At 42.4% G+C, this 72,089-nt stretch overlaps 1 protein-coding gene across 1 annotated transcript; it reads left to right on the top strand.

The window, feature by feature from the left end:
• The first annotated feature begins 15,364 nt into the window (after window positions 1-15,364).
• Window positions 15,365-60,908, top strand: LOC100665359 (NUT family member 2G-like). The gene is made up of 8 exons (XM_064290966.1): window positions 15,365-15,533; window positions 48,404-48,583; window positions 54,414-55,125; window positions 56,512-56,640; window positions 57,828-57,967; window positions 59,019-59,314; window positions 59,630-59,746; window positions 60,108-60,908. Exons 1-8 carry the CDS (start codon window positions 15,365-15,367, stop codon window positions 60,906-60,908), a joined length of 2,544 nt encoding a protein of 847 aa, XP_064147036.1.
• The last annotated feature ends 11,181 nt before the right edge of the window (window positions 60,909-72,089 follow it).

The raw sequence follows: 72,089 nt of genomic DNA, 5'->3' as shown, positions 1-72,089 counted from the left end.
CTCCTTACAACCAATAGAACTGGGTGCCCATAATTCACATGGGGGGGGGGAGGGATGAAAATACAGAAAATTGTTGAAGTTTTTTTGAAAAAAAATTCCGTAATTCCATGAAAAATGAGAGGACGTCCTCTAAAGATGCTCATTGAACCTCATACAAGGTAGATGCTAAAAGAAAGTCACCATGACATATAATCTAACTTGCCAAAAGCAAAGATAAACAAAAAATTTTAAGAGTGGCTAGGGATAAACGAAAAGTTACCTACAAATGAGAGTCAATAAGACTAAGCTCATACTACTGAGCAGAAACCAGGCAGGCAAGAAGACAATGGGCTTTATATAAAGTCTTGAAGGTCAAAACTCCAGCCAATATTTATATATCCAACAGAACTCTCTCACGAATATGATGGTGAAGTTAGGACATTTCCAATAAAAAAAAAAAAAAAAAAGTTTAATGAATTTGCAAAAACCCGAGCCAAAATTACAAGAAATACAAAAGACTGACTTCAGGACAATAACCCAAGACTGGAACACAAGATAGAGCAACCAGATATCAACCCAGATAAGGCAATCACAAAAATAAATCAGAGCTAAAATGTTCAAAATAGGGAAACGTGTCATCATTAGTTAAAAGATGACAACATTAAAAAAAAAACAGGGACTAAATAATGAAGCCATAGATGTTTCATATGGAGAGGAAGTCAAGGAGCTAGAAAGAAATAAAAGATTGTTTTAAATGTAGAAAAATTGGGGTAAAGAGTAAGGTAACCACAAAGGAAACTAACAATCCTACACATCAAAATAAAGAACAAGAAAAACATAAAGGCTCCACAAACACTAAGTCAACAACAATGAAAAAGATGAAAATACATTTAAAAAACCACCCAGCAAAGAAAATTAAGTAGAATAAAGAAACTGTCAACAACGCACAAAAAAAGACATAAGAATGGCACACTAAGCTTATAAAAAAAAAAAAAAAGCTCAAACTTAAGAGTAATTACACTGAATGTAAATGGAGTAAATGTGCCAATAAAGAGACAGAGGCAGAATGGATAAAAAAAAAAAAAAAAACATGATCCATCTCTTTGCTGCCTACACGGGACATGCGTTAGACTCAAAGACATGAACAAACTAAAAGTTAAAGGATGGAAATATATATATACATATATGTCTCAAGCAAGCAACAAACAAAACAGAGCAGGAGTGCAAATACTAATTTCTGACAAAATCAACTTTAAAGTAAAATCTACCACAAAGGATAAGGAAGGACACTATGTAATGATTGATGGGTCAATACACCAGGAGGACGTAACCATAATAAATAGTACCCACCCAATGATAGGGCTCCAAAATACATAAAACAAACTCTAACAGCATTGAAAAGAGAGAGACAACTCCACAATAAGAGTAGGAGACTTCAACAAACCACTTTCAGTGAAGGACAGAACATCCAGAAAGAAGCTCAATAAAGAAATAGAAGATCTAAATGCCACAATCAACCAACTTGACCTCATGGACATATACAGAACACTGAACCCAAAAGCAGCCAGGTATAATTTCTTTTCCAATCCACCTGGAAAATTGTCCAGAATAGACCACACAGTAGGCCATAAAGCAAGCCTTAACTGAAATCCGGAGCATTGAAATATTTCAAAGCACTTTTCTGACCATAAAGCCATAAAAGAAGAAACCAATAACAGAAAAAGCAAAGAAAAAAATCAAACATATGGAAACATCTTGCTCAAAAGCTACTCGGTTATAGAAGAAATTAAGGACAGAAGAAAGAAATTCACAGAATCAAACGAAAATGAAAAAACCTCCCAGAACTTTTGGGACACAGCAGAAGCAGTGCTCAGAGGTCAATTTATAGCAATAAATGCACACATCCAAAAGGAAAAAAAGGGCCAAAAATCAAAGCACTAACCCTACAACTCAAACAAATAGAAAGAGAGCGGCAAAAGAAGCCCTTAGACACCAGAAGAAAGCAAATAATAAAAATCAGAGCAGGATTAAATGAAACAGACAATAGAAAAACAATTGAAAGAGCTAAGGAGAACAAAAGCTGGTTCTTTGAAAAGACTAACAGAATCAATAAACCACTTCCTAATCAGACAAAGAAAAACAGGAGAGGAAGCAAAAAATTCAAATTAGAAATCTGATGGGCAATATCACAACAGCCCCAATGGAAATTAAATAATCATAGCATAGTAGTATGAAAAATTGTACTCTAACAAATTTGAAAACCTAGAGGAAATGGAAAAATTTCTAGAAACGCACTACCTATCTCAAATAACACAAACAGAGTAGAACAACCAAATAAGCCATAACAAAAGAAGAGATTAAAAATGTAATTTAAAAACACCCAACAACAACAACAACAACAAAAATCCTGGCCCTGATGGCTTCACTGGAGAAATCTACCAACTTTCAGAGAAGAGTTAACACCACTACTACTAAAGGTATTTCAGGCCATAGACTACTAAAGGTATTTCAGAGCATACAAAAGAACGGAACACTGCCAAACTTATTCTTTGAAGCCACCGTAACCCCGACACCAAAGCCAGGTAAAAGCACCACAAAAAAGAATAGACCAATGGAACTCATAAAATTAGATGCAATAATCCTCAAAAAAATTCTAACCAAAAAAAATTTTTTAAATATATTAAAAAAATTTCACCATGCCCAGTGGGATTCACACCAGGTACGCTCGGATGATTCTACATTAAAAACAAACAGACAAACAAACAAAAAAAAAACAATGTAATCAATCACATAAATAAAACAAACAAAAAAACACGTAATTTTATCACTTCTTGTAGAAAAGGCATTTGACAAACTCCAACACCCATTCATGATAAAAACACTCAGCAGTATAGGAATAGAAGGTAAATTCCTCAACATAATAAAGGGAATTTATACAAACCCAACAGCCAACATCATCCTAAATGGAGACAGTCTGAAAGCATTCCCCTTGAAAATTGGAACCAGAAAAGGATGCCCTTTATCACCACTCTTATCCAACTTGTGCTGGAAGTCCTAGCCAGAGCAATTAGGCTAGAAAAAGAAATACAGGGCATTCAAATTGATAAGGAAGACGTAAAAATATCTCTATTTGCAGATAATATGATCTTATACACAGAAAACCCTAAAGAATAAACAAGAAAACTCCTGGAACTTATAATTCAGCAAAGTATCAGGATACAAGATAAACATAGGAAAATCAGTTGTATTCTACACGATAAAAGAGAACATCGAAGAGGAAATCATCAAATCAATACCATTCACTATAGCCCCCCAGAAGATAAACTACGTAGGAATAAATCTAACCAGAGACATAAAAGATCTATACAAAGAAAACTACAAGACACTACTACTAGAAACCAAAAGAGACCCATATAAGTGGAAAAACATACCTTACTCCGGAATAGGAAGACTCAACATTGTGAAAATGTCTATTCTACCAAAGTGATCTATAGATACAGGGATTCATGATCCCAATTTCAATGGCATTTTTTAATGAGATGGAGAAACAAATCACTAATTTCACATGGAAAAGGGCAGAGGCCTCAGATAGGTAAAGCATTACTGAAGAAAAAGAACAAAGTGGGAGACCTCATATCACCTGGTTTTAGAATCTATTATACCACCAATGTAGTCAAAACACCTGGTACTGGTATGACAACAGATACATAGACCAATGGAATAGAACTGAGAATCCAGAAATAAATCTATACACATATGAGCAGCTGGTATTTGACAAAGGCTCAAAGTCCATTCATTAGGGAAAAGACAGTCTCTTTAACAAATGGTGGTGGCATAATTGGGTACTCATCTGCAAAAAAATGAAACAAGAACCATACTTCACACCATGCACAAAAACTAACTCAAAACAGATCAAAGACCTAAATATAAAACCTAAAACGACAAAGATCATGGAAGAAAAAATAGGGACAACACTAGGAGCCCTAATACATGGCATAAACAGTATACGAAACATTACTAACAACACACAAACAGCAGAAGAGAAAGTAGATAACTCGGCGCTCCTAAAAATCAAACACTTATGCTCATCCGAACACTTCACCAAAACAGTCATAAGACAACCTACAGAGTGGGGAAAAAAATTTTGGCTACAACAAATCTTATCAGCGTCTCATCTCCAAAATCTGCAAGATACTGCATAACTTCAAAAACAAAAAGACAAATAACCCAATTAAAAAGTGAGCAAGGGACATGAACAGTCACTTCACCAAAGAAGACATTCAGGAAGTTAATAGACACCTGAGGAAATGCTCACGATCATTAACCTTTTAAAAAAAGGAAATCAAACAACAATTAGATACCACCTCACCCTAACAAGGATAGCAGTAATCCAAACAACACAAAACAATAAATGTAGGAGAGGTTGTGGAGAGAGTGGAATACTTATACACTGCTGGTGGGAATGTAAAATGGTACAACCACTTTGAATATCGATTTGGAACTTCCTTCAAAGGTAGAAATAGCATTAGAGAATGCAAATTAAAACTATGATGAGATTCCATCTCACTCCAACAAGGCTGGCATTAATCCAGAAAACACAAAATAATAAATGTTGGAGAGGCTACGGAGAGATTGGAACTCTTATACACTGCTGGTAGCTGGTGGGAATGTTAAATGGGACAATCACGTTGGAAATCTATCCGGCGTTTTCTTAAACAGCTAGAAATAGAACTACCATACAACCCAGAAATCCCACCCCTCGGAATATACCCTAGAGAAATAAGAGCCTTCACACAAACAGATATATGCACACCCATGTTTATTGTAGCTCTGTTTACAATAGCAAAAAGCTGGAAGCAACCAAGGTGTCCATCAACGGATGAATGGTTAAATAAATTATGATATATTCACACAATGGAATACTACGCATTGATATGGAACAGTGACGAATCTGTGAAACATTTCATAACATGGAGGAACCTGGAAGGCATTACGCTGAGCGAAATTAGTCAGATGCAAAAGGACAAATATTGTATAAGACCACTATTATAAGATCTTGAGAAATAGTATAAACTGAGAAGAACACATACTTTTGTGGTTACGAGGGGGGGATTGAGGGTGGGAGAGGGTTTTTTCACTGATTAGTTAGTAGATAAGAACTAGTTTAGGTGAAGGGAAGGACAATACTCAATACACGGAAGGTCAGCTCAACTGGACTGGACCAAAAGCAAAGAAGTTTCCGGGATAAACTGAATGCTTCAAAGGTCAGCGGAGCAAGGGTGGGGGTTTGGGGACCATGGTTTAAGGGGACTTCTAAGTCAATTGGCAAAATAATTCTATTATGAAAACATTCTGCATCCCTCTTTGAAATGTGGCGTCTGGGGTCTTAAATGCTAACAAGCGGCCATCTAAGATGCATCAATTGGTCTCAACCCACCTGGATCAAAGGAGAATGAAGAGCACCAAGGTCACACGATAACTATGAGCCCAAGAGACAGAAAGGGCCACATGAACCAGAGACTTACATAATCCTGAGACCAGAAGAACTAGTTGGTGCCCAGCCACAACCGATGACTGCCCTGACAGGGAGCACAATAGGGAACCCCTGAGGGAGCAGGAGATCAGCGGGATACAGAGGCCAAATTCTCACAAAAAGACCGTACTTAATGGTCTGACTGAGACTAAAGGAATCCCGGCGGTCATGGTCCCCAAACCTTCTGTTGGCCCAGGACAGGAACCATTCTCAAAGACAACTCATCAGACATGGAAGGGACTGGACAGTGGGTAGGAGAGAGATGCTGATGAAAAGTGAGCTATTTGTATCCGGTGGACACTTGAGACTGTGTTGGCATCTCCTGTCTGGAGGAGGAATGGGAGGGTAGAGATGGTTGGAAGCTGGCAAAATTGTCACGAAAGGAGAGACTGGAAGGGCTGACTCATTAGGGGGAGAGCCAGTGGGAGTATGGAGTAAGGTGTATATAAACTTATACGTGACAGACTGACTTGATTTGTAAACGTTCACTTGAAGCTCAACAGAAATTAAAAAAAAAAAAAAAAAGTCAGCACTTCAAATCCACCAGGCACTCCTGGGAAACTCTATGGGGCAATTCCACCATATAGGTACGGTTGCTGTAGGAGTCGACTCCGACAGGAAAGCAATGGGTTTTTGGTATAGGGTCTCTGAGGTTTGGTTTGGCTTTTATACCTGTGGTTGTAATCTCATTTAGGAAGGGATTTTCCTTGTTATGTTAATGAGGCCTGTTAGTGTAGGGTGTGTCCTGAGTCAATCTCTTTTGAGATGTAAAAGGCAGATTAAGCAAGCACAGAGGAAGATGGATGCCAAACCACACTTGAAGTTCACCAAAAAATTCTGACTCATTGCGACCCTCTAGGACAAAGAAGAACTGTCCCATAGGGTTTCGAAGGAGCAACTGGGAGATTCGAACTTCCCACCTTTTGGTTAACCGCTGAGCTCTTAACCACTATGCCACCAGGGCTCAGAGGATCACTAAGGAACCAAGAAGCAAAAATTGAAAACAACAAGGACCTCTCTCCCATACCCCAACTGAGCCAACAGAGAGAGAAAGCCTTCCCCTGGAGCCAGCACCCTGAATTCAGACTTCTAACCTCCTAATCTGTGAGAAAATAAATTTCTGTTTGTTGAAGCCAAAAATAAAAAATAAAGAGTGGAAAAAAGTATAGGATAAAATTAGGCAGGTGTTCTCTCACTATTATTATTAAAAGTACTGGGACAGGTATTCTGATGAATTGGAGTCACACTGTGTGTCCATTCTTCTTGACCAGAGTCTTCATGAGGTTGTTGTGCACAAAGATGTATTCCAGATATAACACTGCCCCACCAGGCACCTGGCTCAGTGCCTTGTTCTCAGTGGGTCTGTAGTTTCTATTTCTGGGACCGCAAAGTAGAAGAACATAGGATGTTAAGTGTCTCGCATGCCAGATTTTAACATGACCAGCAGTGACTTAAATCCTTCCGGGCACCCCCATCCATTTCATAGCCCTTATCAAGTCCTTTGTAATCAATGCTGCTGTGATAGTACAGAACTATGGGGAACTCATCTACTTCACAGACCCATCTCCTGTGAACAGGGCTTCCTGAATAGTGGAAGGGACTACTATGTGCAGGGGGAAAGAGTGGCCAAAATCTGCCACCATAATAAGTGTTTGCAGGGGTTGCTGCTAGGAGATGCAGTCCTATGCTTGGCATGATGTTTTATGGGATTATCTTCATGAAATTTTTCTTAAGTGTTTCTTGTTTGGTTACATTAAGTAGGAAAGGAAGAGAGAGTATTAGTGAGCGTAAGTAAGTAGACTGAAGATGAAGATGCAGTGAATACCCTTTTGAAACTCTCTCTTTATAAAATACCTATAGGTGCCGAGAACTAAGCCTAAAGATAGTCCTTCCCCTGCTAGTGAGCGTGCTGAGGGTGTTTATCTAAAGAGTGGGTGCCAACACTGTTCTGTGTCTTGGAGACAGTTTATGAGGCTTGCAGGGAGTCTGCCAGATATTTCCTGGGAAAGGCTCTCAGAGTCAGTGGTAGCTTGGGCATGTTCCTTCTTAGCAGAGGCCTGAGAGTATGGCTGAAATTCTCACAAGTTCTCTAGAGGGAAACTTCTCAACTGGAAGGAAGGAACATCTAATTCATTCCAGGGACTTTTGCCACCTTCAGCAGTTCCCTGTTCCATATAGCTGCTCATTCAGTTGAGATTCATTGCACTGATTCCCAGTGACCATGTAGGGAATTTGGATGACCTAACACCAAAAAAAAAAAAATTTTTTTTTTTTTTTAACACCTAATTGCCTTTCCTTCTCCTCCATTTACCCTTTTTCTTTGTCTCAACAGTAAACTCCAGTGCTGGGACCGTGAATCCTGGGGCTTCCATGTCTCCTTCCACTGCACTGCCCTTTCCCCTACCCAATCCCGGACCCCCACACCGAACACATTGGGAGCGGCACCCGCTGCCCCTCATGACTTCATCACGCCCTCCTGGCCCCCCTCTGGGGCTCTCTGCTTTCCCCAGGACACTGCTGGTGCCAAGTATTGGGGATTCTGGCCCCCGTGGGGCTGGGCCTGGCAAGGTTATTGTCCGAGTCAGGACAGAAGGGAGATCAGCAGAGCTCCATGAAACTCGGAGCTTTGTCATGGTGCAGGTCCCAACTGGAGTACCCCGGGGGCTCCCCGTGGGGCTGTTGCACATGCTCCACCCCCATTTGAGGCAGCCTCTGAGCAGCAGCAAATGATCCCTGACACTTCTTTTGTGGGTACTCAGGCTTGGAGGGGAGATTGGCCCCCAGCTCTTTCTCTTCAAGCTCCACCATCAGCTGCCCAGCTGGCCTCCATTTTCCCCCAAGTGAAGGCTCGGCCAGGCCAACATGCTTCCTCTGGGGAGGATAGCCTGACCACCACACAATCCAGGCCTTCGCTGGATGACTCCTCCTGTAAGCCCAAGAGTGTTTACGAGGACTGCCAACGTTGGCAGTGCTTCAGGTCCCTGGCCTAGAGGCACCAACCCTGAAGATCTGATACAGAGGTTCTTTCCTGCTTTCTCATGTGAGTGCCCTAGTCGTCAGGGACACCTGAGATTATCCTGCAGCTTTCAGACAAAGAGATCTTGGGAAGGCACGATGGAGGTTAGGCTTTTTAGGAACACTTAAAGGAAGGTCATGAAGGCTGGGACATTTTATGAGAAGGTACATTCCCAGTAATACTAACCACATCTCCCTGTGTATAACACACTTTCAGGTGCCTTATCTCAACTGATCCTCACCACCTTGTACATGAAGCCATTCTTATATCTGAAACCTGGCACAGTGGTTAAGAGTCTGGCTGCTAACCAATAAGTTGGCAGTTGGAATTCACCAGCTACTCCCTGGGCACTTGAGTCGTAATCAACTCGATGGCAACATTTTTTTTTTTTTAAGATTTTTAAACACCAGAGAGGATTCCCATTATAAAATGAGAACCCATCATGTGAATTTAGGTCTCAAGACTACAAACACTATGCTTCTCCAATTGGTCTCTGCCTTGCAACATAGGATTTGAGCATATGTTGGCCAGTGCCATAGCAAATCCAGAGGAGGCAGAGATGGGCAGGACCTGTTGTTGTTGTTGTTGCTGTTGTTGTTAGATGCTGTCGAGTCAGTTCTGACTCACAGCAACACTATGTACAACAGAATGCAACACTGCCCGGTCCTACACCATCCTCACAATCCTTACTATGCTTGAGCTCACTGTTGGAGCCACTGTGTCAGTTCATTTCGTTGGGGGTCTTCCTCTTTTTTGCTGAGCCTCTGCTTTACCAAGCATGATGTCCTTCTCCAGGGACTGCTTCCTTCTGATAACATGTCCAAAGTATATCTCACCATCCTTGTTCCTAAGGAGCATTCTGGCTGTACTTTTTCCAAGACAGACTTGTTCGTTCTTTTGACAGTCCATGGTATATTCAATATTCTTTGCCAACACCATAATTGAAAGGCATCAACTCGTCTTCAATCTTCCTTATTCATTGTCCAGCTTTAGCATGCATATGAGGCGACTAAAACACCATGGCTTGGGTCAGGCACACCTGAGTCTTCAAGGCGACATCCTTGCTTTTTAAAACTTTAAAGAGGTCTTTTGTAGAAGATTTGCCCAATACAATGAGTCATTTGATGTCTTGACTGCTGCTTCCACAGGTGTTGATTGTGGATCTTAGTAAACTGAAATCCTTGAAACTTCAATCTTTTCTCAATTTATCATGATACTGCCTTTTGGTCCAGTTGTGAGGAATTTTGTTTCTTTTATGTTGAGGTATAATCCATACTGAAGGCTGTAGTCTTTGGTAGCCAGTGAATGCTTCAAGTGCTCTTCACTTTCAGCAAGCAAGGTTGTGTCATCTGCATAAGGCAGCTTGTTAATGCGTCTTCCTCCAATCCTGATGCCCTGTTCTTCTTCATATAGTCCAGCTTCTCAGATTATTTGCTCAGCATACAGACTGAATAAGTACGGTGAAAGAATACAACCCTGACCCACATCTATCCTGGCTTTAGACCACACAGTATCCCCTTGTTCTGTTCTAACGGCTGCCTCTTGATCTATGTACAAGTTCCTCATGAGCACAGTTAAGTGTTCTGGAATTCCTATTCTTTGCAATGTTATCCATGATTTGTTATGATCCACACAGTCTAATATCTTCACATAGTCAATAAAACACAGGTAAACATCTTTCTGGTATTCTCTGCTCTCAGCCAGGATTCATCTGACATCAGCAATGATACGCCTAGTTCCACATCCTCTTCTGAATCTGGCTTGAATTTCTGGCAATTCCCTGTCAATGTACTGCTGCAACCACTTTTGAATGATCTTCTGCAAAATTTTACTTGTGTGATATATTAATGATATAGATAGATAATTTCCATATTCTGTTGGATCACCTTTCTTTGGAATAGGCATAAATATGGATCTCTTCCAGTTGGTTGGCCAGGTAGCTGTGTTCCAAATTTCTTGGCATAGACGAATGAGCACTTACAGCGCTACATCCACTTGTTGAAACATCTCAATTAGTATTCTGACAATTCTTGGGGCTCTGTGTTTTGCCAACACCTGCAGCGCAGCTTGGACTTCTTCCTTCAGTACTATCGGCTCCTGATCATATGTTGCCTCCTGAAATGGTTGAATGTCAACGAATTCTTTTTGGTATAGTGACTCTGCATATTCCTTCCACCTTCTTTTGATGCTTCTTGTGTTGTTCAGTATTTTGCCCATAGACTCTTTCTCTATTGCAACTTGAGGCTTGAATTTTTTCTTTAGTTCTTTTAGCTTGAGAAATGCTGAGTGTGTTCTTCTCTTTTGATTTTCTAACTCCAGGTCTTTGCACATGTCATGATAATGCTTTCCTTTGTCTTCTAGAACCACCCTTTGAAATCTTCTGTTTAGCTCTTTTACTTCATCATTTCTTCCTTTCACTTTAGGTACTCGGCGTTCAAGAGCATGTTTCAGAGTCTCTTCTGACATGCATTTTGGTCTTTTCTTTCCTGTCTTTTTGATGACCTCTTGCTTTCTTCATGCATGGTGGCTTTGATGTCATTGCACAACATGTCTGGTCTTCGGCCATTAGCGTTCAATGAGTCAAATCTATTCTTGAGATGGTTTCTAAATTCGGGTGGTATATGCTCAAAGTTGTATTTTGGCTCTCCTGGACTTGTTCTTATTTTCTTCAACTTCAACTTCAACTTGCACATGAGCAACTGATGGTCTGTTCCACAGTCTACCCCTGGCATTGTTCTGGCTGATGATATTGAGCTTTTCCATTGTTCTTTTCCACAGATATAGTCAATCTGACTCCTGTGTATTCCGCCTGGCGAGGTCCATGAGTATAGCCATCATTTATTTTGTTGAAAAAAGGCATTTGCAATGAAGAAATCATTGGTCTTGCAAATTCTGTCATTTGACCTCCAACATTGTTTCTATCACCAAGGCCATGTTTTCCAACTACCGATCCTTCTTCTTTGTTTCCAACTTTTGCATCCCAATCACCAGTAATTATCAGTGCACACTGATGCATGTTTGATCAATTTCAGACTGCAGAAGTTGGTAAAAATCTTCAACTTCTTCATCTTTGGCCTTCGTGGTTGCTGCATAAATTTGAATAATATTCATATTAATCGGTCTTCTTGCGTATGGATATTATCCTACCATTGACAGCTTTGTACTTCAGGATAGATCTTGAAATGATCTTTCTGATAAAAAAAAAAAAAAGAACGATTCCTCTTCAAGTTGTCATAGCAGACCTTATGATTTTCCCGTTCAAAACAGCCAATACCAGTCCATTCCAGCATTTCAAGGCCAAGGATATTGATGTTTCTGTGTTCCGTTTTATTTTTGACTATTTCCAATTCTCCTAGATTCATACTTCGGACATTTCACGTTCTGATTATTAATGAACATTGCAGTTGTTTCATCTCATTTTGAGTCGTGCCGTATCAGCAAATGAAGGTCCCAAAAGCTTGATTCCATCCACATCATTAAGGTCTACTCTACTTCGAGGCAGCAGCTTGTTTTAGTCATCTAGTGCTGCTCTTCCCCAGTTGTCTTTAGAGTGCCTTCCAACCCGAGGGGCTCATCTTCCAGCACTATATCAGACAATGTTCTGCTTCTATTCATAAGGTTTTCAGTGGCTAATTCTTTTCAGAAGTAGACTGCCAGGTCCTTCTTCCTAGGGTAGGGCCTAGGACAACCATTTTAAGTATATGCTCACCCTCATTCCTCTTTAGAATTCCTGTGAGAACACAGAGCTAGTAGAGTATGCATAGTGGTGAAGGGCTTGGGCTCTGCCCTTACTCAATCTGTAATCCTAAGCAGGGCATTGTACATCTTCACCCTCGAGTATCTCATCAAATAACAGAACAATTATAATTAATTCAGAAGGTTGTTCTGATGGTTATTTGTCATCTTGGGCAGGCTATGATTCTCTATGGTTTGAACAGACATTGAACTGATTTCTCTTCCATAATATAGTATAATGCAGTTTCCTCCACGATGAAATGTAATATAATGTATTCACCCCGTGATGAAATCTGATATGATGTAATCATCTCCAAATGAAATCTGTTATAAGCAGTCAATCAGTTGAAAGGCAAGTTTCCTTGGCAGTGGTAGCCTGCCTCCCATATATAAATACAGGTTCCAGCAAGGCTCACTCTCAATCTGGATCCTATATCCCACTGGTCATCATCTGACCCCCAGCTTTTGGGACATGAGACAGGAACCCGCCACCTGACCTGCAGATTTTGGGATTCGCCACCTCTAGCAGCCCCATGAACCAGCAGCCTGTCATCTAACCTGCTGATTTTGGGTTTGTCAGCCCCTACAGCCACAGGAATCAGAAGAAGCTTCCAGCCTGACTAACTGACTTAGGACTTGGCAGCCTCCACAACTGCATGAGCCATTTCCTTGAGTTAAATCTCTCTAAATATATATATATACATATATATATATATGTATATATATATCATCAGCGTTGCTCTTCTAGAGGACCCAGCTAACACAACAGCTAAGATGACATGAGCTAATGTATGAAGTGCTCAGCAGAGTGCCTGACACATGTTGAGCCTCATTAAAAGATGTCCATTATTGTCACTGTTATAAAGGAAAGGCAACATAGTACAAGAAAAGTACTCACAAAAGACAACAGGTCCCAGCTACAGTATGTGTGAGTAGAATTTGGCCATGAAGTCCAGGGTTATAGGCTTCTGTGAACGGAAGGCAGAGAGATTAATCTTGTGGGAAGCTTTGTCTTTTCACAGCAGACCCTACATCTCTCTCAACCCCACACTGCCCCTTGGTAATTATGGGTGAACCAGTATCAGATAGTTATCACATTCTACAGGATTTTTTCTGTAGACATGTTGCTCACTCAATGGCTAAATGACTGAAGGAATCTGCCTTCCATTCATTCCCAAGAATAAAGGAAGTCTGCCAAATCCTACCTTATACCAATCTTAGGGATTCCCTGATTCTTGAAGAGTTCTGTACTCTCTGTTCTATTGTGGTCTCAAATCGGTTGGGCAGCACGATTTTCGAATGTTGAGACAGCATAGGGGTCTCTCAGCATGGATTCCTTCACCTTTGCTTCTGGGCAGAACTCTTGCTCTCCACACCGTGGCACTCTAGGTCTGTGTTCACCAAAGTGCACTACCCCACTCCCCTCTCCAGAGTCATATGGGAAGCTGGTGAAAATGTTCATTCATTTTAGAATCTATATTTTAATGTGCTCTGGCAGGTCATTCAGTCCACAATCAGATTGAGGACTCAAAAGTACCTCCTCTTCCTTTGGCTCTCCCTCCCAGGAATGTGTCTTAGTATAGTTCTGAGACTCTGCGACGGGTATCTGGGAAGAAAAAGCACTGGAAACCTAAGGATAAACACTTGACTTGGACAAACAGCAACATGGATGTGATGATAGGTAAGGGAGGTGTATAGGGGTGGGGTGAAGATGGGGATGGAACATTTACTTGTAGAAAATTACAGACATGCATGGGGTTTTAGCTCACTCCTGCAATGCCTGGCTGGACTGAAGCCCGCCATGACCCTGAAGGAGGGACTGTGGTAATCCTTGCAGGTGTGATAGTTCAAAAGCAACTTTGGCCAGATGATCTTCTACCAGATGGCAGGAAAGTGAGTTCATGGCATCCTGACCCTGTTGGGACTGAGTGATGAGGCATGAAGAGGGTTGGGTGAGACTGGCTGCTGTCTGGCTGTGTTAGTATAAATCAGAAGGGATGTTGTGAGGAGGAGGTGTGCACTTGGATAGGGCTCCTGGTTCCCTGATGATCCCTCTGCAACCTCAGACAATTTCTACCACAGCATTCACTGCTTGAATTTCTCTGTTGTACATTCTTTAAGAAATTCACCCCTTCTGCATTTTGGATTTGTGGATGCCTCGATATTGAGGGTGTTAAGATGGGGTTGGGGATAAACAATGCGGCTCCCATGGAGATAAACTCCAAGCTGTTGGCACTTGCCGTGAGGGGACATGCTGTAACAGCTGGGTTCCACCTTTCCTCAGTGTCCGTATAGCTGACAGGAAATTTGGGACCACTCCTCCTCATGACAACTGGCACAAAACTGTTCTAAAACCATCCAAGAACAGCCAAGTCTGAAAAGCTTTGCTCAGGGGAAGGCAGCATCTCAATCACCCTGTGAGCGTGTCTCTGACCCTTATTGTCTTTCCTCCCCTGGTTTAAAAAAAATCAGCAGAGGAATCTGAAACATTCCTGAAATGTTACATTCTACCTTCTTCCCAGCATCCCTTTGACCCAAGTATCTCCCTGGTTTATAGCTCAAGGGCTCAGACACTGAGACTAGGACCAGGTATCTAGGAACTGGTCCTTGGTGTTATCTGCAATCAACTTCATCCCATTTCCCAGGTTCAGTCTGTCAGCTCTATTGTATGCGTTTTCAGGCTGAGGCAGGACAGACCTGGAATAGAGTGTCCATGAGTGGGGTGCTGCTGTGTGTCACATAGATTTGATTGAAATCAAAGAAGCCAATGTCCGTGTTGTGGTGTGCCATCAGGCACTAATGGTATGGAAAGGAAGTGAGCACTGTGGCTCTGCCAGGAGGAGCTTCCAAGAAGGCATGGCTCATTTCTTTTACAACCTACCTAAGTTATGATAACTTGTGCTGCACTGAAGGGATGATGTGGTGAACATATAAAAAAAAAGGGAGCCCCAAACCTTGTTTGTGCCACAGAGAGCAACTCCCTCCTAGAAAATGGACTTATTCAGGACCTTGGCAGCTCATTGAAGGCACATCTTTCTCTAATTTCCCACAATCCACTGCAGCCTGGCGCTGGAACTCCCGATGTTCCCTGCCTTCTCAGCATGGCCTGTGCCTCCCTCACCCTTGTTAGGTTCATGAAGTCTGAGGCAGAGGAAAAGTTGCAGATTCAGAAGTTGCAGCAGAGGAATGGGTCTGCACGCCTGCCTCCTCTAGCTCTGGATAAGCTTGATGCTCACAGGCCTTCATCCACTGTGGTTAGCCAGTGCACAGGTATGGCTATCCAAGTTCAACAGGAGCTGAGGGCCAGGAGTCAAAGAAGGTATGTAGAGACTGGCTATGTTTAGAGATGGCCATTGTCTTTACATGTGGTACTTTCTGTTCAAGAGGTTGCAATGGCTATTTCTATCAGCAAAGCCTGCAGAAGCCTAGGGTTTCAGCTACACTTCACTACACACTAGGTAGTGAGCTCATCAAGTTTCATAGCTACTGTCTCACATGAATTACCAATAGTGGAATCCAATATCTAATCAGCCTAAAATATGGGCCTCAATAAGAGGACTTCTTGGAAAAGCAACAGCTCCAAGCTTCCTCACAGGATAACTCTTTTGGACCTTCTACCTTTTATATCTTCTCCTCTCAGAGTTCTTGCGGCTTCAGGTGTGCCTGCCCCACCAGGAGACACATTCCAGTGTCTCCAAAATTCTGCCCTTGCAACTTGTGGTTGGGTGGCATCTTAGTTATCTCCATCAATCTACTGCCCTCGAGTCGATTCCGACTTATAGCGACCCAATAGGACAGAGTAGAACTGCCTCTTGGAGTTTCGAGGAGAAATTTATTCTCTCACAGTCTAGGATGCTAGAAGTCTGAATTCAGGGTACCAGCTCCCAGAGAAGACTTTTTCTCTCTGCTGATTCTGGGGGAATGTCCTTGTCATCAATCCTTCCCTGGTCTAGGAGTTTCTCAGCACAAGAACCCCAGGTCCAAGGGACACACTGAGCTCCAGGAGCTTTTTTCTTGGTAGCATGAAGTTCGACTCCTCCCTGCTGACTTTTCTCTTTTATATCTCAAAAGAGACTGACTCAAGATACAACCTGATCCTGTAGATTGAGTCCTGCCTCATTAAAATACCTGCCTCTAATTCTGCCTCATTAACATCATAGAGGTTAGGATTTACAACACATAGGATAATCATATCAGATCACAAAATGGTGAACAAGCACACAATACTGGGAATCATGGCCTAGCCAAGTTGATACACATTTTGGGAGGGACACAAGTCAATTCGTAACAGCTGGGAAGAGTTGGAATTTGCTGTGACACTTACCTCCTCCTTTCCAACCCCTCCTACACTGTTCATTCTAACAAAGGGAGGTCCCAAGGAGCAGCCCCCCAACCAGCATCAACACAAACCCCAGCACCCTTGGGAGGCCACGTGACCCAATGAGATCCCTCCCAAAGTCGTGTAAGAGCATGTTGAAATCATGGAAGGTCTGCTTGGACCTGCCCATTCAGCCACTTTGGAACCAGATGGAAAACATGAAGAAGAAGAAAATGAGCAAAGGCAGGAAGAGATTGGGATATACCCAGACCTGGGACTCCTGAGCTACACTGAAAAGCTGTGTTACAGGAAGCATTTATTACCAAGGTGGGCTGGAGTGGAGGTTTGGTGTCTGTATGTTCCATAGTTTTGTCATTCCAGCAAACAAAAATCTGGCATTTGGCCCCAGGATATTTTAATTAGCCTCGATTCCTTACAACCTGATCAATGTGTGTGTGTGTCTGTGTATGTGCAAGGTGGGGTGTGATGTTTTAATCCAACACTGGATGCAAACTCTAGAGGTGGATTATAGATCATCTTCTAGATCCTCCAAATCACTGATAACTCCTTGTAAAGTATGTTCACACACCACCTCCTTCCGTTATCAGATGGAAGCAATTATTCACCCTCAATTCCTGAAATGTTGTTATTGCCAGAATCACAGGTGGATCCCTAGTCCTTAATTTAGGAGCTGGAGAAAGAGGAAGGACCCACTCCCGCTCAGGTAAGCCAGAGGAAGAAGGGAGAATCATAACATGAAACCCACAGGATTTCATCTAACCCTACAGTGCCTTGGCTGCCATGGCTTCTGGGCAAGGACAGCTCCTAGTGTGGGAGCAGGTGCAGAACAAGGAAGTGGGATACAGTGGAGAGGCAAAGAGGAGGCATCGTAAGGAATCAAAGACTGGGAATACTGCACAAGAGAATGGGCACGTAGAGCCACAGTACTGGTAATTGAACCAGAGTCATGTGACTGACTTCCCTTTTTCCTTCCAATACCATGGTCTCCACCACCTGCTCAGCCACATGTTCTCACAACCTGTACAGAGCAATTAACTGTCCATTTTCCTTCCTTGCAGCTGGTAGAGAAGCAACTGCTAGAGTTGAAAGGGGGGAGGGTGTGGAGGCAACCCCAACTTATGGTGTTCCCCCCATGGATTCACTTTTTTTCCAGAGCCTGAGGCCAGTGAAGATTCAGAGAGCACAGGTAACCACAGTCGCCACCTAGGAATCAGTGAGAAATTGGCACAAAAAAGTTGAATGCAGATGACCTGCCAAAAGATAGCAGAGGAGACAGTAACCTGTCTAAGTCAAAAGAACTTGCTCTCTTTACATGGAGTCAAAAGTTACAGAAACTTAAGTCTGAACATTCATCCTCTTCTCACCAGGATGCTAGTCGCTCTTCACCTAGATTGGGGGCCAGAGAAGCCTTAATGTTCATAGAAACCTCTCCTGTTAGTGAAACACCTAGGAAGGGTCCAGTGAAGAGGAGGAGGAAGAAGAGGAACTCCCCAGCCTTGCCTTCCTTTTGCCATCTCAACAAAGCCTGCTGCCCTGGGGTCTTTCTAAGAGTCCTCTGCCTACCTCTGGTATTCTACGCCATGGAGTTCAGGGCTCCTGGAGAGCATCTCAGTGCCTATTTCCTGAGACAGTGAGTCAGCCATCCTGGACACGGCCAAGTCTAAGATCCCAGCTCAAGTTAGAGCCCCATCTCTTGCTGCCAAGAGGCCCTCCTCAGGGGCTGACCTTGGAGTCTCTGGGAGGCAATCCTCCCCTGTGGGTGAGGTCCAACCCTCAATGCCTCTAAAAAGAGTGACCCTTCCACACATCGGAAAAGGAAAAAGCTTCATCTTAGCCAGTGGCAGTCTCTCCTCTTCCATGTGTCAGACCCTTAAATTGGGAACCCCAAAATAGATGTTAATTTTCAGCTCCCCCACTCTTTGGCTAATGTTCCTCCCCTATTGCAGTGGTGTTTCTGGGCTGTTGTATAGATACAGTGAGGGCAGAGAGGGAGGCCCAAAACTGGGCAGGGTGCACATGTACTTCCATGGTTGGAAATGAAGAACAGTAGCTTTACTTTACAGAAGAGTCCTCTGTAAAATGGGATTAAAGATAGTTATGTTGGAAAAAACTCTCATTGCTTCTGTTCTGGTTCTCCTCTGCTGTTGGATGGATTGTGGTGCTGTGAAAAGGAAAAGATACAGGTGTCCCCCATTTTCTACATCCATATGTGACTGACCTAGTTTTTTCCTCCAGCTTTAAGTCATGTTCTCAGAATGCTTTTGGGGACAGTCTGGCTTTGGCCTCTCACAGGTCACTATTAAATCCCCGGTGATCAGTTTCATCATTCATTTTTCACAAACCCTGGCTGGGTTTTGGGGAGCTTTCTGTGAGTATCCTATCATCTCTCTCTCTTTTTTTTTCATTAGCGCCGGAAATATATATAATTAGAAGTCATGTTGTAGAAGTTTTAATGATATGAGGAAACGTTTACAGTGTATTTCAAAAAACTATGGGGTTAACCTGTGCTTGTCAACCTTTACTATGCTGGGGGATCTTGTTAAAATGCAGATTTTGATTCTGTAAATGTGAAGTGGAGTCTAACTTGAGATTATACTTTTTTTTTTTAATTTCTCCTGCAAAAATTTATACACATATTGTTTTGTGACATTAGTTGCAATCCCCACGATATGACAGCACACCTCCCCTTTCCACCACAGGTTCCCTGTGTCCATTCAACCAGTTCCTGTCCCTTCCTGCCTTCTCATTCTGCCTCTGGGCAGAAGCCACCCATTTGGTTTCATGTATGTGACTGAATTAAGAAGCACACTCCTCACGTATATTATTTTTCTGTGTTATAGTCCTGTTCAATCTTTACCTGAAGAGTGGGCTTTGTAGTTCTTCTGGTCTCAGGCTGGTGGAGTCTGGTTCATGTGGTCCTTTAGTCTCTTGGGCTAATACTTTCCTATGTCCTTGGTTTTTTTCATTCTCCTTCATTCCAAGTGGATTGGGACTAATTGATACATACTAGATGGCCGCTTGCAAGCCTTTAAGACCCCAGATGCCACTCTAAAGAATAGTTTTCTTAATAAATTTTGTTATGCCGATTGATCTAGATGTCCCCTGAAACTATGGTCCCCAGGCCCCAGCCCCAGCTACTCTTTCCTTCAAAGTGTTTTGATGTGTCCAGGAAACTCCTTAGCTTTTGCTTTGGTCCAGTTGTGCTGACTTCCCCAGTATTGTGTGCTGTCCTTCCCTTCACCGAATTTGATCCTTGTCTAGTATCTAGTTAGTGAAATTGCCTCCTTCTCCCTCCCCACCCTCATAAGCATCAAAAAAAGTTTTTCTGTGTATAAACCTTTTCTTGAGTTCTTATAATAATGGTCTCATCTAATATTAGTCCTTTTGTGACTGACTAGTTTTACTCAACACAATGCCCTCCAGACCTGTCCATGTTGTGAGATGTTTCAAGTATTCCTCATTGTTCTTTTGTGGCCTAGTATTCCACTGTGTGTTATGTACCATAATTTTTTGTCCATTTGTCCGCTGATGGGTACTAGGTTGTTTCCATCTTTTTTGCTATTGCAAATAATGCTGCAGTGAACATGCATGTACATATGTCTATTCGTGTGATGGCTCTTCCGTAGGATACCTAGGAATGGAATTGCTGGATTGTATGGTATTTCCTATTCCTAGCTTTTTAAGGAAGCACCAAATCATTTTCCAAAGTGTTAGTAACATTTTACATTCCCAGCAGCATTGTGTAAATTTTCCAATCTCTTCACAACCTCTCCGATATTCATTTTATTTTGTATTTTTTTGATTAGCGCCATCCCTGTTAGGGTGAGATGGTATTTCATTGTAGTTTTGATTTGCATTTCATTAATGGCTAATGATTGTGTGTCTGTTTGCTGCCTGAATGTCTTCTTTGGTGAAGTGTCTATTCATATCCTTTGCCCATTTTTAAAATGGATTATTTGTTTTTTTGTTGTTGAGGTGTTGTAGCGTCTTATAGATTTTAAAGATTAGACCATTATCAGATATGTCACAGACAAATTTTTCCCCAGTCTGTGGGTTCTCTTTTTACTGTTTTGGTGAAGTCCTTAGATGAACATAAGTGTTTCTTTTTTTGGAGCTCCCAGTTTCGTTTCTGTTCTGGTATTTGTGTATTCTTAGTTATGCTTTGTGTACTATTTATGGTATGTGTTAGGACTCCTAGCATTATCCCTATTTTTTCTTCTGCAATCTTTATCGTTTTAGATTTTATATTTAGGTCTTTGATCCATTTTGACTTAGCTTTTGTGTATGGTGTTAAGTATGAGTCCTGTCTCATTTTTTTTGCAGATGGATATCCAGTTATGCCAGCACCAATTGTTAAAGAAACTATCTTTCCTCCACTAAACACACTTTGGGCCTTTGTCAAATATCAACTGCTCCCAGGTGGATGGATTGACGTCTGGTTTCTCAATTCTGTTCCATCAGTCTATGTATCTGTTGTTGTACCAGTACCAGGCTGTTTGACTACCATGGTGGTATAATAGTTTCTAAAATCTGCTTAACTCCTCAAATCCAGGTGTCTGTGGCCTGACCTCTCCACCCCATTCCTCTCAGTAGTTCTGATTCCCAACTTGGAAACTCCCTGGATCTCATCAATGCTCCCTGACAGCCCAATGCTTTCTTCTCCACATTCCAAGTTCTGATTTTATCCCAAGGGCCTGTCAGTTTTCAGCAATGTAGTGTCCCAGAAGGTTCCTGGCCAACACCACGCAGGCACCTCATAGAGTGTCCTCCTTAGCATAACCCCCAATCCAGGTGTATCCCTCGTGTTTAGGGGAGTGTACACATCAAACATCGAAAGGCAATGTGGTGAGAGAAGGACAGAGCCCTGGCTCCTCCATTCACTGGTGTCTGACTTTAGCAAAGTCCCTCAACTCCTCCATATTTCAGGGTCTTCATTGGGAAAATAGCCATAACACTGTCCACCTCTCAGGGTGTTTGGCATATTAAACGAGTCATGCTTGAAAGGAATTTGCTCCCGATCTTACCATGCACTGGGCCCTCAGTCAACGAAGGGAATAATCACATCTACAGTTTGGAAGTTCAGGTGTTACCTCTCATATCTTCATCACCTGCCTGTTATCTGCCATCAGCACCTGTGTTTGGTTGACCACTTCCCAGAAATAGAAAGAACCTGGTGCTGTCCCATGTGAATAATGTGTGGAATTCTAAAATGTAACCATCAGCCCGCACAGTGGGATCTGACTGAAGGTCCACCTACTTGCAAACATTATTCCTCATAGGAACCTAGCAACCATATGTCTATGACACGAAAAGTGCTAAGCTGCTTTGACACGAAAAGCGCTAAGCTGCTTTGGGTTTGATGTGTTCTGTCACAAATATGTGCTCTCCAAGGAGGGACTTTCTCTTGGTCAGTTTTCAGAGCTCTTTTCTGGGAAAGCAACAAGATTTGGATTTACGACTTGAAGAGTTGAGTGCTCCCCAAAGATGGCTGCAACAGAGGAAGTTTTTGTAGCTGGAGACTTCTTTTCCCTGAAATGATTTTGATAGGGGTTTGCAATCTCTGTCTTTCTCTCTCTAAAACACACACATAGGCAAACACACATACTTCAGTGAATGCTCATGTTGTCTCCCCAGATTTCATACTTAAATCCAAAGAGATTTTTTCTCAGGGTTCAGTGGGCAATGGTTTACTGCCAAAAATCAGCTCTTTGAAGAATTGTTTTCATTTTTTTCTTTTTTGGCTTTCAATATCTTTTGCCTTGCCATCTCTGACAGCAGTTGACATAGCAACAAACCAGAGGAGGATGCTATTCAGTGAGCTGTAAATTTACTTGCAGAGGATTTGTGTACATCACCGGAAAGGAGAAGCATAGGGCCAATGTAGGGGAAAAAATATTTCAAAATTTCTCTTGTGAAGATGGCGGACTAGGGAGATGCTACCCCGGATCCCTCTTGCAACAAAGACTCGGAAAAACAAGTGAATCGATCAAGTACATAACAATCTACGAACCCTGAACAACAAACACAGATTTAGAGATGGAAAACGAACAAATACGGGGAAGCAGCGATTGTTTTCGGAGCCTGGAGCCAGCGTCCCAGTCAGGTAACCTTTGGCGCCCGATTTAGGGCAGAGCCCAGGGGAGCTGACGGCGCAAACAAGGGGCCCAGCCCTGTCCCCCTGAACTCACCCGGGGAGGGGGCCCAGCCAGTTCGCGCGGGCAGAGTGGCGACGCAGCCGGGGGGGAGAAGTCCCCGGGAGACAGTGACTGGTCTTGGAGCTGGGAGAGCAGCGTCCCAGCCGGGGAACTGTTCCACCGGGATTTTGACTGGGCGCTGGCACAGCGCAAGCACAGAGAGCTGCTCCACTCCCCTGAACTAACCCCGGGAGGGGGTCCAGCCTGTCTGTGGGGGCGGCACGGCGACGGCTGGCGGGACGAGAAGTCCCCGGGAGGCAGCGACTGATTTTGGAGTCGAGAGTGAACCGTCCTAGCAGGGGAACCTTTACGCTGGGCGTGGAACTGGCAGCGGAGGATCTGACCGCGGCTTCAGTGGGCCAGATCCCCAGGGGGCAATCTCCACACAGCCAGCACACATAGGCGACACGCCCCGTGGGAATCTCAGATATAATAGTCATTCCAAGCAAGACAAGCAACTCTGGCTATATTCTGAGGTGCTACTCTCCTATCTCTCTGATCCCTCCCCCACCCTTCCCAGGCGGCTTCATTAACATTGCAATTGCCTGAGCCAGAGGGAGAATGGCTCCGGTTCCAGTTCTGCAGCAGCTTTGCTTTCCCCCCCCCCCTTTTTTTTCTTTTGGTCTTTTGCTAACCCACTCTTTCGGCCTGAGAGAAGGAACAACAACAACAAAAAAAAAAAACCCAGGGACCAAAAATCCACCCCTAACGGGACTAAAAACACAAAACCAGCTACAGCCAAGCATATATAATCCAAATCTCAGACTTTCATCATTACAGGGAACAAGGTGGCGGTTATAACCCAAAGGCAATTCTGATAGGGATCTGACTGCATTTTTTTTTTAGCGGATTTTCTGGAAAAACTAGTTTCCCAGTGATGGCTCAGAGACAGCAGTCCATATCAAACCACATAAAGAAGCAGACCATGACAGCTTCTACAACCCCCCAAACAAAAGAATCAAAATCTTTCCCAAATGAAGATACAATCCTGGAATTATCAGATACAGAATATAAAAAACTAATTTACAGAATGCTTCAAGACATCACAAACGAAATAAGGCAAACTGCAGAAAAAGCCAAGGAACACACTGATAAAACTGTTGAAGAACTCAAAAAGATTATTCAAGAACATAGTGGAAAAATTAAAAAGTTGCAAGAATCCATAGAGAGACAGCATGTAGAAATCCAAAAGATTAACAGTAAAATTACAGAATTAGACAATGCAATAGGAAGTCAGAGGAGCAGACTCGAGCAATTAGAATGCAGACTGGGACATCTGGAGGACCAGGGAATCAACACCAACATAGCTGAAAAAAAATCAGATGAAAGAATTAAAAAAAATGAAGAAACCCTAAGAATCATGTGGGACTCTATCAAGAAGGATAACTTGCGTATGATTGGAGTCCCAGAACAGGGAGGGAGGACAGAAAACACAGAGAAAATAGTTGAAGAACTCCTGACACAAAACTTCCCTGACATCATGGAAGACGAAAGGATATCTATCCAAGATGCTCATCGAACCCCATTTAAGATTGATCCAAAAAGAAAAACACCAAGACATATTATCATCAAACTTGCCAAAACCAAAGATAAACAGAAAATTTTAAAAGCAGCCAGGGAGAAAAGAAAGGTTTCCTTCAAGGGAGAATCAATAAGAATAAGTTCAGACTACTCAGCAGAAACGATGCAGGCAAGAAGGGAATGGGACGACATATACAGAGCACTGAAGGAGAAAAACTGCCAGCCAAGGATCATATATCCAGCAAAACTCTCTCTGAAATATGAAGGCGAAATTAAGATATTTGCAGATAAACACAAATTTAGAGAATTTGCAAAAACCAAACCAAAGCTACAAGAAATACTAAAGGATATTGTTTGGTCAGAAAACCAATAATATCAGATACCAGCACAACACAAGGTCACAAAACAGAACATCCTGATATCAACTCAAATAGGGAAATCACAAAAACAAATTAAGATTAATTGAAAAAAAAATACTCATAACAGGGAATCACGGAAGTCAATATGTAAAAGATCACAATAATCAAAAAGAGGGACTAAATACAGGAGGCATAGAACTGCCATATGGAGAGTGATACAAGGCGATACAGAACAATACTAGTTAGATTTTTACTTAGAAAAATAGGGGTAAATAATAAGGTAACCACAAAAAGGTATAACAACTCCATAACTCAAGATAAAAGCCAAGAAAAATGTAACGACTCAACAAACATAAAGTCAAACACTACGAAAATGAGGATCTCACAATTTAATAAGAAAAACGTCTCAGCACAAAAAAGTAGGTGGAAAAATGAAATTGTCAACAACACACATAAAAAGGCATCAAAATGACAACACTAAACACTTATTTAAGTATAATTACCCTGAATGTAAATGGACTAAATGCACCAATTAAGAGACAGAGAGTCTCGGACTGGATAAAGTAACACGATCCGTCTATATGCTGCCTAGAAGAGACACACCTTAGACTTAGAGACACAAACAAACTAAAACTCAAAGGATGGAAAAAAATATATCAAGCAAACAATAAGCAAAAAAGAAGAGGAGTAGCAATATTAATTTCTGACAAAATAGACTTTAGACTTAAATCAACCACAAAGGATAAAGAAGGACACTACATAATGATAAAAGGGACAATTGATCAGGAAGACATAACCATATTAAATATTTATGCACCCAATGACAGGGCTGCAAGATACATAAATCAAATTTTAACAGAATTGAAAAGTGAGATAGACACCTCCACAATTACAGTAGGAGACTTCAATACGCCACTTTCAGAGAAGGACAGGACATCCAGTAAGAAGCTCAATAGAGACACGGAAGACCTAATTACAACAATCAACCAACTTGACCTCATTGACTTATACAGAACTCTCCACCCAACTGCTGCAAAGTATACTTTTTTTTCTAGCGCACATGGAACATTCTCTAGAATAGACCACATATTAGGTCATAAAACAAACCTTTGCAGAGTCCAAAACATCGAAATATTACAAAGCATCTTCTCAGACCACAAGGCAATAAAACTAGAAATCAATAACAGAAAAACTAGGGAAAAGAAATCAAATACTTGGAAAATGAACAATACCCTCCTGAAAAAAGACTGGGTTATAGAAGACATCAAGGAGGGAATTAGGAAATTCATAGAATGCAATGAGAATGAAAATACTTCCTATCAAAACCTCTGGGACACAGCAAAAGCAGTGCTCAGAGGCCAATTTATATCGATAAATGCACACATACAAAAAGAAGAAACAGCCAAAATCAGAGAACTGTCCCTACAACTTGAACAAATAGAAAGTGAGCAACAAAAGAACCCATCAGGCAGCAGAAGAAAACAAATAATAAAAATTAGAGCTGAACTAAATGAATTAGAGAACAGAAAAACAATTGAAAGAATTAACAAAGCCAAAAGCTGGTTCTTTGAAAAAATTAACAAAATTGATAAACCATTGGCTAGACTGACTAAAGAAATACAGGAAAGGAAACAAATTACCCAAATAAGAAACGAGAAGGACCAACTGAAATTAAAAGAATCATATCAGATTATTACAAAAAATTGTACTCTAACAAATTTGAAAACCTAGAAGAAATGGATGAATTCCTGGAAAAACACTACCTACCTAAACTAACACATTCAGAAGTAGAACAACTAAATAGACTCATAACAAAAAAAGAGATTGAAACGGTAATCAAAAAACTCCCCCAAAAAAAAGCCCTGGCCCGGACGGCTTCACTGCAGAGTTCTACCAAACCTTCAGAGAAGAGTTAACCCCACTACTACTGAAGGTATTTCAAAGCATAGAAAATGACGGAATACTACCCAACTCATTCTATGAAGCCACCATCTCCCTGATACCAAAACCAGGTAAAGACATTACAAAAAAAGAAAATTACAGACCTATATCCCTCATGAACATAGATGCAAAAATCCTCAACAAAATTCTAGCCAATAGAATACAACAACATATCAAAAAAATAATTCACCCTGATCAAGTGGGATTTATCCCAGGTATGCAAGGCTGGTTTAATATCAGAAAAACCATTAATGTAATCCATCATATAAATAAAAAAAAAGACAAAAACCACATGATCTTATCAATTGATGCAGAAAAGGCATTTGACAAAGTCCAACACCCATTTATGGTAAAAACTCTCACCAAAATAGGAACTGAAGGAAAATTCCTCAACATAATAAAGGGCATCTATGCAAAGCCAACAGCAAATATCACTCTAAATGGAGAGAACCTGAAAGCATTTCCCTTGAGAACGGGAACCAGACAAGGATGCCCTTTATCACTGCTCTTATTCAACATCGTGCTAGAAGTCCTAGCCGGGGCAATTAGGCTAGACAAAGAAATAAAAGGCATCTGGATTGGCAAGGAGGAAGTAAAATTATCTGTATTTACAGCTGACATGATCTTATACACAGAAAACCCTAAGGAATCCTCCAGAAAACTACTGAAAATAATAGAAGAGTTTGGCAGAGTCTCAGGTTATGAAATAAACATACAAATATCACTTGGATTCCTCTACATCAACAAAAAGAACACCGAAGTGGAAATAACCAAAACAATACCATTCACAGTAGCCCCCAAGAAGATAAAATACTTAGGAATAAATCTTACCAAGGATGTAAAAGACCTATACAAAGAAAACTACAAAGCTGTACTACAAGAAATTAAAAAGGACCTACTTAAGTGGAAAAACATACCTTGCTCATGGATAGGAAGACTTAACACAGTAAAAATGTCTATTCTACCAAAAGCCATCTATACACACAATGCACTTCCGATCCAAATTCCAATGTCATTTTTTAAGGTGATAGAGAAACAAATCACCAATTTCATATGGAAGGGAAAGATGCCTCGGATAAGCAAAGCATTACTGAAAAAGAAGAAGAAAGTGGGAGGCCTCACTCTACCTGATTTCAGAAGCTATTATAGAGCCACAGAAGTCAAAACAGCCTGGTATGGTACAACAACAGGCACATAGACCAATGGAACAGAATTGAGAACCCAGATATAAATGCATCCACGTATGAGCAGCTGATATTTGACAAAGGACCAGTGTCAGTTAATTGGGGAAAAGATAGTCTTTTTAACAAATGGTGCTGGCATAACTGGATATCCATTTGCAAAAAAATGAAACAGGACCCATACCTCACACCATGCACAAAAACTAACTCCAAGTGGATCAAAGACCTAAACATAAAGACTAAAACGATAAAGATCATGGAAGAGAAAATAGGGACAACTCTAGGAGCCCTAATACAAGGCATAAACAGAATACAAAACATTACCAAAAATGACGAAGAGAAACCCGATAACTGGGAGCTCCTAAAAATCAAACACCTACGCTCATCTAAAGACTTCACCAAAAGAGTAAAAAGACCACCTACAGACTGGGAAAGAATTTTCAGCTATGACATCTCTGACCAGCGCCTGATCTCTAAAATCTACATGATTCTGTCAAAACTCAACCACAAAAAGACAAACAATCCAATCAAGAAGTGGGCAAAGGATATGAACACACACTTCACTAAAGAAGATATTCAGGCAGCTAACAGATACATGAGAAAATGCTCTCAATCGTTAGCCATTAGAGAAATGCAAATTAAAACTACGAGGAGATTCCATCTCACTCCAACAAGGCTGGCATTAATCCAGAAAACACAAAATAATAAATGTTGGAGAGGCTGAGGAGAGATTGGAACTCTTATGCACTGCTGGTGGGAATGTAAAATGGTACAACCACTTTGGAAATCTATCTGGCGTTATCTTAAACAGTTAGAAATAGAACTACCGTACAACCCAGAAATCCCACTCCTCAGAATATACCCTAGAGAAACAAGAGCCTTCACACAAACAGATATATGCACACCCATGTTTATTGCAGCTCTGTTTACAATAGCAAAAAGCTGGAAGCAACCAAGGTGTCCATCAACGGATGAATGGGTAAATAAATTGTGGTATATTCACACAATGGAATACTACGCATCGATAAAGAACAGTGACGAATCTGTGAAATATTTCATAACATGGAGGAAACTGGAAGGCATTATGCCGAGCGAAATTAGTCAGAGGCAAAAGGACAAATATTGTATAAGACCACTATTATAAGATCTTGAGAAACAGTAAAAGCTGAGAAGAACACATACTTTTGTGGTTATGAAGGGGGGAGGGAGGGAGGGAGGGAGAGGGTTTTTTATCGATTAATTAGTAGATAAGAACTGCTTTAGGTGAAGGGAAGGACAACACTCAATACATGGAAGGTCAGCTCAATTGGACTGGACCAAAAGCAAAGAAGTTTCCGGGATAAACTGAATGCTCCAAAGGTCAGCGGAGCAAGGGCGGGGGTTTGGGGACCACAGTTTAAGGGGACTTCTAAGTCAATTGGCAAAATAATTCTATTATGAAAGCATTCTGCATCCCACTTTGAAATGTGGCATCTGGGGTCTTAAATGCTAACAAGCAGCCATCTAAGATGCATCAGTTGGTCTCAACCCACCTGGAGCAAAGGAGAATGAAGAACACCCAGGTCACACGACAACTAAAAGCCCAAGAGACAGAAAGGGCCACATGAACTAGAGACCTACATCATCCTGAGATCAGAAGAACTAGTTGGTGCCCGGCCACAACCAATGACTGCCCTGACAGGGAGCACAACAGAGAACCCCTGAGGGAGCAGGAGATCAGTGGGATGCAGACCCCAAATTCTCATAAAAAGACCGGACTTAATGGTCTGACTGGGACTAGAGAAATCCTGGTGGCCAGGGTCCCCAGACCTTCTGTTGGCACAAGACAGGATCCATCCTCAAAGACAAGTCATCAGACATGAAAGGAACTGGACAGTGGGTTGGAGAGAGATGCTGATGAAGAGTGAGCTAATTATATCAGGTGGACACTTGAGATTGTGTTGGCATCTCATGTCTGGGGGGGGATGGGAGGATAGAGAGAGTGGGAAGCTGGCAAAATTGTCAGAAAAGGAGAGACTGGAAGGGCTGACTCATTAGGGGGAGAGCAAGTGGGAGTACGGAGTAAGATGTATGTAAACTTATATGTGACAGACTGACTTGATTTGTAAACGTTCACTTGAAGCTCAATAAAAGTTAAAAAAAAAATTTCTCTGGTGCCAACACACCTCAGACATAGAACAATTAATTATGCAATGACATTTAATATATGAATTATAAATTGTTCAAAACACCAAAAGAGAATATATGAAAACTGACAGTGTAATGCATGAAATGTCATTACTCTAGAAATCATAGAATTTCAGATACTTAATCTGTGCTCTATGCTGTTCCAGGTGGTTTACCTCCCCTAGTAACTCACATAATCTTCCTGATCACCTGGTGAGGAACGGTTGATGTTAGATTGACATTAGGAAAACAAGAAGATGGCACCAAAAGTCCTCACTGGGAGTATTAAATATGGGATATGATAGTCAACTACTTTACAATCCTAACCCACTTTATAACCCTAGTGAGCAAAAAATAAAAGGGAATGGGCTGAACTAATGTTTGAGAGGAGGTCTTTAGCTCATGTGTACGTGAGATATGACATTAGGTGAGGAGAATATGAAATCTCTTTGCCATGTTTCTGGGCAGGAAAGAGCCTTGTCCAACTGAATTAATGAGGTCCACCCTGCCGTTGCCAAGGGGTCTATCTCAGGAGCCTTAGGGGTCTTCCAAGGAGCATCACACAAGCATCATCCTGTTTCCTTCCCAACCAATGGCTGAAATTCTTGGATTTCACAATTGTAGATTTAGGTTTACATTTACATGGAAAATAGTTTCTCATAAAGATAATACCACCTTATACAGTAAGAAAGCTCAAGAGGTACAAAGACGGATTGAGATGTATGCCAGGCTTGGGGTTGTTCTAAGGATCTTTCCCCCTGGCCATCAATAGACCTCTGCTGTCTCTTGTTCACAATTTGTGTTGATGCCATGTTATGTGGGCACTGGGAAAAGAGAAGTGGTCACTTTTCTGGTACCAAGAAAGAATGTAGGGTGTGAGTCAATGGAGCTTGGTTCCAAAGTTGGTGGCAATGACTAAGCAGGCCTTCAGGATGGCCCGTCGGGACACATCGTGGACCCTAGGCTGACGGTCCAGTTCCTTTCACGTGGTTAGTGTGGCCTTGCGTCAACTTTCTCTGAATTCCTCTTCACCTCTTAACACTCCTTCATCACTTGCAGAAAGCCTTCCCTTCCGCGCACCTGAAGGTGAATGTTGTCCTCACAAGGTGCAAGTGAACAATGTGCTGGGAGGAAGAAAGGAAAGTGGCCTTAGAAAGGTTAGATTTAGGGTCAGCCAGAGCCGAGTTTTAATATCAGCTCTGTCACTTGCTGGCTGTAGGACCTACATTGTCTGAGCCTCAGCTTTCTTATCAGTAAAATATGCATAATCACATTTCATTTGGATAGCTCTTCCAAGAGAAGTGATAGTGTATGGAATATGGCCTAAATGAAAATGGCCTAAATGAAGGTTTATGCTATTTCTTCTGTGAGAGTATTCAACAGGGGAAGGCTGGAGTGGTCTGGTGGACGTTCTGTAAGGATGTTGCACTAGGCTCAGGCCTGGATGAGTAGAGAGTCAAGGTATCTGGGGTTTTTTATTTCTGTTCCTGAGACTGTGCCTGGCTTCATTTTCTCTTTGCCTTGTCACAGCCCCCTCACCATGCACTGCATGTCACTGTTTAGTGTTCTTAGCCCCTGGAGACCGTGCTTTTCTAAAGGCAGGATGAGTGTCCTTGTCTTCCCTTGGACTAGGACATTAACATAAAATAATAGTAATATTCATATCCACTGTCATTTGCTGAATATGTTTCATGTGAGAGTTGGCTCAGTGCTTGTCACAGATATAGTTCAAAGTCAGAGCTATCTAATGACTTAGAAGTCATTCCCATTTTACACATGGGCACAATTATTGCAAGTTCACACAGTCAGTAAGAGGAAGCCAGGATGGTTCCAAAACGAAAACGAGATCAGTTGCCGGTGTCAGTTCCAACTCATGGTGATACTGTTTCACAGTAGGGCTGTGCTGCATAGGGTATTAGGTGAATTTCTAAAGGACATCACCATGTGTTTGTTCTCAGGATCTACTAGATGGGCTCAAACCACCACCTTTTCAGTTAGCAGCCAGCTTATTAAAGCTTTGTGCAACCCAGGGGCTTCACATGGCTTTAAATCCTACAATCTTCCACTGTTACAAATCAGGCACAGATACGGTTAACAACAACAAAAAAAAGAACTATTTCCTCTACAACTTAGTTTCCCTGAAGTAAAATTTCCATGCAATGAAACTCACCCATTTCAATTTATAGTTTAGTGACTTCAGCAAACTTCGGCAATTTAAAATACTGTGGTGTAACCACCATCTCAATCAACACCTAGACCATAGATTCAGATTCTCCATCACTGCATGGTTGTCTTTCAGGTAAATAGTCAGGAACAGTTCAGACTCTGCTGATTTTGACAGTCACCATTCAGAGGCCACAGGGTAGAGCTGGTGAGAAGACCCTGAGGACTTTTATTTGTGGACAAGAAGGGGACCGGCATCCACCTCTGTGGTGAGACCTCTTTACCCACGATCTCATTAAATGTGTGTGTGTGTGGAGTGCTCATTATAAAAAGAAATCTACATACTATCGATGAGCATTGTGATGCTGGGAAAAGTGGCTTCATCCAAAGAACCCAACTGCCTTGCCTGACTCCCAAAACTGTGATGCTCTGGACTCTGCTTCCTTGACTTTTCTTGTATCCTTAATGGCAGCCAGGGCACAGTCGAGTCTGCTTCACTTTTCTTCATCACAAGAGGACTTGATTCCTCAGAGTAAACTCTCTCTCCATCCCATGACATACACCTGAAAAAAACTGGCCCTGGATCTCCCAGCTCTGTTCATCATCAGCCCTTCTAGCAATTTCCTTCATGCAGTCTTGGTGTGGGATTTTCATTCCTGGGTCAAGGTGCTGAGACTCTCCTATTCCTCTCTCCTAAATCTCAGGATCCATGTCTTACCACTTACAAATTAAATAAAGCAGACAAAATCAAACACACAAGAAAATCACCCACGTATGTATCATTTATATATTACAATCACAAAGGGCTCTGAATATACAAAATGATCTTGGAAAAGAAGAACAAAGTATGTGACTCACACTTCAAGATTTAAAATAGCACTACAAAGATACAGTAAACAAAGCAGTTTGGTACTAGCATAAGGACAGACATAGATACAAAGGTATAGAATTGAACATCCAGAAATAAATTCATATACCTTTGTCCAATTTGTTTCAACAATGATGCCAAATCCATTCAATACAGGAAAGAACAGTCTCTTCAACAAGGGATGCTGGGGCTTCTGGATCTCCATATGAAAATGCATGAAGCTGGACACATACTCCATACCATACACAAAAATTAAATAGATTGATGACCTAAACAGGGGAAGAAAAAAAAAAAAGGGAGCTAAAACCAAAAAACCCTTAGAAGTAAACATCAGGTTTATGTTTCAGGATTTCCCCCCCACAACTTCATAGATACGACCCAAGAAAAAAAAAGAAACAGATAAATTTCTCTTGGTGAAAACTGAAATCTTTTCTGCATCAATGAGCACTATCAAGAAAGTGAAGACATACTTGGAATCTCTACAGTGCTTAAGGGTTTCATATCCAGAATTATAAAGAGTGCCTGGAACTAAACATAAAAATACAAATGACCCAATTTAAAAAACGGACAAAATACACAAATAGATATTATTCCAAAGAAAATATAGAAATGGCCAGTAAGCAAGTGAAAAGATGTTCAATATCATCAGTCATTAGGGAAATGCAAATCAAAATCATGATGAGATGTCACTCCACACCACACCAATGGCTGTTAACAGAAAAAAACAATAAAACAAAACAAATAAGGACCTGGTGAGGATGTGGAGAAATTTGAACCCTTATGCATTGGTGCTGGGAATATGAAATGCTACGGCCACGGTAGAAAACAATTTGGTGGTTCCTCAAATAATTTAGCATAGAATTACCATATGACTCTGTAATTCCTCTCCTAGGCACAAACACTAAAGAATTGAAAGTGAGGAAACAGATAATTAGGCACTGACATTCACTGCAGCATTAGTCACTGAATCAAAAAGGTGGAAACAACGCAAGTGTCCATCAAAAGATGAATGGAGAGCGGACCCGAGATGGCGGAGAAGTCAGACGCTTCCGGTGAACCCTCTTTCAACAAAAACCCGAAAAACAAGTGAAACAATTACATTTATGACAAGCTAGAAGCCTTTTAGAAGCCCTGAACAACAAAAGCAAAGTTAGAAAACGGACTGAGCATCAGGGGGATGTAGAGACAGTTTAGAAGTGGAGAGGAGTTCCTGAACTTGAATTGCTGGGAACCCTCAGGCTGCAGCGGGCTGGTGGTAGTGTTCAGCTGCATTTTCCTCAGGGAGAAACAGCCTGCCACACAGCCTACTCACACCTCCGAAAACAGAGAACGGTGCTCTCGGCAAAAGCTAAGTACTTGTGTGTATTTTACTGCGCCCCCAGCCTCCAAGCCGGCTTCAGTGGCTGTTGATTTCCCTGGGCCTGAGACAGGCCCTGCTGCATTTCCTGAGCCATTCTCCTGGCCTTGGAGAAGGAATAAATTCACAACTGGGGAAAAGGTAATCTGCTAGCTCCACTAACCTAGGGAGCTCAATACAGAAGCAGCTCCTGTCCAAGCATAAATGGTCCGTGGACTTTGAAAACATTTTCCACCCTGCATGGACCTGTGTGGACCTATTCCAGGAGAATAGGCCCTTGTTGGCAGACCACAACTGTTTCAGCTGTGTGGTGGAGAGGTGGGTTTTTGATGTTTGACACCGCTTTGCCTATTAAAAAGGGTCCTCACAGACATCAGGGGCCTAAGGACTGGTGACTCCAATCGGGTCACCCAGCCACCCACCACAGAGATGTAAGGTTAACTGGTACCTGCCAGTCCTTACGACCAAAAGCAGTGGGTGCCCAAGGTCCATCTGTAGAACCCACCCACCTATGCACTCTAGGGAACAGGGACATACTTTCCTCACAGACACTTAGGAGATAGTTGTCAGCCCTGCGCCTTTTTCAGAGCATGGCCCCCTGCTGCAACCAGACACTGGTACCTACACCAATAACCCCGGCCCCTCTAAGACTGTAGGACAGAGCCCGTACCACACACATGATGATGAAATACCTGGACCCCTGAGCTGAATCCATACAAGAAAAGTGAATGGACTCCTAGGATCATACACCTGGTAACAGTTCTAGCAATCTGGTGACAGGATATTAGAGCTTCAAAGGTAAAATAATCAAGATAGCTCAATCAAGCAACCTACTTAGACATATTAAAACAAAACAAAGCATGAAGCTAGGATATACTAAGCAAACATAAATGAAAGAAATATAATAACTTATGGATGGCTCAGAGACAACAGTCAATATTAAATCACAGAGATGCAGACCATGATCACTTCAACAAGCTCTGAACAAAAAGAATCAAGGGATCTTCCTGCCTTTCTGGAATTACCGGATGTAGAATACAAAAGATTAATATACAGAACTCTTCAAGACTTCAGGAACGAGATCAGGAAGGAGATCAGGCAATACGCAGAACAACCCAAGGAACACAGATGCGCAGTTGAAGAAATTAAAAAGGTTATTCAAGAACGTAATGAAAAATTTAATAAGCTGCAAGAATCCATAGAGAGACAACAATCAGAAATTCAGAAGATTAACAATAAAAGTACAGAATTAGACAACTCAATAGAAAATCAGAGGAACAGAATTGAGCAAGTGGAAGGCAGAATTGGTGAGATTGGAGATAAAGCACTTGACACCAATATATTTGAAGAAAAATCAGATAAAAGAATTTAAAAAATGAAGAAACCCTAAGTATCATGTGGAACTCTATCAAGAGAAATAATGTGATTGGAGTACAAGAACAGGAAGGGATAACAGAAAATACAGAGAGAATTGTTGATAATTTGTTAGCAGAAAACTTCCCTGATATCATGAAAGATGAGAAGATATCTACCCAAGGTGCTTATTGAACTCCACATAGGGTAGATCTTAAAAGAAAGTCACCAAGACACATTACAATCAAACTTGCCAAAACCAAAGATAAAGAGAGAATTTTAAGAGCAGCTAGGGATAAACGAAAAATCACCTACAAAAGAGAGTCAATAAGAATAAGCTCCGACTACTCAGCAGCAACCATGCAGGTAAGAAGGCAGTGGGATGACTTATATAAAGCAGTGAAGGAAAAAAAAATTTCCAGCCAAGAATTGTATATCCAACAAAACTGTCTCTCAAATATAAAGGCAAAATTAGGACATTTCTCAATAAAATTCAGGGAATTCATATAAACCAAATCAAAACTACAAAAAATACTAAAGGGAGTTCTCTAGTTAGAAGATCAATAATATCAGGTATCAACCCAAGACTCGAACACTGGGCAGAGAAATCAGATGTCAACCCAGATAGGGAAATCATAAAAATAAATCAAGATAAAAAAACCCTCAAAACAGGGTAACAGTGATGTCGTAATGTAAAAGAACAGAACATTAAAACAATAAAGATGGACTATGAAATGATCTTTCATATGGAGAGGAAGGCAAGTCGATATAAAAAACAAAAGTTAGGTTTAAACTTAGAAAAATGGGGGTAAATATTAAGGTAACCACAAAGGAGACTAACAATCCTATTCATCAAAATAAAGTACAAGAAAAAAATAGAGACTCAGCAGAAACAAAATCAACTACAACGAATAAGAGAAAAGGACAATATATAAACATAAACTACCCAACACAAAAAATTCAGTGGGAAAAAGAAACTGTCAATAACACACACAAAAAAGACATCAAAATGACAGCACTGAACTCACACCTATCCATCATTACGCTGAATGTAAATGGACTAAATGCACCAATAAAGAGACAGAGAGTGGCAGAATGGATGAAAAACATGATCTGTCTATATGCTGCCTATGAGAGACACACCTTAGACTTAGAGACACAAACAAACAAACTCAAAGGATGGAAAAAAATAAATCAAGCAAAGAAAAAATCAATAAAGGGCAGGAGTGGCAATATTAATTTCTGACTAAAGAGACTTTAAAGTTAAATCCACCACAAAGGATAAGGAAGGACACTATGTAATGAATAAAGGGACAATATACCAGGAGGATATAAAAATATTAAATATTTATGCACCCAATGACAGGGCTGCAAGATACATAAAACAAACTCTAACAGCATTGAAAAGTGAGATAGACAGCTTCACAATAATAGTAGAAGACTTCAACACACCTCTTTCGGTGAAGGACAGAACATCCAGAAAGAAGCTCAATAAAGACACGGAAGATCTAAATGCCACAATCAACCAACTCAACCTTATAGACATATACAGAACACTCCACCCGGCAGCAACGAAGTATACTTTCTTTTCCAATGCACATGTAACATTTCTTAGAATAGACCACATATTAGGTCATAAAGCAAGCCTTAGCTGAAGCCAAAACTTTGAAATATTACAAAGCATCTTCTCTGTCCATAAGGTCATAAAAGTAGAAATCAATAAGAGTAAATCAGGGAAAAGAAATCCAACACTTGGAAACTAAGCAATACCAGCTAAAAAATGACTGGGTTAAAGAAGACATCAAGGTTACAATAACGAAATTCATAAAATCCAAAGAGAACGAAAACACTTCCTATCAGAACCCTTGGGACACAGTGAAAGCAGTGCTCAGACTTCGATTTATGTCAATAAATGCACACCTACAAAAAGAAGATTGGGCCAAAATCAAAGAATTATCCCTACAACTTGAACAAATAGTAAGAGAGCAACAAAGGAAAACCTCAGGCACCAGAAGAAAGCAAAAATAAAAATCAGAGCAGAATTAAATGAAATAGACAACAGAAAAACAACAGAGTTAACAAGACCAAAAGCTGCTTCTTTGAAAAAATTAACAAAATTGATAAACCAATGACCAAACTAACAAAAGAAAATCAGGAAAGGAAGCAAATAACCCAAATGAGAAATGAGATGGGCGATATCACAAGAGACCCAACTGAAATTAAAAGAATCATATCCGGTTATTATGAAAAATTGTACTCTAACAAATTTGAAAACCTAGAAGAAATGGATGAATTTCTAGAAACACACTGCCTGCCTGAACTAACACAAGCAGAGGTAAACCAAAAAAACCAAACCCAATGCTGTCGAGTCGATTCCAACACATAGCGACCCTATACGACAGAGTAGAATTGCCCCATAGAGTTTCCAAGGAGCGCCTGGCGGATTCGAACTGCTGACCTTTTGGTTAGCAGCCGTAGCACTTAACCACTATGCCACCAGGGTTTCCCAAACAGGGATAGAACAACTAAACGACCCCACAACAGAAGAAGAGATTCAAAAGGTAATCAAAAAACTCCCAACAAAAAAAAGGCCTGGCACGGACCAATTCACTGCAGAGTTCTACCAAACTTTCAGAGAAGAGTTAACACCACTACTAAAGGTCTTTCGGAGCATAGAAAAGGATGGAATACTTCCAAACTCATTCTGTGAAGCCAGTATATCTCTGATACCAAAACCAGGTAAAGACACCACAAGAAAAGAAAATTATAGACCTATATCCTTCATGAACACAGATGAAAAAATCCTTAACAAAGTTCTAGACAATAGAATTCAACATCATATCAAAAAAATAATTCACCATGACTAAGTGGGAGTCATTAGAATAACAATTAATGTAACCCATCATATAAATAAAACAAAAGAGAAGAACCACATGATCTTATCAATTGATACAGAAAAGGCATTTGACAAAGTTCAACACCAATTCATGACAAAAACTCTCAGCAAAATATGAATAGAAGGAAAATTCCTCAGCATAATAACAGGCATTTAAACAAAGCCAACAGCCAACATGATCCCAAATGGAAAGAGTCTGAAAGCATTCCCCTTGAGATCAGGAACCAGACAAGGATGACCTTTATCACCATTCTTATTCAACATTCTGCTGGAGGTCCTAACCAGAGCAATTAGGCTAGATAAAGAAATCAAAGCATCCAGATTGGTAAGGAAGAAGTCAAAGTATCTCTATTTGCAGATGACATAATCTTATACACAGAAAACCCTAAAGAATTCTCAGGAAAACTACTGAAACTAATAGAAGAGTTCAGCACAGCATCAGGATACGAGATAAACATACAAAAATCAGTTGGATTCCTCTACACTAACAAAAAGAACATTTAAGAGGAAAATGCCAAATCAATACCATTTTAAAGTAGCCCCCAAGAAGATAAAATACTTAGGACTAAATCTTACCAGAGATGTAAAAGACCTATAGAAAGAAAACTACGAGACACTGCCGCAGGAAAGCAAAAGAGACCCGCATGAGTGGAAAAACATACCTTGCTCACAGATAGGAAGACTTAACACTGTAAAAATGCCTATTCTACCAAAAGTCATCTATAGATACAATGCGATTCCGATCCAAATTCCAACAACATTTTTTAACCAGATGGAGAAAGAAATCACCAACTTCATATGGAAGGGAAAGAGGCCCCGGATAAGTAAAGCATTACGGAAAAAGAAGAACAATGTGAGAGGCCTCCCTATACCTGATTTTAGAATCTATTATACCTCCAAAGTAGTCAAAACAGCCTGGTACTGGTACAACAACAATACATAGACCAATGGAACAGAATTGAGAATCCAGATATAAATCCATCCACGTATGAGCAGCTGATATTTGATAAAGGCTCAAAGTCAGTTAAATGGGTAAAAGACAGTTTCTTTAAAAAATGGTGCTGGCTTAACGGGATATCCATCTGCAAAAAAATGAAACAAGACCCATACCTCACGCCATGCATAAAAAATAACTCAAAATGGATCAATGGCCTAAACATAAAATCTAAAACGATAAAGATCATGGAAGAAAAAATAGGGACAATGCTAGGAGCCCTAATACATGGCATAAACAGTATACAAAACATTACTAACAATGCAGAAGAGAAACTAGATAACTGGGAGCTCCTAAAAATCAAGCACCTATGCTCATCCAAAGACTGGGAAAAAGTTTTTTTAGCTAGGACACTTATGATCAGCATCTGATCACTAAAATCTACATGATACTGCAAAAAGTCAATTACAAAAAGACAAATGAGCCAAGTAAAAAATGGGCAAAGGATATGAACAGAGACTTCTCTGAAGAATACATTCAGGTAGCTAACAGATACATGAGGAAGTGCTCCCGATCATCAGCCATTAAAGAAACGCAAATGAAAACTACAATGAGATTCCATCTCACTTCAACAAGGCTGGCATGAATCCAAAAAACACAAAATAATAAATGTTGGAGAGGTTGTGAAGAGATTGGAACACTTATACACTGCTGGTGGGAATGTAAAATGGTACAATCACTTTGGAAATCGATTTGGCCCTTCCTTAAAAAGCTAGAAATAGAACTACCACAGGATCCAGCAATCCCACTCCTTGGAATGTATTCTAGAGAAATAAGAGTCTTGACACGATCAGATACATCCACACCCATGTTTACTGCAGCATCGTTTAGAATAGGAAAAAGATAGAAGCAATCGAGGTACCCATGAACAGATGAATGGAGAAATAAATTATGGTATATTCACACGATGGAATACTACGCATCGATAAAGAACAATGATGAATCTGTGAAATAGTTCATAATATAGACGAATCTGGAAGGCATTATGCTGAGTGAAATTAGTTGCAAAAGGACAAATATTGTATGAGCCCACTATTACAAGAACTCGAAAAATAGTTTAAACAGAGAAGAAAATATTCTTTAATTGCTAGGAGAGTGGGGAGGGAGGAAGGAGGGGTTTTTCACTAATTAGATAGTATATAAGAATTATTTTAGGTGAAGGGAAAGACAACACACAATACAGGAGAGGTCAGCACAATGGGACTAAACCAAAAGCAGTTTCCTGAATAAACTGAATGCTTCGAAGGCCAGTGTAGGAGGGGCGGGGATTTGGGGACCATGGTTTCAGGGGACTTCTAAGTCAATTGGCATAATAAAATCTCCTGAAAAAACATTCTGCATCCCACTTTGGAGAGTGGTGTTTGGGGTCTTAAATGCTAGCAAGTGGCCATCTAAGATGCTTCAATTGGTCTCAACCCACCTGGACCAAAGGAGGATGAAGAATACCAAGAACACAAGATAATTATGAGCCCGAGAGACAGAAAGGACCACATAAACCAGAGACCACATCGGCCTGAGACCAGAAGAAATAGATGGTGCCCGGCTACAACCTATGACTGCCCCTGACAGGGAACATAACAGAGAACCCCTGAGGGAGCAGGAGAGCAGTGGGATGCAGACCTGAAATTCTCCTAAAAAGACCAGACTCAATGATCTGACTGAGTCTAGAAGGACCCCAGAGGTCATGGTCCCCAGACCTTTGATTAGCCCAAGAGAGGAATCATTCCCAAAGCCAACTCTTCAGACAGGGATTGGACTGGACTATGGGATAGAAAATGATACTGCTAAATAGTGAGCTTCTTGGATCAAGTAGACACATGAGACTATGTGGGCAGCCCCTATCTGGAGAGGAGAGGGCAGAGGGGGTCAGAAGGTGGCCAAATGGACATAAATTAGAGAGTGGAGGGAAGGAGTGTGCTGTCTCATTAGAGGAAGAGCAACTAGGGCGATGTAGCCAGGTGTATATAAGTTTTTATATGAGAGACTGACTTGGTTTGTAAACTTTCACTTAAAGCACAATAAAAAAAAAAAGTTGCAGCCTTGGAAACCCTATGGGGAATTTCTACTCTGTTCTATAGCGTCACCATGAGTCAGAATCGACTCAACACCACACAAAATAACCGTGTTTGGAGAGGCTGGGGGAGAAAACAGAGACCATGGGTAGCCCTAGTGAGAAGCTTTTCTGTTCCTGGCAGCAATGAGTCTGACTACACTTAGAGCTCAGTAGCCTTCAGTGCAGTCTGGTTTCACCAGCATGAATTTTGAGGGAAGAGTTGGGACAGCAAAGAGGGTGATTACTCATAGGTCTATTCTCACAACAAGCTCTGGTGTTGAGCTGGAGCTCTGCAGCCACACAACGATACCTCCTTGATGATGCCGGGCATGATCTCACAGATGAGGGGTCCCCCTCCCCCCTTCCCTGGATTCTTCAGAGCTGGATGGAGGAACCAGAGGGAAAGCCCACCTTCCTGAGCATAGCCATAACATCTACTTCCCTCGACTACTTGTTAAGTTCTCTACCAAGACGGGGGCGGTAGGAGGGGGGCGGGGGGGGCAGAAAATCAAGAAGCAATGTCGAGTGATGATAAAAGTAGATCTAGTGAACAAAAGACTGAGTCCAAGGGTGAACAAAAGTGTGAGCCCAAGTGTGAACAAGAGTGTGAGTCCAAATGTCAGCCTAGCCGTTTAAGGAAGCTGTTGCAACTGTGCTCTGACAAGTGCCTAGCGACAAGTGCCCATCACCATGCGCACCAAAGTGCCCCTCTGTACCCCCCGCCATGCTCCCCTCCATACCCCCCCAAGCCCTGTGCCAAGCCCTGTCCTCCTAAATGTCCCTCTCCCCACCCACCCCAGGAGTGAGGCACCACGGGCACCACCATCATCTTCACCATATAAAGCAACATGGGGTTGGGGGCTGAAGCCATGAACTGAAACCAGGAACTGAAAAGTAAATGTGTTCCCCTGCTGTGCAAAAAAAAAAAAAAAATAGATGAATGGAAACGCAAAATGCGACCTATAGTTACACACAATATTATTCAACCATAAAAAGCAATGAAGTTCTGAAACATGCAATAAATGCATGGACCCTGAAAACACTGTTCTGAGTGAAATAAATGAAATCCCAAGAAGGATCCCGCTTTACCTGAAAATCTACAATATGCAAAGATATAGAGTAGATTAATGGCTAGGAGGGATGGAGGCAGAAAGCATGAGGAGTGATTGCTAAAAACCAAGCAGTGACAAAAAGAATTTTCAAAACCAAATGAAAAGAAACCTATGAAATCCTACCATGTATTACTGATTACATACTGTATTTAAAAATACGTGATATTTTACAGTATAAAAGCAGGCCAATCACCATTCTGCCAACAAGTGTACATAACTACTACAAAGTAGGTCATCATGTTGGGAATAGCATATGAAGCAGGCTGGGCAAGCTGCAAGTAATCCATTGGTACTACAAAGAAGCAGTTACTGGATTATTCCAGAAGGAGGTGTCGGTATACTTTGGGGCAGTAGAATCTACCACAATGAAGGAGACTCACCATAAGGCTCAGAAGTCCTTGGTGGGTCAAAGTGAGGTAGGAGCCACGTGTGGAGTCAACTGGGGTCCACCATGGTCATTTGACACCCTCTGTTGTGTTTGAAGCTAAACATGATATGGGGGAAAATAAAGAAGGTCAGGTCACCCTATCAGAAAAACAGGAAAGGCTGAGATGAGACTCCCAGTGCTAGCAGCATCCTGAGGCTTCAGAAAAGAAAGGACTCAGGGAAGATAAGAGCTATGTCTATTCACAGGTGGGCCTCCCCAAGCTCTCTAGATCCAACTTCCCTGCCCTCCCTCAGGCACAGGGCTTCCCCATGCCCTCCCCTGTCCTTATCCCACCCGAACCCCTGCCCTGCTTCTCCCACTTCCAAGGAACTGGCACCAACCCTGCCTGGGAAGGTAGGGATCAGAACTAAGAGATAAGACAAACCAGGGGAAACCCAATCCATTCTCTCTTGGGTTCCTGAGGCCTCCTGTGACAGAAAAGACAAGGGGTGTGGCTGGGAAGCACTACTATAAATAGGGCATCTGTCATCTTCTTCCAGATTGTTCAAGGAACACAGACCCAGTTCCTCAATCGCCTCACCTGTCAGCTGCTCTGACTCACCAGATCTAGGCTTGGCCCCACATATCTGCTCAGGTGTGACTGAGACCTTTGCCTGTATCTCACACATCTCAGCACAGGGGCACATCAGAAGATTCACCCTACCCACAGCCAAGGTTGGAGGGATTCTGGCTGTTTAACCTTGTATCTGGCTGTTTCTCAGCCAACTGAGGTCCCGTCAACTTAGGGTTCTTGGGGCCTTCTCTTCCCAGGCCCAGGTGTATTTTCCCTACCTCCTGGTTACCAGTGCTCTTTGACGGTACAGAAAGGCAGCCAGTTTTGGGTCAGGAATGCCGTCATTTTTAGAAATTTAAGGGGGTCTTTTGCAGCAGATTTGCCCAATACAAAATGTCAATGTGACACCTTTCATTTTTAGAAATTTCAGGGGGTCTGTGGCAGCAGATTTGACAATGCAAAATGTCCTTTGGTGTCCTGACTGCTGCTTCCATGGGTCTTCATTGTTGATTCAAGGAGCATGAAACCCTTGACAACCTCAAATTCGTCTACATTTTCTTTATGTTCAGTATAATCCACACTGAAGGCTATAGTCTTTGACCTTTATCAGGGAGTGCTTCAAGTCTTCATTTTCAGCACGCAAGGTGTGTCAGCTGCATATCCCAGATTGTCAATGACTTTCCTCCGGACCTCATGCCCCATTCTTTTTCATATAGTCCAGCTTCTCAGATTGTTTATTAAGCATAGAGCTTGAAAAAGGGAGATGAAAGAATACAATATTGCCACATCCCTTTTCCATGGACACACAGAAGGGCCCAAGTCCCCCAGATGCTCCACTCACAACCTCCAGTAGAGTACCCCAATGATGCCTAAATGTTCTTGCTTAGCACATTTTAATGACAGGGACATGCACAGACACATACACTTAAACGCACTTAAACACACACACACACACACAGACATGCACTGATCAGTGTCGTGTCGGTAAAAACTTATCAATCCTCTCTGCGGGGGGGAGTGTGGTAAATCTTGATTTGTAGAGATTGACAATTTCCCTGATACAAATAATCCCGCCATGGCCCATCTGAACCTACCAGCCTGATGTCACTGACTCACACTCGGGCAGAGATAAGCACCATCTACTATTCCAAGTTAACAGGAGCTGATTCCAGCATACCTGATCCACTTTCCTATTAGTACGTACACACATTCCACCTGCACAATGAGAAGGACCCTTAACTCCCATCCCTAATATGTAAACCAAGTATCACTGTACATTTCCAGGAGACACAGCTCCTCACAACTCTTGAACACACACATACAACTACTACCCACACCCTGAATATACAAACATACCACCTCATACTGCCTATAGTCTTAAGACAAAAACCCTATGGACTGTGAATACTCACAGCCATTCCTGCAGCTATGTATATACTCTCCACACGTGCCTGAACACACACATGTACAACCAAGAGGACCCAGATATACTCACTGAATACATACAATCAAGCTCTCTAACACCACCAAGTTCAAAATCTCACCTCATAAAAAAAAAAACAGGCCCACACGAAATTCTACATCTCTAAAACATACATAACACACAATTCCCAAATGCATGCACAATTTATATAAACCCTCTCAGTTTCCAAATGTACATCCTGAACCTCCACATCTTCCAGAATAAACACCCCAGAAAACCAATGAAACCAAATATATACACAACCACATACAAACTGTATTATTAACATATAAGTACATCCCATGAACACTGAAAACGTACATACGAGCTATCCCACCAAATTCTGCAAGAATTAGACCAGAATTGGCACAAAGAAGAACCCTAACTGCCTTCATACAGATACAAGCCCTCCATACACTCACTCAAAACCCAACCATGGGTATACACCTCACACATTCAGAGATGCAGGTAAAACTTCAAAACATCAACAATCCTTGCACTCTAGCTAACATACATACACAACCCATACCATTATGCACCCATGCGCTCACACATGCCAGAGACAGCATACACAGACACACACAAATACCCCCAATTCCTCAAAGTGTACATCACCCAAAACACTATAGATTATCACACGTCTCTAGAATACAGCCTCACTTCCTCAACATCCGAACATGCCCAAACACACCTTGAAACACCCTAATATTCTCCAAAGAAACACGTGTAGAATACTCCAAGAATAATTCACCCACCCACTCCTGACTTACACACACCAGTATATACTCCCCATTTACAATGAAATATCTCTTGCACATCCTGAATAAATACACTGGAACCCCGTTCCGGGTCCATTATCTCATGTTCCGAAACAGCCACATTCTCAGTATCTCACACATAACCATGTCAACCTGCATGTACCACATGTAAAAACAATTCTCCCACTCCCTGTGCAAATACACAGCCCCATCTTTTCATTAGATACACGCCTCCTCATTTCACATTACATACCATACTCCCTACTGAAAAATATTACACCTAGCTCTAGATAATATTCATCCAAACGGCCATGCCCCTTCATGAAACACACAAACTCATTACACATACAACTGTCCTCATACCCCAAACATAACCTAAATTATACAGCATACTAAAAGTTGGCAAAAATATGGCCTTATTGAGGCAGGCAGCCTCAGAGCCTAATCCTTCTGAGAGACACCTGCTCTGGCTTATCCTCCCACACTGAGCAGAATAAGCTGCACATTCTTTTAAACTTGTCCTCGACAAGGTGACTACAGAAAGGGCCATAGATGGCCTCCACCTGCCTCTGGGTAGAGACTTAACATCCTAATGAAAGAGAATCAACCTCTTTTGCCATCCTGGGGATAGAATCCTTGTCTAAAGAAAAGGTATAGTCATCACCAAGCTCTGAGCTCCTGCCTGAAGGTCAGTCCTGAATATTCATGAGGAATTTGCATTTCCTTGTCTCTTCTCTGTAAAAGCTTACCTCTCCAAGGTGCCTGTGAGCAGTCTTGGAGGCAACAGTCCGGATTGTTCCTTTCTGTGTACAGGGAAATTAAGGCATCTTCCTGATCTCCCACCTCAGCCTCTTGTTTATTGGCTACAACAAGTCATGCTGAGCAAAACCTGGGTTTTTCACCTGGCAACACTACAGGTTCCAATATCAATATAACCTCACACTGCCTGCCTACACATAGTTCAACAATCCAAAATACTCCAACAGAAATCAATCCCCAATTTTCCACGATACATTATCATGCCAACCCAGACCAAACATGGAAGAATGCATGTGCAACTCCAGAAAAGCACCCAAAGCAACACATTCACACAGCACGCCCTGTGCACACACCAGTGATCTTCCCTCGTTCCCCAAATAAACATAAAGGACAGGCCCTACACCCAAGCTAATACACACAGGCACACTCCCTCAGATGCCAATTGTAAAGCAGGGAAACACATTCCAAACCCTACAAAAACACACTCGTACTGAACCACACATATTCATGCAGACACCACCAAATACAATACAAATATCAACTTCCCAAGAACCCATTCAACACATACACAACCCCCAAACTGTGAATTCATAGAAACACATTTCCAACAGACTCCCAAATAGTAGGGACAAAAGCACTCACACCCCTCAGTTCCCACACGCCATATGAGGCCTGCGACTATATCTCCACCCTATTTCCACAATACACAACACTGCACAAGTACTTTACCCTCAAAAATCAAACACAAAACTTTCTTATCTCCTCAGGTACAAACACTGACCCCCGACAGCTTCTCCACAGACACTCACTCCGCTGCTCCGGTATAGAAACACAAAAACAGCACCTTACAGCCTCAAATGCACACACAGTTGTGTGCTGGCAAAGGATTACACACCCACACCGGCATTCTGCAGAGTTATACACACCTACAAAACGTCCCGGATATACATGGAGGAGTGGCACATAATTCACTGATTTCAATCGAACATGCAGTACTCGTGACTGGAAATCGTTTATACACACGTCATTAGCAGGAGGCTTTTGTAGATCTTGGCAAACCTCTTGCATCCTTTACCCACCATGCTTGGAAGTCAATCGTGATTCCATGCAGGACACTACAAATAAATGTTTGATTTTTAGTCAATTCAGCAAAGTCACTGACTTCCTGAGCAAATCAGTGTCATTTGAACATGAATGTTGGTTGATAGTTTTCTTATGTTAACAAGGAAGACCTAAGAGACATGAGGTCCTAGGCTGGAACGTGACAGATTTTCCTTGACAGGAGCTCTTTCTGTGCTTAAATGGAGAAAAAAGTGCCTTTCAAATCCTTAAAGGCTGTTCAAAATTAGGTATTCTTCAGAATGTAACAGATAATGACTTGACACACTTGTCATTTGAAACAGGCATTCTGGAAAATTCCCCCCTCATTTTCTGTCCACCAATTAGGAGAACAATCACTGCAGTCCTGAGATGCAGCCTTTGCCATTTCCCGTGGTATAAATACTGCCAGCACAGGACAAGCTAGCAACCTGAGGGCACTGAATTCTACACCATGAAAGGGGATCTCCCTGTACAAAATCCACGCCTGCAAATAACCCAAGAGCCTACAGGAGGGTAAAGCATAGCAGCAACATTACCAAGGATGTTTGCGTGTCCCTTACCTTCCTTTGTAATAAAACTGACCTATGAGAAAGCGGTAAGAGCGGTGCGCTCCTGTGTGCAGGGTCTGAGGCCTCCCCTGGCACAGCCCAGCCCAGCGCGAGACCTACCCTTAGGGACCCTGCCTTCCCTGCTCCTGCCGCGCGCCTCCCTGAAGGGGACCTTCTGCAACTGACGCCTGAGGCCGTTAGAGGGCGGCAGTTCGCGCGCCCCAGAGCCTTGTCCCAGGAGGCTGTGCGCATGCGTGAGCTCCTCAAGCAGGGAGGGCTTAGCCTTGCACCCTGAGGGCTTCTTACCTAAAGCATACCTTTGTTGTGAGTGCATTCTGACTCACAGCGACCCCATAGGACAAAACTCCATCATCCGAGGGCTATTTTTGCCTCAGGCAGCCCTGCTGATAATTGAAACCTCCCAGACTGCCTTGCAATAAGAAATGCTTGATTTTCACATCACCTGCCTGTGAACTTCCTTCTTGCTGTAGTTGTTAGGTGCCATCCAGTCAGTTTTGCCTGTGAACTTCCTTCTTGCTGTTGTTGTTAGGTGCCATCCAGTCAGTTCCGACTCATAGTGACCCTATCCACAGCAGAAACAAACACTGTCCGGTCCTGTGCCATCCTTAAAATCGTTGTTATGCTTGAGCTCATTGTTGCAGCCACTGTGTCAATCCACCTCGTTCAGGGTCTTCCTCTTTTCCGCTGACCCTGTGCTCTGCCAAGGATGATGTCCTGCTCCAGGGACTGATCCCTCCTGACAACATGTCCAAAGTATGTAAGACACAGTCTCGCCATCCTTGCTTCTAAGGAGCATTCTGGTTGTACTTCTTCTAAGACAGATTTGTTTGTTCTTTTGGCACTCCATGGTATATTCAACACTCTTCGCCAACACCACAATTTAAAGGCGTAAATTCTTCTTCAGTCTTCCTTATTCATTGTCCAGCTTTCACATGCATATGATGGAATTGAAAATACCATGGCTTGGGTCAGGCACCTTAGTCTTCAGGGTGATATCTTTGCTCTTCAACACTTTGAAGAGGTCCTTTGCAGCAGATTTGCCCAATGCAGTGCGTCTTTTGATTTCTTGACTGCTGCTTCCATGGCTGTTGATTGTAGATCCAAGTAAAATGAAATTTCTGACAACTACAATCTTTTCTCCGTTTATCATGATTTTGCTCATTGGTCCAGTTGTGAGGATTTTTGTTTTCTTTATGTGGAGGTGTAATCCATACTGAAGGCTGTGGTCTTTGATCTTCATTAGTAAGTGCTTCAAGTCCTCTTCACTTTCAGCAAGTAAGGTTGTGTCATCTGCATAACCCAAGTTGTTAATTAGTGTTCCTCCAATCTTGATGCCCCGTTCTTCTTCATAAAGTCCAGCTTCTCGTATTATTTGTTCAGCATGCAGATTAAATAGGTGAAACAATACAACCCTGACGCACACCTTTCCTGACTTTACATCAGTCAGTATCCCCTTGTTCTGTCCGAACAACTACCTCTTCATCTATGTAAAGGTTCCTCATGAGCACAATTAAGTGTTCTGGAATTCCCATTCTCTACACTTCCTTCTACATTTTATTTCCGTTTTTACATGCACTATACCCTATCACTGTCCCTGGCTCTACAAATCTTCTAGGAACGCATGCTAACAGATCTCTTGAGGGAAAGGTCCTTGATATGTGTACTTCAGTTTACTTTTCTCCTGTTTTGTGATGAGGAATACGTCTCAGCCAGTGTTACTTCCTTCCTTTCTGCATAGCAGGTACTGTGGGAAAAAAAAAAAATCCTTTTTTTTAATAATATAATTATTGCTGTTAGCCCTTAAAATATCCGCACCAGAATTGCATCATTGTATTCCTTTGAAGGCTTTTTTTTTTTTTTTTTTGAAGAAAAATTTCAATAATCAGATACCCTTTTTCTGGATATTGCAATATTTCTATTTTTTCTCACTCCCTTGGATGACTCCCTGCATGACCCTACAGAGCCAACACATGGAGCCTCCAAGTGCACAGGCTGAGAGAGAAATCACAGTAGTTGACTAAGACTCAGTCATCACATTTGGTCATTTCCTCCAATGCTCTAACGTTGGGTGGAAGATCGTCTGTCGTCTGTGTTCTACGACCCAAAAATAGAGATGATTTTTTTCAGTGGTCAGTGCAGGTCATAGACTTTTTCTACAGGGATGGTCAGAGAGCCAGTTCCAAAGGACTTTTGGCTTTGCTCTTTCAGGGCCAATATTCATAAATTTCATATGGGCTAATTCAATCACATATGCTTCCATGTTGAATATTTTCAGGCAGTAGAAACAGAAATTGCAGAATGTGGACATTAATGTTCCTCCACAATGCAATGTTTAAATCATTGGCTCTGGGCTCACTCATTTGAATCCAGTGGTCCTAAATCTAGGTAAGTATGTACAATGGGAAAAAATTCATGAACTCACTGGCAAGCAGAAGAATCAAAGAACAAGTCTGCTTTTCTTGAAGGCCTAGATGCACTGATTTGCCCCACCATCAGCCTAGATTGAAAAGCATTTAAGGTTGCTCCATGGTAGAAGCTCAAGTCCTAAGAAAAGTCACCAAGGTTTTACTTTTATCGAGCACCATGACTAGCTTTTAAAAATATCAGGGCGGTTTTTCTTGAATCTAACTGCATCATTCTAAGCTAAGACATGAGTAGAGTTGTTCATTATAGGTGTCAGAGAAAATACAAAGATAGATGCACGCAAGAAGCTACTTCCTTGTTGCAGAGAATTAAGGGGTAGGCAATTTCCAGAGAGGCAGAAGCTGCGTGGAGGCGGTCTTTTCACAGTGGTTGGGCAAACACTGTGGATGCTGAAGGTAGAAATATTCACTGGGTCTTATCAGGTTTATATTCCTGGTAAAACTCAGACACCACGAGGCAATTCATGAGAACCACATTATGAAATGACTTTGTCACATAATTGTAGCAAAGAGGGGAGAAGAACCCTTATCTCCTCTGAGCTTCCAATTCTCTGCTTCTCTGCTACAATACCACTGCTAGAGCCTTTTTCTACATTACCCTCTTGAGTCAAAATATCTTCTCCAGTGACAAGAATCTAAGTTAGTGCCAGCAGGGAAATTTTCTCAGTGAAGGCTATCAGTGTGGAACACTCCTTCATACCTCTCTCCTTCCCTTACACCCTCCCATCTGAAGTTCACTACTGCTATGAAAAAAAAAATGGTCTCACATTACTTTTCTCATTGCAACCACTAGGGGTCAGAACCCTTCATCTCCCATGAAGAATTTTGCATCAAGTGTCTCTTCCTGAAACAACAACAAGATGAGTGCTCTTTCAACTCATTTTAATACAATGAAAAATACGATCATGATAAAAAAAAAAAAGCCAAACATATTTAATCAACATTCTACCCTGACTCCCACAAAGATATGAGCACATACCTTGATGAGCCTGGATTACAAAGAGCAAGGAAGTGTGTAGGGCTTAATGGCTCAGAATGGCCAGGTAGGGGTTAGATGAGAGCAAGTGCATGTCTGATTTGACTTTCGTGAGTAGAATCCTGTTTTGGCCTCAAGATACCCACCCATCTTAGGGACATGGGGCTCTATCTAACACCTGAAGAACCCAGGGCTGTTGATTCCTCAAGTTGATTCCTAAGCTCATTTAGTTTCAGAGAAATAGATTTTCTGCTCCCTTGTCCTTATATCTACTCCCATACCCACTAAGCCCAAGAGCTCCAGGGCGTTTGATGACCATTCAATATCCCAGATGATCAAAATGACCTGAAAGATTATGTATAATTGGTGTGCTGGTTTAGTTTGGGCGCTGTGTTTTATGTTTATGGAACCAAGATTCCAACTCTGACCTTCTGACTGCAAATTCAGTTCTGCTCTTATGAGGGTGAGTAAGGCATAAATGCTAAGGTTTTTTTATTTTTGTTTTTTTCCTCTGGTAGGTTTGCCAGATAAAATACAGGCCACTTGTCAACTTCAAATTTTTGAGAAACAATGAATAATGTTTTTGTGGAATCCTATTGTTGCGGTGTTCTCAAAAGCATGTCCCCATGTTACACAGGGATTCCTTGGAGTCCTGTATTTTACTTGCTAAGTCCTGCAAGCCTATTTTGGGGGTAATTTGAAGCTCACGAAAATGTTGCAGTTCTCATTGTAGAATCTAGGGTATATGTAAGAATACAAATAGGATCATTGATCCAGAAAGGAAAAAAAAAGTATAAACATACAGGATTGCATTAATTTTAAGGGAATATATATACATATAGGAACATACCTTCATTGTATAATGAAAAAAAGGGAACTGAAAGAACTTTTGATAAATGAGCATAGCTTGTGTTAGTTACCCTCAGTCACATACAATATTATTGGAAAGAGGATAAAGAAATAGAAAATATCATCGATTTCCACTGAGATGGAGAATTTGGTTGCCTAGAAAAGGTGTGGGGGGTGGGGGGAGGAGTTGTCACTGTACAATCTTTCCGAACTGTTTGACTTTTCAACTATGAAGAGGTATCTTTCTTTAAAGACAGAATTACAGTCACGGTGAGGAATAAGATACTTAAATATGAATGTACAATATGATAATCTGAGAAACAACAGGAATCTACTTCTGCTCATGGAATTAGAGGCTGTCGGCCTTCCTTTAATACTGTGGGGCTTTCCTGGAAAAAGGATCATGAGTAAGGCTGGCCATGCTGCAGCCCCCAGTTTTCAGTAATGAAGGGGAGTTCAGGGACACAAGGACTGCTTCCTAAACAATAATGCATACAATACTGTATGCACACACACACCAAACACAATGGAACTTCTCAGAAAACCCTAATTTCAAACACTCGGATTCCTTGTCTCTATATGTAACCCACCTTCCATTAGACAAAGTGTTCTGAACTTTGTTCATGAAGTTCTGGTGCTCTTACAATAATTCAAGAACCTGCCACCTAGATTTGGGGAACAGGGTGGGTGTAGGGGCTCAAAACTAGGTATGTTGATAAGAATTGAAGTCTAGAGTAGAGCCTTTGTGCTGTGGATCTGAGAAAGAACCCACAAATGGCCCTAAGACGTTCACACAATTTGTGTTGTCAACCATAATTTGAAGGAAACAGGTAGCTTCTGCCTACCTGTCAGATCCCTTCCATGGAATGTCTCCTCATCCCCACCTGCCCTCCAACCCTCCCCCACTGTAGAATGTCTGGAGTCCTACATTCTACTCCTGTTTAGATTCAAATTTTCCCTCCTTTTCTTGGATCCATGAGCATCTGTTGGAGCCAGAACACGCTCTGAGTCCAGGACACGGTGATTTCACTTGCTGAAGCCTGCCAGAGAGCTGTGTTCGGTACCCAAGCCTGTGAGATGTCTTCAGAAGGAGGTAGGCCTGGAGGGGAGGGGGTGTGTTATCAGATTCCTGCCACCCCTCCAACCCTTGGGAATTCAAATTTGACACTTCCCCTGGGGACAAGCTGTCTGAGCAGGAGTGAGGAGTGGACCCTTAACACCATCCTGAATATCCCACCTAGGGAGCCTGAAGAGGAAGATTGGAAAAATGAGACAGAAGGTTAGGGAAAGAGGAAAGGGGTTTTATAGTGTGCATCGTGAAAAGAAACGCTCAGGAGGAGATGGGGAAACCACTCTTTTGAAGACTCCTTCAGGAAAGTCTGGAGGACACTTTCTACTTCAGAAAGTCCCTTCCCTGCTAGTGAGCCTACTGAGGGCATTTCGGAGTGGATGTCAACCCTGTTCCACGGGTTGGAAACAGCTTATGAGAGTGGCAGCCTGTCTGCCTGGGATTCCTGATACAGGTTCTGTTTGTCAGTGATAGCTTGGGCCTCTTACTTCTTGGTAGACAGAGGCCTGGGAGTCTGGTTGAACTGCTTACAACTTCTCTAGCAGAGATCTTCTCGACTGGAAGGAAGAAACACCTAAATCACTCCAGGGATTTTTTGCAGTCTTCACCAGTTCCCCCTTCCATACTGCTACCAATCAGTTGAGATTCATTTGCTGATTCCCAGTGACCAGGCAGGGAATTCGGATGACCTAACACCTGGTTGCCTTTCCTCCTCCTCCATTTACCCTTTTCCTTTGTCTCAACAGCAGCTCCAATACTGGGACCAGATATGACCACGAATCCTGGTGCCTCCATGTCTCCTTTTGCTGCACTACCCTTTCCGCGACACACTCCCAGAGTCCCGCACCGAACACCCTGGGAGCGGCACCCGCTGCCCCTCATGACTTCACCATGCCCTCCAGGCATCCCTCTGGGGCTCTCTGCTTTCCCCAGGACACTTCTGGTGCCAAGCGTTGGGGATTCAGGCCCCAGTGGGGCCAGGTCTGGCAAGGTCATTGTTCAAGTGAGGACAGAAGGGAGATCAGCAGAGCTGCCTGGAATTCAGACCTTTGTCATGGTGCAGAACCCACTTAATTGGAGTACCCCAGGGGCTGCCAGTGGGGCACTTGAGCATGCTCCACCCCCTTTTGGGGAAGCCTCTGATGTGATCCCTGACACTTCTGTTGTGGGTACTCAGGCTTATAGGGGAGTTTGGTCCCCAACTCTTTCTCTTCAAGCTCCACCACCAGCTGCCCAGCTGGCCTCCATTTTCCCCCAAGTGAAGGCTTGCTCAGGCCAACATGCTTCTTCTGGGAAGGAAAGCCTGGCTGCCACACAATCCAGGCCTTCACTGGATGACGCCTCCTGTAACTCCCAGAGTGTTTACCAGAACTACCGAAGTTGGCAATGCTTCAAGTCTCTGGCCCGGAGGCACCATCCCCAAAGCCCTGATACAGAAGCTCTTTCCTGCTTTCTCATGTGAGTGCCCTAATCAGCTGAGATTATCCTGAAGCTTTCAAATAAAGAGATCTTGGGGAGACACAATGGAGGTTAGGCTCTTTAGGAACACTTGAGAGAAGGTCATGAGGGTGATGGGATATGTTATGAGAAGATAAATTCCTGATAATATTAACCGCACCTCCCTGTGTAGAACACTTGCAGGTGCCTTATCTCGATTAATGCTGACCACTTTGTACATGAAGTCAACCTATATATATGTGAATCGTTACCTTAAGTATTATTTACAGAAGACTATAAACACTGTGGTAGAAGCCCTAGTAGCACAGTGGTTAAGTTCTATGGCTGCTAACCAAAAGGTCAGCAGTTCGAATCCACCACCCTTCTGCAGAAACACTATGGGGCCGTTCTACTCTGTCCTGTAGTGTCACTATGAGTCGGGATCAACCCAATGGCAAAGGGGTTGGTTTTGGTTTTTTTAAACACCGTGGTAAAGTCAGGAGCCATGATGTGAATTTTGGTCTCAGATCACAAACACTACGTTCTTCCACTGCTCTTTACCTTCAAACATAGGGGCTGAGCATATTTTGGCCATTGCCACAGGAGACGAGAAATGGGCAAGGCCTAGGACAACCATTTTACATTTACTCCCATCCTCATTCCTCTGGAGAATTCCAGTTACAACAGGGAAGTGGTAGAGTATGCATAGTGGTGAAAGGCTTGGGCTCTGTCCTCCTTAGATTTGTAATCCTGAGCAGGGCATTGTACAACCTCACCCTAGAGTATCTCATCAAATAAGGAGACAATTATGGTTAATTAAGGGGAGAGCTAAGAAGATGATATGACCTAATATGAAGTGTAGTCCAAAAAAAAGTACCCACAAGAGCGAAATTTTCCTAGCTACAGTGTCTGTGAGTGGAAATTGGCAATGAAGTGCGGGGTCATGCGCTTCTGTGAATGAAAGGCAGAGTGATTGGTCATGTGGGACGCTTTATCTTTTCAGAGCAGACCCTACATCTCTCTCAAACCTGAGCTTCCCAACAGGTCAATCAATATGAAACTCTGATCACATTCCACAGGATGTTTTTACACATACATGTTGCTCTCAGTGGCTGAAAGACTGAAGGCATCTTCCTCCCTCCCCCACTCCCGAACACTCGCCCAGGAATAAAAACACAGTCGACTAAACCCAAATTTCAAGCAGTCTTAGGGATTCCCTGGGTTCCAAAACAGCCAGTGGTATCCTAGGAGCAAAAGCACTTGAAATCTAAGACACTGGAAGAGGGATGGACACAGACAAATAGCAAGATAGATGTGATGATGGGCAGAAGACGTGTGTAGGCGTGGGGTCAAGATGGGGATGGAATATGTATTTGTCAAAACTTACTAACACACATGGGTATTTAGCCCAGTCCTGCGATCCTTGGCTAGACTGAAGCCCACCATGACCCTGGAGGAGGGACTCTGGCGGTCTGTACAGGAATGGCAGCGCAAAAGCAATTTTGACCGGATGATCTTCTATGAAATGGCACAAAAGTGAGTCCATGGCATCCTGGCCCTGTTGGGACTGAGTGATGAGGTGTGAATGAAGAGGGAGTGTTGGTACAAATCAGAGGGTGTGTGTGAGGAGGAGGTGTGCACGTGGAGAGGGCTTCTGGTTCCCTGATGATCCCGCTCTACCCGCAGACAACTTCTACCACCACATTCACTGCTTCGAGTTTTCTGTTCTACATTCTTTAATAATTCACCCCTTCTACATGTTGGATTTGTGGATGCCCCAATACTGCAGTGTTAAGACAGAATGGGAATAAACACTGTGGCTACCCATGGAGATATAGTCCAAGCTGTAGATACTCTGCAGTGAGAGGATGTGCTGTACCAGACAAGTTCCTGCTTGCCTCAGCGTCCGTATAGGTAACAGGGAATTTAGGGCCACTCTTCCTCATGACAACTGGTAAAAAAGTGTTCTACAACCATCCAAGAATGGCCCAAGCTGGAAAGGTGTGTTCAGGGGAAGGCAGCATCTCAGTCACTCTGTTGGACGTGTTTCTGTCCCTCATTGCCTTTCCTTCCTTGGTTTAAAAAAAAAATCATCAGAGGAGCCTGAGACTTTTGTGAAACCTCACATTCCACCTTTTTCCAAATGTCTCTTGGACCACTTGCCCATCTGGTTTATATCCCAAGGCCTCAAAGCTTGAGACTAGGACCGGGACTCTAGAACTAGTCCTTGGTGTTATCTGCAATCACCTTCATCCCATTCCAAGTTCTGGCTGTCACCTCTACTGTGTGTTTTAGGCAAGAGCAGGAGAGGCTTGGAGAGTGGTGTGCATGAGTGGGTCCTGCTGTGTGTCATATAGGTCTGATTCAATTCAACCAACCAGTGTCAGCGTTGTGGTGTGCCATCAGGTGCTAAAGGTATGGAAAGGTAGTGAGCACTATGGGCTGTGTCAGGACGAGCTTCCAAGAAGGCATGGCTCATTTCCTTCACATCCTTCCTATGTTATAATGAGTTGTGCTGCAGGTGAAGGGATGATGTGCTGAACATGTAAAGGACCCAAACCTTGTTTGTGCCTCCTGGGAAATGGACTTACTGGGCACCTGGACAGGTCATTGAAGGCACATCTTTCTCCACTGCCCCATAATTGGCTGTTGCCTGGTCCTGGGGCTCCTGGTGCATCTTGCCTTCTCCTCAGCACACCCTGTGCCTCCCTCACCCTTGTCAGGTTTATGGAGTTTGAGGCAGAGGAGGAGTTAGAGATTCAGATGTTGCAGCAGAGGAATGCGTCTGTCTGCCTCCTTCCTCCAGCTCCACGCAATCTTGATCCTCACGGGCCTTCATCCACTATGGTTGGCCAGCATCCAGGTATGGCTAAGCAAGTTCAACAGGAGCTACGGGCCAGGGGTCAAAGGAGGTATGTAGGGACTGGTTAAGTTGGGAGAATGCATTGTCTTCACATGTGGTACTTTTCTTTCAAGAGGGGGCAATGGCTATTTCTATTAGCAGAGACTGCCAGATGCCTGGGGTCTCTGCTACACTTCATTACACACTAGTAGTGAGGTGGTCACGTTTTACACCTACTGTCTCACATGGATTATCAAAGGTGGGCTCCAATATCTAATCAGCTTTAAATGTGGGTCTCAATGAGACTTCCTGTAAAAAAATAGTTTCAAGTTTCAGGTTTCCCCACAAGTTGACTGTCCTAGACCATCTGCCTCTTACATTTTCTCCTCTCACAGTGTTTGTGGCTTCAGGTGTGCCTGCCCTATCAGGAAACATGTCAGTGTCTCCATAATTCTGCCTTTACAACACGGGGTTTGGTAGTGACTTAGTTATATAGTGTGGGTATGACAGAAATACCACAAGTGGATGGATTTACAAATGGAAATTTATTCTCACAGTCTAGGAGGCTAGAAGTCCGAATTCAGGGTACCAGCTCTCGGGGAATGCTTTTACTCTCTGTTGGCTCTGAGGAAGTTTCTTGTCATCAATCTTCCCCTGGTATAGGAGCTTCTCAGCACTGGGACCTCAGGTCCAGAGGACGGGCTTCACTCTGGGCACTTCTTTGTTGGTGGCATGAAGTTCCTCTCCTCTCTGCTTGTTTCTCTCTTTTCCATTTCAAAAGGTATTGACTCAAGATACAATCGAATCCTGTAGACTGTGGACTCCTGTAGACTGAGGCCAGCCTCATTAACACAACTGCCTATAATCCTCCTTCATTAACATCACAGAGGTTAGGATTTACAACACATAGGATAATCACATCAGGTCCCAAATGGTGGACAGCCACACAATACGGGGAGTCATGGACTAGCCAAGTTGACACACATTTTGGGGGCACAATTCAATCTGTCACAGGTAGAAAGAGCCAAAATTTGCTGCCACATAAACATCCTCTTTCCAACCCCTCCTATAGTGTCCATTCCAAAGAAGGGAGGTTCCATGGCACAGCTCCCTAAGCAACATCGACACAGACCCCACCACCCTTGGGAGCCCAAGCGGTCCCATGAAATCCCTCCTGAAGCTGTCAAAGAGTATGTTGAAATCATGGAAGATCTACTGGGAACTGCCCATTCAGCCACTGTGGAGCCAGATAGGAAATGTGAAGAAGAAGCAAATGAGGAACAAGAGGAAGAGAATGAGCTGTACCCAGACCCAAGACTCCTGAGCTACATTGAGAAGCTGTGTGCACAGGAAGCATTTATCACCAAGGTGGGCTGGGACCTGAGGTTTGGTGTCTGTGGGTTCTGTACTTTTGGCATTCCACCCACCAAACATCTGGAGTTTTACCCCAGACATTGTAATTAAGCTCAGTTCCTTCCTCCATGATCAATGTGTGTGCCGTTTTCTGGTGTATATATGTGTGCGTGTATGAGTGTCTGCATATGTGTAGGTTGGGGCGGTGATATTTTAATACAATACTGGATGCAAATTCGAGAGGGAGATTATTGATTCTCTTCTAGAACTTCTAAATCACTGGTTACTCCTTGTCAAGGATGTTCGCATGCCTCCTCTTTCCGTTCTCAGGTAGAAGCAGTTATTCACCCTCAATTCCTGGAAATGTTACTATCACCAGATTCTCAGGTAGATCCCATGTCCTTAAGGCAGGAGCTGGAGGAAGAGGAAGGACTCACTCTCACTCAGGTAAACCAGAGGAGGAAGGGAGAATCATAACATGAAACCCACAGGATTTCATCTAACCCGACAGTGCCTTGGCTGTCATGGCTTCTGCGGAAGGCCAGCTCCAGGTGTGGGAGCAGGTGCCGAATGAGGAGGTAAGAGATAATGGAGTGGCCAAGAAGAGGAGTGGAGTGGTAAGGCATTGTGGTTGGGAAAACCACACAAGAGGATGGACAGGCAGAGCTGCAGTACTAGTTATTGAAGGACACTCATGTGACTGACTTCCCTAAATCCTGCCCCAATATTATGGTCTCCACCACCCACTCAGCTATGTGTTCTCACAGTCTGTACAGAATCAGTAATTATCCATTTTCCTTCCTTGCAGCTGGTGGAGAAGCGACTGCTGGAATTGAAAGGAAAAGTGGGTGTGGAGGCACCCCCAACTTATGGTGTGCCAACCATGGAGTCACCTTGTACAGAGTCTGGGACCAGTCAAGACACAGGGAGCACAGATAAGCACAGGACCCAACTACAGATGAGCGAGAAAATGAGCACAAAAAAGTTGGATGCAGATGATCTACCAAAAGATGGCAGTGGCTATAGTCCTCTGTCTAAGTCAAAAGAACTTGCTCCCTTTACGTGGAGTCCCATGTCACAGGAACTTAAGTCTGAACAATCAGCTTCTCCTCAACGGGGTCCTGGTTGCACCTCCCTTAGATTGGGAAACAGAGAAACCTTAATGTCCTTACAAGCCTCTCCTATTAGTGAAACACCTGGGAAAGGACAAGGGTCCAGTGAAGAAGAAAAGGAAGAGGAGGATCTCCCCAGCCTTGACTTCCTCTTGGCATCTCAAGAAAGCCTACTGCCCTGGAGTCTTTCCAAGAGTCCTCTGCCTGCCTCCAGCATTCTGCACCGTGGAGTTTGGGGTACCTGGGGAGAATCCCAGCCCCGAACTCCGAAGACAGTCAGTCTTAGCCAACCTGGACATACAGCTGCCAAGCGTAAGACCCCAGCTCAAGTCGGAGCTCCATTCCTCGCTGCAAAGCGGCCCTACTCAGGGGCTGACCTTGGAGTCTCTGGGAGGCAACCCTTGACTGTGGGTGAGGTCCAACTCTCACTGCCTCTAAAAAGAAAGTGTGACCCTTCCACTCATGGAAAAAGGAGGAAGCATCTTCTTAGCCAGTAGTGAGCTTTTCTCTTCTGTATGTCAGACCCTCAAGTTGGGGTCCCGTAAATAGATTGGGGTTGTAAACTGCTCCCCCATACTTATTAGGCTAATGCTCCTCCTCTATCACAGTGGTACTTCTTGGCTGTTGTACAGACGCGATGAGGGCAGAGAAGGAGGCCAGAGCCTGGGCAGGGTGCACATCTACTTCCATGGTGGGAGATGAAGCACAGTAGCTTTATTTAAGGAATAGTCCTCTGTAAACTGGGATTAAAGATAATTTTGTTGGAAGAAATTCTCATTGACTCTTTCTTCTTGTCCTCCTCTGCTGCTGGACGGATTGTGGTGCTGTGAAAAGGAAAAGATACAGGTGTCCCTTGTGTTCCTGATCCACATGTGATGTGACTTACCCAGCTCTTTCCTCCAGCTTTACCTGATGTCCTCAGGATACTCCTGGGGACAGTCTGGCTTTGGCCACTCAGGGCTCACTGATAAATCGCCAGGGGTCACTTCCATCATCCATTTTTCATAAGTTGTGGCTTGGTTTCGGGTGCTTTCTGTGGGTATCCTATCAATATCTCTGTCTCTTAATGATCTATTAATGGCATTTGCATTTCAGCCTTTCAGCCTTCTTGGTCATTAACTAATGTCTCTATAATTGAGCCTGGAGGCTGCACTTTTCTTGAAGGTTCTTTTTTTCTGTTTGCTAGAAAAATGCCAGGCAACAGATCTTAAATGATCCTCAGCACACCCAGGGATTTTCCTGTGTGGTTTATTTGACTTGACAGGATCAAGGCTTGGCTTCTTAGAGGCGTGGTTCTCTATTTCTCTGCATTTACTCTAAGAAATGCTATCATGAATTCTCAAGAGGACTTCTAAATAAGCAGTGGTAGTATGCTATTTCTGGTCAGGACAGAATGAGACGGAATGTGTTGGAAATATATTTATGAGGATTTCTTTTGAAAGTGTGTATATGAGGTATGAAAGTAGACAGAGAAGTTAGGAAGTCCCTTTGCCTTATTTCTGGACAGGAAAGAATCTCATTCAACCGGATTGGGAAGGTCCATCCTGCTGTGTTCAAGGGAACTGACCTCAGGTGCCTTTGGAATCTTCCAAGGAGCATCCTATAAGCACTCTTCCCTTTCTTTCCCAAATGATGACTGAAATTCTAGGGTTAAATTGATGTAGATTTGGTCTTATACTTTCATTTAAAATAGTTCCTTACAAACAAGAGGAAACTTACCTTACACAACAACAATAAAGTCCAGGAGAAGCAGAGACATGTTGAGGTTCATGGCGGACCTGGATGCCTGGAGTGTGGAAGGCTAGATGTGAGCAGGATTGGTAGGAAGGGCTGAGAAGCGCTGAGGCATCAGTTGTCTGACTGTCCGGGCATTTGCATAGACCCCATGTTCAGAGCAGTGGGTGTTCCAGTCGTTTGGCATTTGGTGCCTGTGAGCTCCTTCATGTGTTGGGAAGTTCCTAACTGGGATCTGAACGGAGACCTCCGCAAGTAAGATTCTGTTGGGCAAAAAAATCAAGACGAAGAGATGAGAATGAGGGGAGAGGACACCTCTGGTCTTTCCTCAGAATTGTCAAGTCCTTGCCCTCCTATCTGCACTTAACTCCTCAAATCCAGGTGTCCATGGCCTCACATCTCCAGCCCATTCCCTTCAGTAGCTGATTCTCAACTTGGAAGCTCCCTGGAATTCACCAAAGTTTTCTCCCAGCCTAATGCTGTTTTCTCCATGTTCTAAATTCTAATTTTATTCCAAGTGCCTGTGAATTTTCAGGAACGCAATGTGCCAGAAAGTTCCCGGGCAACACCATGCAGGCACCTCATAGAGTGTCCTCCTCAGCATAACCGGCAATGCTGGTGTATCCCAGGTATTTAGGGGAGTGTACGCATCAAACATCAAAAAACAATGTGGTGAGTGAAGGACAGACCCCTGGCTCCTCCATTTCCTGGTATTTGACTTTAGAAAACTCCCGTAAGTCCTCTACATTTCAGGATCTTCACTGGGAAAATAGCATAACGCTGTACACCTCTCAGGATGTTTGGGATATTAAAGGAGTGATGCAGCTGGTCCTTGGCACCCAGTGCTGTTGGCTATAGGGGCCGGGAGGCACTGCATATTCTCACACCCCTGTCTTGGGTGGCTAGATGGAGTTGGGTGATACCTCCAGCCCTCAGGTCCCTGATGTGTGCGGATGAGGTCCCTGTTTAATGGGCAGGGTGACATCAAATGTCACGAATCTGCAACTCCCCCTTGACAGTTGCAGTTGAAAATAGGCTTCAAGTGTATGCCCTCATGATGTTGAATCGGCCCACACAGGTACAGGCAGGGGTGGATGGTGCTACATGTCCTCAGACCCTTATGCCAGTGTCCAGGCAAAGGGGCAGCTCCTGGCCTGACTTCCCAGCTGAGGGAGCATGGTGAATTTTTATAGCCAAGAGTCTAGTTTGGGTGCGGACAGCCCTGAGCTCTGGGATAGAGGCCTGGCAGTTGTTGAATAGTGCCTAAGTGGTGTCAGAGTGGACAGCAGGGGGGAGGGGGGTCAGGTGCAGGGAGGGAAAACAGGCTCTTCTCCCCTGTTAGAGTCTTGGATGGGGAGGGCTTATTTTGACTCCCACACAGTAGGCAGGAGGTTAGAAGCTTGCACTTAACTTTCGCAGGTTTAGTACCATTTCCATCCTGATCCAGAGGCTTCTGCAAACTCTCCACTGCCCAGCCTCTCCTGACATGGTGAAACCTGTCCTGAATGCTACTGCTCTCCTCAGCCTGCCACGCACCAGCTGACCCAGCCAGCAGGGTGCTGGCAACCTCACAACTGGCACTTCTTTGCTGCTTCTGAACTGTCTCTCCTGCATCCTGCCGCTCAGTCCAACTCCTCAGCTTTGTCTTTGATGATCTGGGCTCCTACACTGTCATATAGAATTGATCTACTTCTTTTTCATGTCTTGGATGTAAGAAGAACAACAGGAAGCGTCTGATTATTTTGCCATCTTGGCCCTGCCTCCTCCTTTTTTTTCTTTATACAACTAAGGTGTATTCCTACATATATATATATATTTGTTCCATTAGAATAAAGTCAATTGTTCCATTGAAATAAAGTCAGTGTTCCACGTCCAGGATCAACGATCCGATCTGTATTTTTTTAGTCTAGAATCTACAGTGATAACTTTGACATTCCCTCAAACTTCAAAGTCACCCCAAGAATAGACTTGCCGGGTTTAGCAAAGAAAATACACGCACCAAGGACACTTCACGTAATATTGGGGATAGGGGATATATTTACAACAATATTAGTCGTTGTTTAACAGAAATTTGAAATCAGTAAGTGCCTTGTATCTTATCTGGAAAAACTACCAAGAGGCAGAAAATATTAAGCTGTTATGACTTACCCTCAGAAGAACAGAACTGAATTTGCAGTCAAAAGGCCTGAGTTTCAATCTTGGTTCCATACACATAAAACACAGCACCCAAACCAAACCAGCATACCAATTTCACAAAATCTCTGCAGGTCATTTTGATTATCTGGGATATTGAATAGTCATCAAACACTCTTGAGCACCTAGGTTTAGCGGGCAGAGAGCAGACCCAAAGGTGAGGAAGGCAGAAAATCTTTTTCTCTGAAGAAAAAGTGCATACAATGCTCTAGCCCTGGATCTTTAGTTGTTAGGGCCCCATAGCTCTGAAATGGGTGGGTATCATGAGACCAATGCAAGGTTCTACTCACTCAGATCAAATCCCCATCCACACACACACTAGCTCCCATCTATCTCCTAGCTGGCCATTCTGGGTCATGAAGCCCTAATTCTCAGCTTCAGCTTCACCTGTCTCCATCACACGCTCTTGCTTTTTGGAATCCAGTCTCATCAATGTATGTCCTAAATCGTTGTAGGAACCGTGGTGCCATCATCTTTAAAGAAGGAACGTTTGTCTTTTTACCCATCATGAACACAACGATTTGAAAAAGTATTCATTTCGTTGCCTGGAGACGCTTGGTAGAAAAACTGGTCTTGGGAGATGAGGGTGCTGACCCCAAGTGGTTGCAATAAGAAAAGTCACCTGAGAACAACTTTAATCCTGCTCTCACAGCAGCAGTGGTTTTTGGATGGGAGGATATAGGGGAAGGAGAGAGGCAGAGGAGAAGTGTTCCACACCGACAGCCTTCCCACAAAAAATGCCCCTACTGGCACTAACAACCCTGGTGGTGTAGTGGTTAAGAGCTATGGCTGCTAATCAAAAGCTTGGCAGTTTGAACCCACCAGGTACTCCTTAGAAACCTTATGAGGTAGTTCTACCCTGTCCTGTAGGGTCACTATGAGTAGGAATCCACTCAAAGGCAACGGGTTTTGGGACTAACATAATATCTTGTCCCGGTAGGAAGACATTTTGACTCAAGAAGGAAATGTTGCAGAAAAATGCAACAGGAGTCATGTTGTAGTGCAAAAGCAGAGAATTCCTCCAGAGAAGACAAGGGTTCTTCTCCCCGCTTTGCTACAATTCTGTGAGAAAGTCATTTCATAACATGTCCCTCTTGAATTGCCTCATGATTTCTGAGTTTTAGCTGAATTATAAACCTGATAAGACCCGAAGAATATTTCTATTTACAGCATCGACAGTGTTTTCCCAGTTACTCTGAAAAGAGCACCTCCAGGCAGTTTCTGCCTCTCTGGAAACTGCCCACCCCTTAATTCTCTGCAGCCAGGAAACAGCTTCTTGATGTGCCTTTCTTGGTATTCTCTCCGGCAGCTACAGTGTACAACTCTACTCACATCTCAGCTTAGATGATGAAGTTAGAGAGATTCAAGAAAACCACCTTATCTTTTTTTAAAGCTACTTACTGTGACGGATAAAAGCAAAATCTTGGCAAATTTTCTCAGCATTTCAGCTTGTATCATAGGGCAACCTTACATGATTTTCAATCCAGACCTTCCTATTACCGGAATGGTGAAGCAAATCATGGTATCTAGGCACTCAGGAAAAGCAGGCTTGCTGCTTGATTCTTCTGCTTGTGAGTCCATTGATTATTTTCCCCTGATGCACACAATGGATTTAGGGCCATTGGATTTGACTGAGTGAGCTCAGGACCCACGATTTAAACATTGCATTGTGCAGGAACAATCAGGTCCAAATTCTGCAATCTTTTTTTCTACTACATGAAAATCTTTGACCCTGGAAGCACATGTGATTAAATTAGTGCATACGAACTTTACCAAGATTGGCCATGAAAGGGCAAGGCCAAAAGTCCCTTGGACCCAGTTCTCTGACCATCGCTGTGGGAAAGTGTAAGGAAGGCCTTGTCCACTGATAAAAATCATCTCCTTTCTTGGGTGACAGGACGCAGAAGACAGGTGATCTTCCACCCAATCTCAGAGCATTAGAGGAAATGACAAGATGTGATGATTGAGCCTTATTCAGCTACCCTGCCTTCTCTCTGAGCCTGTGCACTTGTAGGCTACATGTGTTGGCTCTGTAGGGTCTTAAAGAGTCATCATCCAAGGAAGTGAGAAATAAGAAATTTTGCAGTTTCGAGAAAAAGAGTATTGGATTATTGAAATTAAAAAATATGTATAATGACAATTCTAGCACTGATTATTTAAGGGCTGACTGGAATTATGAATTTAGTTTACAAACTAAAAAAGAAATAATTTGTTCCCACAGCAACTGCTGTTTAAACAGGAAGGAAGTAACACTGGCTGAGATGTATTCCTAACCACAACACAGGAGAAAAAGTAAACTGAAGGACACATATTGAGGACTTTTCCTTAAGAGATCTCTTAACATGCATTCCTGGAAGATGCGGAGACCCAGAGGACAGTGAGAGAATGATGCAGTGCCTGTAAAAATGCAAATACGATGTAGTAGGAAGTGCAGAGGCAGGTGAGGTAAAAATCAAGTGTTTCTCATTTCAAGGCAGTCCAAGAGGTTTGAATGACCAGCAGGGCTGCCTGAGGCAAAACTACCTTTGGGTGATGAATTTCTTGCTTTCTAAGGGCAGCACTGCTGTGTGCCTTGTCCAGTAGGAAAGCTGGGAGGCAGAGTCCTGAATTAGAGGCTTTGAACAGCAAGCTTGAGTGTTCACATTTCAAATGAGTATATTTCTCATTTTATTAACTGTCTCTTAAGAAGTAATGTTTGGATTTTGGCCTGAGTGCGTTTCTTAAATGGAGTGTATTTGCTTAGGTCTTATAGAACAGAAAGTATAATGAATCCTGGAGTTTTATTCGATTCCACAATATTTTTTATTTTCTTTTTATTGTGGTAAATATATATATAACAAAAGACTCGTCACTTGAACATTCTTCCTGTGCGCAATTCAAGTGTTTTCTCTTAGCCTTGGTTTCCTACATTCCCTTTTGGTCCTGATGAGTAGAGACCAATAGTTGCATTTTAGTAGGCCGCTCACAAGCTTTTAAAACCACAAACACTACTCAGCAAACTAGGATGTAAAACATAACTTTATGAACCAAATCGGCCCAACTGACCAAGATGTTCCAGAAGACTCTAGTTCTAATATTTCAAATCCAGAAAACTAATCCATCAGGGTATTTGGTTATGTTTTAGAAATACTCACAACTCTTCCCTCTATGTGCTTTATTATATGTATTAACATGTGTGCATAAAGTCACATAGATGCATATACGTATTCCTACACATACACCTGTATACACACACGTACACACTCATGTAAACATGCCTATACACATATATGCCTATATATATATTTTTTCCTTGTGTGTATTTTACTATTGTGGTTTGCCTTCATTATGCTTTGAACAATTCACTCTCATTGAGTGTCACCTCTCCATCACGAAAAATAAAAAGTATCTACTAACTAGAGAGGAAATTTCCCCCTACCCCATCTCTGGTAAACACTACTGAACATTTTTTCTGTATATTTTTATTTGTCATGTCATTTCATAAATGTGATTACATACAATATCTGTTTTTTTGTGACTGACGCATTTTACTTGTTAATGTCGTCCAGGATCCTCCATGTTCCAAGGTGTTTGGGGAACTCATTTTTCTTTATTGCTGAGTAGTATTCCACAGTAGGTATACAGCATATTTTACTTATCCATTCGTCCGTTGTTGGGCACTTAGGTTGCTTCTATCTTTTTGCTATTGTGAACAGTGCTGTGGTGAACATAGGTGTACATATGTCTGTTCATATCATTTCTTTTAGATCCCAAGGGCATACAGCTGGAGTGGAATTCCTGGGTCCCACGGCAGGTATATCTCCAGGTTTTTGAGAAATTGCCAGAGTGTTTCCAAAATACCTATATCTTTTTGCATTTTCATAAGCAACAGATGAAGTTCCCAATTTCTCCACATCCCCTCCAACACTTGTCATTTTTTCCTTTTTGTATTTTTATCTTGCCCATCATACTGGCTGTGAAATGGTATCTCATTGTGGTTTCAATTTGCAATTCTCTGGTGCCTAATGACATTGAGCATCCTTTCATGTGTCTGTTGGCCACCTGAATATTCTCTTTGGTGAAATGTCTCAAGCGTAGTAAAGATGGATTGAGATGTATGCAAGGCTTGGGGACTGCTCCGATAGTCCATCCCCTGTCCATTAATGCACCTCTCTTGTCCCTTGTGCACAATTTGTATTGGTGCCATGCTATGTGGGCATGGGAAGGAGAAGATATCACTCCCCTGGTTCCAAGAAAGAATATAGGGTGAGATTCAATGGAACTTGGTTGCATAGTGAGTCACAGTTGGTGGCAACGAGTAACCAGGCCTTCAGGGTCATCCAAAGGAACATAGAATGGAGCCTAGACTGATGGTCCAGCTCTTTTGCTGTGTTTGGTGTGGCCTTGCACAACAATTTTCCCTGAATTTCTCCTCACCTCTTAACACTTCATCATCACTTGAAGAATTCCCTTCCTTCCCCACACCTGAGAGTAAGCGTCAGCCACGTTGAACAATGTGCCCACAAGAAGAAAGAGGAAAAAGGCCATAGAAAGGCTGGATTTGGGGTCAGCCAGAGCAGAGTTTCAATCTCAGCTCTGTCACTTGCTGGCTGTGTGACCTCCAGTCTGAGTAGCAGCTTTCTTATCAGTAAGACATACATAATCACATTTTATTTGGATCGCTCTTGCAAGGAGAGAGAGAGTGTATGGAATATGCTTTCTCAGAATAGGGCCTAAATGAAGCTTTCTGCTATTTCCTCTATGAGAGTGTCCAAGTGGGGAAGGCTGGAGTGGTCTAGAGGAGATTCTATAAGGATATTGGAGTAGACTCAGGTCCGGATGAGTAGAGAGGTCAAGGAAGTCTCTGGGCTTATCCCAGCTTCACTTTCGCTTTACCCTGTCACAGCCCCCTCACCATGCACTGCATATCACTGTTTCAGTGCTCTTATTCCCCATCGACTGTGCTTTTCTAAAGGCAGGAAGAGTGTCCTTCTCTTCACTTGAACTAGGTCATTAACATAAAACAATAGTAATGGTCGTATCTGCTATTATTTGCTGAATATGTTTCATGTGAGATATTGCTCAGTGCTTGTTACAGATATAGATAAAAGTCAAAGCCATCTCATGATTTAGAGGCCATTCCCACTGTACATATTGGACACAGTTCATCCAAGGTCACAGAATCAGTAAGAGGCAGCCAGGTTGGTTCCAAAAGAAAAACCAAACCAGTGCTGTTGGGTCAATTCTAACTCATGGCAACCCAACTCGTTTCACAACAGAACTGTGTTCCATAGAGTTTTCTCTGGTTGAATTTCCAAAGGAGATCACCAGGCATTTGTGCCTAGGAGCCTCTTCGTGGATGTGAAAGACCAACCTTTCCATCGCCAGTCAGCTCCTTAATCCTTTCTGCCAGGAACTTCAAATGGCCTTAAATCTTCCAAACTTTTACTGTTACAAATCAGGAACCAATACAGTTAGGAAAGAAAAATATCTTTCTGTTAAACTCAGCTCTCAGAGTTACATAATTTCCATGCAATGAAACTCCCCCATTTACTTTATAGTTTTGTGAGCTTCAGGAATTTGAAATATTGTGGTGTAACCATCGTCTCAATCAACATCGAGACCATAGATTTAGATTCTCCATCACCCCAAGATTGTCTTACAGATACTTATTATGAATAGCTTCAGACTCTGGTATTTCGGCAGCCACCATTTGGAGGCCACAGGGTAGAGGTGGTGTGAAGCCCTGAGAACTTCTTTCATTTGGGAACAGGAAGAAGACTGGCATCTGCCTTTATGGTGAGACCTCTTTGCCTATGGTCTCATTAAACGGGTGTGTGGAGAGTTCTCACTATAAAAAGAAATGTATATAAAAAGAAACGTATAAACTACTGGTGATAAAACATATCTACATACTGTGATGTTGGGAAAAGAAGCTTCATCCAGAGAACAGATCTGCCTTGCCCGTCTCCCAAAACTATGATGATCAGGACTCTGCCTCCTTAAACCTCCTTATGCCCAGATGGCAGCCAGGGCACAGTCCAGCAAGCTTCACTTTTCTTCTTCAGGGTAAACTCTCTCTTCATCTCATGACGTATACCTCAAAAAAAAAAAAAAAAAATTGGCCCCATATCTCCCAGCTCTGTACATCATCAGCCCTTGCAGCAATTTCCTTCATGAAATCCTGGCGTGGGATTTTCTTTCCTGGGGAAAGATGCTGAGACTCTCCTATTCCTCTCTCTTAAATCTCAGGATCCATGTCTTACCACTTACAAATTATATAAAGGAGAGAAAATCAAATACACAAGAACACAAACAATTGATACATTGCAAACACAAACACTCTAAATATACAAAAGCATCTTGGAAAAGAAGAACAAAGCACGGGACGCAAACTTAAAGATATAAAATAGCACTATACACATGTAATAAAGAAAACGGTCTGGTTCTGGCATAAGAACAGACGTAGATGCCAACGGCATAGTATTGAGATATGAATTCGTACATCTTTGCCCAATTTGTGTCAACATTGAACCTAAGCTCATTCAATGAGCAAAGAATAGTTCTTCAACAAATGATGCTGAGATAACATGATCTCCACGTGGAAAAGGATTCACCTGGATACATTACAGCATATAAAAAAATTAACTCTAAGTGCATCGATGATCTAAATATGAGAGCTAAAATCATAAAACTCTTAAAAGTAAACATCAGGGTTAAGTTTTCAGAATTTTTTTTTCCCCACATCTTCATACATATGACAGAAGAAACAAAAGAAACAAATAAATTTGTCTTGGTGAAAATTTAAATCATTTCTGCATCAATGAGCACTATCAAGAAACTGAAGACAACTACTGATTGTGACAATATACTTGGAATCTGTACTTGCTTAAGGGTTTCATATACAAAGATATAAAGAGTGCCTAAAACTGAACACACACACCAAAAAATGGCCCAACTCAAAAAAGGGGCAGAAGACATAATCGACATTATTCCAAAGAAAATATACAAATGGCCAGTATGCAAGGGAGAAGATGCTCAACTTCATCAGTCATTAGGGAAATGCAAATCAAAATCACAAAGAAGTACCACTCCACACCACACCAATGGCTATTGACAGAAAAAAAACAAAAACAAACAGGCAAGCAAACCTAGAAGAAACTGGCTGTCATGTCCTTTGAAAACCGTAGAACACAGTTTGATGGCGCCTCAAATACTTTCACAAAGAATTACCATAGATACTCCCAGGCACATAAAGAAAAGAACTGAAAGCAAGAAAGCAGATACTTGGACACTGATATTTATTGTAGAATTATTCATTGAATCAAAAAGGTGGAAACAAGCCCAGTGTCCATGAAAAGATGACTGGATACACAAAACGTGCCAGATACATGTAATATTATACAGTCATAAAGAGCAAAGAAAGTCTGTTACTTGCAATAAATGGATGAACTTTGAAACCATTGGCCTCAGTGAAATAACTGAAATCTCAAGAACAATTATTGCATGATCCCACTTACATGAAAATCTACAATATGCAGACATTGAGCAGATTAATGGCTAGGAGGGCTGGAGGTGGAGAACATGAGGAGTGATTGCTAAACCCAAAGCAACAACAATGAAAAGAATATTCAAAACCAAATGAAAAGATCCTACAAAATCCTCCCATGTATTATCGATCAAATATTGTATTTAAAATATCTGCCAAAAAAATACAACATAATTACTACAAAGTACGGACATCATGTTCAACCGGACATCACGAAGGCGCA

Source organism: Loxodonta africana, chromosome 9, assembly GCF_030014295.1.
Source record: "Loxodonta africana isolate mLoxAfr1 chromosome 9, mLoxAfr1.hap2, whole genome shotgun sequence".
NCBI lineage: Eukaryota > Metazoa > Chordata > Mammalia > Proboscidea > Elephantidae > Loxodonta > Loxodonta africana.
The sequence above is the reverse complement of the archived record's forward strand: the minus strand, read 5'-3'. Positions and strand labels throughout refer to the sequence as shown.

What these genes read in the sequence shown, in the direction of transcription:
- LOC100665359 (XM_064290966.1), top strand. Translation starts at nt 15,365, where the DNA reads ATGGCCTGTGCCTCCCTCACCCTTGTTAGGTTCATGAAGTCTGAGGCA. An exon ending in TATGGTTGGCCAGCATCCAG is followed by an intron (nt 57,968 to 59,018) that starts GTATGGCTAAGC and finishes CCCCTCCTATAG; the next exon opens with TGTCCATTCCAAAGAAGGGA. An exon ending in AGGAAGCATTTATCACCAAG is followed by an intron (nt 59,315 to 59,629) that starts GTGGGCTGGGAC and finishes TTCCGTTCTCAG; the next exon opens with GTAGAAGCAGTTATTCACCC.